This window comes from Dermacentor variabilis, chromosome 9 (assembly GCF_050947875.1).
Source record: "Dermacentor variabilis isolate Ectoservices chromosome 9, ASM5094787v1, whole genome shotgun sequence".
NCBI lineage: Eukaryota > Metazoa > Arthropoda > Arachnida > Ixodida > Ixodidae > Dermacentor > Dermacentor variabilis.
Genome location: NC_134576.1, coordinates 71,212,007 through 71,284,095, shown reverse-complemented (window position 1 = coordinate 71,284,095; position 72,089 = coordinate 71,212,007). Strand labels below are relative to the sequence as shown.

At 44.7% G+C, this 72,089-nt stretch overlaps 2 protein-coding genes across 4 annotated transcripts in view; both read right to left on the bottom strand.

Annotated features, from left to right (window-relative positions):
• LOC142558058 (uncharacterized) overlaps nucleotides 1–25,168 on the bottom strand; it is a 45,428-nt gene extending 20,260 nt beyond the window's left edge. For all 3 annotated transcript variants that reach the window (XM_075670219.1, XM_075670220.1, XM_075670221.1), the window contains exons 1-3: nucleotides 25,018–25,168; nucleotides 11,457–11,560; nucleotides 9,995–10,200 (exon numbers count right to left, since the gene is read on the bottom strand). In XM_075670219.1, the coding sequence (XP_075526334.1) occupies nucleotides 9,995–10,200; nucleotides 11,457–11,496 (246 nt within the window). In that variant the 5' untranslated portion in view covers nucleotides 11,497–11,560; nucleotides 25,018–25,168. The remainder of the gene's footprint in view (nucleotides 1–9,994; nucleotides 10,201–11,456; nucleotides 11,561–25,017) is intronic.
• A 22,825-nt stretch (nucleotides 25,169–47,993) lies between these two features.
• Nucleotides 47,994–59,542, bottom strand: LOC142558057 (uncharacterized). Its single transcript, XM_075670218.1, has 4 exons — nucleotides 59,501–59,542; nucleotides 58,107–58,318; nucleotides 52,890–53,112; nucleotides 47,994–48,271 (listed from the first exon to the last, which is right to left on the bottom strand). The coding sequence occupies exons 1-4, from the start codon at nucleotides 59,538–59,540 to the stop codon at nucleotides 48,027–48,029; spliced, it is 720 nt and encodes a 239-aa protein (XP_075526333.1). The 5' UTR covers nucleotides 59,541–59,542; the 3' UTR covers nucleotides 47,994–48,026.
• Nucleotides 59,543–72,089: the final 12,547 nt, after the last annotated feature.

The following is a 72,089-nucleotide window of genomic DNA, read 5'->3' as shown; positions in this document are numbered from 1 at the left end:
ATATATATATATATATATATAATCATTTCATGAGAAGCCAACAAAGACTGACACCACAGGCAACATACGGAAAATTACTTGTGCTTAATAAATGGAATGAAGCAGCGATAAATTGATGGAAATTAAAGTGGATGAAAAAACAACTTGCCGCCGGTGGGAACCGAAACCACAACCTTCCCATTTCGCATGCCATGCTCTACAAATTGAGCTACCGCGGCGCTGTTTCCCCATCCACTTTCTTGAATATTTATGTGTAATAACGTAGAACCCTGGGAGTGTTAGCCAGCGCCACCACTCACAGACCTTGGCGGCGGACGTGGAACATCCTGTTTGCCGCAGGCGTCACGAGAACGTGATCTTTCTTTTTTTGGGGGGGGGGGGGGGTGAAGGCAACTGGTAAAAAAACTCACTTATGCTACCTGAAGGCATCAATGTTGCCGGATTCGAGACACTCGTTATGTAGTAAACGAGAAGATTGGTAGAGCAATTGGTAGAGCACCGCACGTGAAATGCGAAGGTTGTGGGTTCGGTTCCCACCGGCGGCAAGTTGTTTTTTCATCCACATTAATTTCCATTAATTAATCGTTTCTTCATTCCCTTAATTAAGCACAAGTAATTTTCCCTATGTTGTCCTTGGTGTCAGTGTTTGTTGGCTTCTCATGATATGACTAATAAAAATCGGGCCCCTCGGTTAACCCCCTTTCTTCTCGTTTATATATATATATACATATATATAAGACGGAGAGTTGCGCGTCAGACCCGAATGTATCAACAAAAAAACGAACGTATTTTTACGTACGTTTCGGCCTGTCTGCCGGCCGAAACGTCAATAAGGATATATGCCGCAACGTTCACCTTTTTCATCTTTTTGAAATGTGATATATATATATATATATATATATATATATCCCTATGCATTGGATGACGGTAAAGAACTCCGGAGGATGGAAATCGATCTGGGATCTGCCGCTGCGACATGCACCACTCTCATGTTGTGTCTGTTGCACACAAATCTCAATGTTTTCCTTTTAGTCGGGTGCAATGTCAACTACGCTAAAAGTAGCGAATAAATAATACGTCTTTAGTTATTGCTTGAAACTTTTTAGTTATGAGGTTCATAGACAAGAAACTGATTGCTACTGAAATCTATCGTTATAGTCGGCCTTGATTTCATCCACTTATGTTTCGGTATCCCAGCTTTCGGTTTGTTAATTTCGAGCCCTTGTTTGCAAACACCCCAGGACTCCCGTTGCCGTGGCTGCTCGGCCCTGTGTTCTCTTGTCAAGCTGCTCGTTCGTAACAAACTATATGAACATGAAATATGAACGGTGAGATGGAATTTCGGACTCCCAGCACAATTGCCCGATGCTGTAACAACCATGTCACCTTTCTTACGAACACTTCTACTGTGCCAACACCACCGAGCTCTTTGAGGTGGTTGTTGCGTGTGTGACACTGAGTACTACGAGTGTACGACAGAAGGTGCGTGCATGCCAGTTTCCCCTTCGTCATAAAACACAGCAATTAATTGGGCACATTGATATCATTCGATTAGCCGCTTCAACAAAGCTTCGCCTTAAAGAGTTTATGAGATGTGCGTTGGATGTGCATAATTCGTATCCCAAAATCCGGCGCAATTTTTCCGATTGCTATTTCTACCTAAATATTCTGTGTATTTTTTTCTGCTTGTACGTGTAACAATGTTCGATTAGGTGAACTTGCAAAGACCTTTTTCGGCTGTTATTTTTCCATATCAAGCTTACCGCCTTTTTAGGCAAGTATCTTGGTCAATTATTTTGTGCACGCTTAAACGTTCAGCATGACTGCAGATGCTGCTCTTGAGCACCTAAGTGGCGTACAGTAAAAAATACAAACATTTGAAGCGACGAATTTCACAGTGAGTAACATACATCACCTGTAAACACCTCAGATGTAGTTAGCATATTTTTGACATTGTGTTGTCATTGCCGACTTACGGAGTCCTAATTCTCTCATAATTGTATAATTGAAAAGCATTTTGTCAAATAAATTGGTCGCTGAGCAGACTATAGGTTCATTTTTTTTACAACTTTGGTGCAGTTTTAACGCTTTCCCTTAAATGCAACCGACCTCAATATTATCAGTTTATTTGTGGCCGCGAAATACGATTCCTTGGTTCCCATCGATATTGATATGAGCACCAAAGTTTAAGCCTTCCTTTTGATTGTATGATTCATACAATGCAGGAGCCTTCATTTGAAGATACAGTACACCCTTTACACAATAGTAGAAACCATGAATAAAGGGAAAGTCAGACATCCACCCGTTCGTAGCAACTGCTACAAAGGAAACCCATACGGGTTCCTCGAAAGAAAAGCCCCATGGTTGAAGAAAAATTCGTCCTGGTCCGGGACCAGGAAGAATTTTTCTTCAACCATGGGGCTTTTCTTTCGAGGAACCCGTATGGGTTTCCTTTGTAGCAGTTGCTACGAACGGGTGGATGTCTGACTTTCCCTTTATTCATTACTTCTCTCCACCTTGCGGGTTTCCGCAGAACTACTACGTCAATAGTAGAAACCAGTCACCATAATCGCGACGTACCTACAGCTCCTGTAATCCATCTGTTCGTTAGACCTAGTTGAAACCACGAAGCAGTTATTTTACGGTCCGAGTTAAGGTGCCTTAGTTATAGTGAAGGTTGTAGATTTGAGCTTGTGCTGCCTTAAGGAAGAAAAGAAAAGTATCTTGAGCAGCTCGATGTTTCGAAACACCGTCTTAAGTGCAAGCAGAACTGTTCACTTCATCAGTCCACGAAGCACCTTCGCATAAGGAAAATCCCACATGCTTCCTATGAATGTGCTTCATTTGGAACCCGTCCGTGAAATATTGTGCTTGAAGTGTACCCCGAATAGCTAAGAGGCTTCGACCTTTTCTTGGCTGCGATTGCGCGTTTTTAAACGTATATCTAGCCCAAGAAATTTTGGCGGAGTAGCTGTGTCAGATTTCCGAAAAGAACCTGTGCTAACTGCCCTTGAAGGATCTGTAACTTACTTATCAGAGTGGAACATTTAGCATTAAAGGGAATAAATACTCGTCATGGCCTTTCCGAACGCCAAGGACAATCGAGAGTCTCAACTTGATCCATTTTAGTTACTGCCGCTTATGAGAGCCTTAAAATTCCTACCTTTGATAAGCCCTTCACAGAATAAGGAGCACTGGCAGAATCTTAATTTTTGTCCAACTTCAGTGTTTTTGCTACTACCGGACATTTTATTCGACAGAAGTAAAAATTGGGCGTTTGACCGTGTGTGCTTGCAGCTCAAGAAACGATAACGGGTTAAATTCAAGGTAAACGATGTAGAAGTTATCCTTATAAGGCATTTCTTACGTAGTTATTCCACCGCAGCAAATATTCCCCCGATGGCTTAGTCACGAGTTCAAACCGATTTTGAAAGTTTCTGCTTTGATTTTCCACCAGAACTGCCATTTAGGATTTTAAAACTGTGCATCAGAGATTTGCAACACCTTAGAGATAGCTTGATGCTAACCGCCCATGCATTAAAAGACAGAATAAAAAAATGCTTGCTCTCCTGTAACCGAGCGTACATGTAAGCATATGTACTGATCGTCCGTCACTTCGTTGTCGCCGCTTCTCGAAGATGCAGTCTACCTCACCGTAAGTGTCATACCCGTGCTATGTAAATCCAGTATACTTCGCCATGACTCGCCGTGGAGGTCATTGCCCCCTGCTCCTTCTCGGATGTGAAGCGGCTGCCCGACTGGGGCGCCACAGCAGTCACTCGGCAAGCCTGTTTTTATTTTGTAATAAAGCCAGTCGACTCTCCGTTCTCAAGCTGTCACAACGTGTATTCCTTGCTTACGCTAAACAGAGCTTCCAACAAGTGGTTATCCAGGACATTTACTTTTTTTTTCGTGCACTAGCCATAGACGACGCTGCTCCTACTCCTCCTTTCATCGCCGCACGGCTTCAGGTTTCCAGCTTTTGGCCCAAGAATCCCCGAGTTTGGTTTATGCGAGTAGAGTCCCGTTTCCAGATCCGGCGCACCATTTCACAGACAGCGAAGTACTGGTGCCACAGACGAATGGCTAGCGGGTACGCCGTCGGCCGCCGCATATGACAACCTGAACCACACGGTCCTGCGGTGCCTCGAGCCATTGCAAGAAAGTAGGCTCCCTCAGATCTCAGAGGAACACAGCCAGCAACGACCGTCACAACTGCTGCACCGGTTGCGCCAGTCACTGGACGAGCGCGAGCTGCTCTTGCAACGCCTCCCATAGTCCGGACGCATGGTACTGGCGGGTTCCAGCGTGATGAGCCTCGATCGGTTAGCTTTACTCGCCGACCGCATATGCGACTGCTCGTCTTCAGCGCTACCTATCGCCATTGCGAGACCCTCCGAGCCAGGAGACCGACACTCACGCCTGGAGGAAACAGCTGACCGCCTTACCAGGGCACTTGAGGCGCTGTTGCTGCGGCAACACTGACGACCAACTTCGACGCAATCATTCGGCTTCACCGTCTCGCAGTGCACCTAGAGACTCGTTGCGGCAGTTGTGCTGCTATTACCCTCGCCTTCGCAAACAAGCCAGTCGCTGCACACAGCCCACTTCGTGGACGGGAAGCGCACCGCCCAGTCGTTAACGGTGGCATGCAACATTGGGCCTCGAGCAAGCCGCCTATTCTACGCAGTCGACCGCATTACCGGCACCCGCTTCCTTGTCGACACCGGAGTCGAGCTGTGTATCGTTCCCGCCACGACCGCGTATCGCCAAAGTGACAAGTCCGCACCCATTCTCCGGTCAATAACGCTAGGCATCGGATTTCGGCTCCTGCACAGATGGGTGTTTTTGATCGCCGACGCCGGCTTTGCCATACTCGTAACGGAATTCCTTTTGCCATTTCACTTATAGAGGTGAGCGTTCACGATCGGCGCCTAAAGGATGAGCTCACATCCGTCGATGTATTTGGCCTGTAGTCCAACCTCACCTCGTCTGGTATCGGTACGCTTATCGGTATCGATATCGGTACCGTTATCGTACGTCCGGTACCGCTTATCGGTGCAGGTATCGGTATCGGGTATCGGTACGTACGACAAGATACTTGCTCACTATCCGCAACTTGTGAAGCTCCGAAACGTTGCGCTGCCCGTGAAATAATAGACGAAGCACCATATCACCACCACTGGCGCACCTGTCGCCGCCCGGCAATGGAGGCTCGCTCTACGGAGGTTGGAAGTCGGCCGCCGTGAGTTCGAACACATGCTTCAGCTCGGCTTTATTCGTCCTTCCTCCGGCAATCGGCCTTCATTACGTCATCTGGTTCCAAATCAGGACAGTGGTGATTGGCGGCCTTGTGGTGATTACCGAGCATTGGATGCCGTCATTACTCCGGGTCAACATCCCCTTCCCCACATACATGAATCCAGCACCCGTGCCGCAGGAACAAAAGTATACAGCAAGAGAGATTTGATAAGCGCGTACCTATTGAACCCAACAACGCTCCGAAGACAACAGTCACTGCTTTATTTAGCTTATTTGGGCTTGTGCGTATGCCTTACTATTTCAAGAATGGGGCGCAATCTTTTCAAGGTTTCATGGACGAGGTTACGCGTAGACACCCGTTTATTTTTGTATACCATGATGACATTCTCGTTTGAAGTTACACGGACGAAAAGCCCAAAAAACACCTTCGCCTTCTATTTGAGCAACTGTATGAATACGGCCTGATCCTAAAGCTTCAGAAATACAATTTTGAAACTGAAGCCCTGCATTTCCTCGGCCATCGAATTTCCCCCAAGGCACCAAGCCACAGTAATCAAGGGTGCGGGCAATTGAGGACTTCCCCTCTCCAACCTTCTTCCAAAAGTTGCGCGACTCTCTGATGCTCATAAATTTTCACAGACGCTTCATACTACACTGTGCGCCAGTTCAGCCTTTTACCGACCTGCTGCGTCCCGACTTCAAAAAACCCTCTATCTTCCATTAGTCCTCGGAGCACAATCACTCCTTCCAGGAAGCCAAAACGCGGTTGACGACTGCGGTACTCCCGTTTCACCCGTTGCCCTACGCGCCAGCTCACCTTATGGTAGACGCGTCGACCACGGCAGTGGGTGCAGTAATGCCGCAGCTTGATGGCACAGTCAGGAGATCGCGGGGCTTGTCAAAGCGCGTCGAACCTACAGAAGTTCGCTACAGCACTTTCGGGTGGTTTATGTTGACCACCTTTTGGACTCTCAAGTATTTCCGTTTTTTTTTCTTGAAGGCTGTACCTTTTACATTGTGACCGACCGCAAGCAGTCAACGCCTGTTTCTAACAAAAATAGTTCCTCGTACTCCGAGCGTGAGATTCGGCAACTTTCCTGTATATGCGAATTTTCTACGGACATCCGCCATATATCTATCTGGCCGTGAAAATCAGGCAGCTGATTTACTGCCGTGGATCTGTGCTATAGCTGCTGGCCTTGTGGATTTACAAGCTCTCGCCTCCGCCTAGCAAAACGACCCCTAGCTGCGCCAATCGCGGAAAAAGCGCGCGTCGCTCCACCTTGCAGAGGTGCCGCTTCTTTACAGACCACAGGTCACTTACATCACATCACAGGTAACTCCTCGCATGTTGGGGCCCCACCAATTTTGGCGGACAATATTCTATTCACTGCACGGGCTAACCTATCCCGGCATCAGAGCGACACAGCGGCTTATCACAGACTGCTTCCTATGGCCAGGGATCAACAAAGATCTTCAAAGACACCTGGGAGACAGAGTGCAACACTCGGACAGCGGCCTTAATAAGTACAGCAACGGGAGTCGCGATTCAAGCACGATTAAGTGAGGGCGGGACGAATGCTCCTAAGAACAGCCCAATTTAAAAAGAAAGAAGCAATGCGAGCGCTACTTCATTCCATCAAAATATCAATACGAATTGTTTTAAATAGGTGTGGTTTCTAAAAAAAAGTCGATTCTGTTCTCTTTAGTATTATTAAACTCTCTTTTCGACAGCGCTCCTAGAAGTACAAAAGGGCGCACACGTGGTTGCAGGAAAACGCGTTCTTAAAGGCCATTTGCTGCGATACGCCCCCTCAAATGGTTTAGGGTTATGATGCTCCGTTTGGTTTTCTGGATCCCTGGGGGCTAATTTCAGGCTTAATACGCTCGGTGCTTCCGAAGGGAGTTATGTCGTAGGTCAACGTGTTCAGTGAAGTCTTCGCGTCAGATGAGTTCACGGCATCAGAGATGCCTGCCGCATGCCTACTGCATGAGCAGAAAACCAGCTGCCACACCCTTTCTATTTATTCTGGCTGACTATTAACGATATTGCTTTAGGATCTGGATTCTCTTCCAGTTTCTTTTCAGCATCGCTCACTTGGTTTGTTATTTGCGTCCTCTCCTTCTTTCGCTTCTTCGAAATCACCTCCCTGTTCATCTTAAATAAATAAGGGAACTGCTGGTCGCTTAGATTCTAACGGTGAGACGCCATCCGTGTCTTAGGCACCCTCTGTGTCTGTTGGTGTCGCGTCTCGCTGCCGTCGGTTCGCAGCGGTGCGTTCTCGTCATCCATATCGGATGAAGAGGAAGCCAGTTCATTGTCCTTGCATTCTATGGCCAGTGCGAAGAGGAGTAACCGCTATCCTGGTCATGGCTTTATGTCGCAGAAGCGAGACGAAGCAGGTGCGTTAGATGCGAACCAAACCAAGATCATTTTTTCATCTTTATTTTTTTTTTTACTTTTTACTGCGTCTGCCTTTGCTGCGCGCTAACTTCTTTTTCGTCTTGTCTTCTCCCACGAGCTTCAACAGTTAGTAATTCGTGGAGCACTTCGATATGCGGGCAGAACCTCTTTGTCTTAGAAACCGAGCATTTCACCACTGGCTCGGCTGCTCAATACCCTCTTTATTTGAGCGAACTCCTCGGCGTTTGTCAGCCGGTTAGATAAGGAAAACCTTCCACGGCAGGCAATGTAATCATCTTTATCATGAAATGAAAAATTCACCGATGATTACGATACTCCCTAATGCGAAATGCGAGCGCCACTCTATACGTGTTTTCATTTCGCGATATATTGGTTGGCCCGGAGAATCTGCTTCATGCTGCACATTGTAAACAAAATTAAGTGCGGTTCGACTGCCTCACTAATCGGGAGATCACGAGAGGCAGCGTGTTGGTCACGCGTGGGCGAGACTCACAGCAGCCGCCGCAGACAGACATCCGCTCATGCAGCGATTTGTTTCCATACAGACGACGCGCGCTACACTGGCGCCACCTCATAGCGATCGTCGGCGCAAAGCCCGTCTTGCGTTCTTGCGTGGCACTACGCTTTTCTTCTCACGCTTTTGGCCATACACTCCTCCTCCGTTTTCCTCCTTGCGCTCTCTTCGCTATCGCCATCTTTCATTTCAAGCTGCGCACACCGCGATCGCTTTCAAATTTTGCTGTGCCCGTTCACTCGGGTACGAAGGAAAACGCCGACGCTTGCCGCAGAAACGGGCGCCTAATAGCTGCGCTCTAAAAAGGTACTGCTAAAAAAAATAAAATTTTTTATTGGGGATTTAAAAAAAAAGAACTTGGGAGTCGCCGGGGGCCTTCTCCGTAGGCGTCGCCGCCACTGGGAGGCGGCTATCAAAAGCTCAGAGCTGGCAGACCAACTCTGGGCTGTCCAGGAAGCCGAAGATGCCGCTCGAATCCAAGGAAATCGAGCCGTCACCTGAGGCCACTACAGCAAGAACTGCCGGAGTATCCTTTAATAAAGTTTCTTCTTCTTCTTCTTCTCGGGGATACCTGCCCGTGCTTGAGTCGGCGCTTACGGAAGATTCATGTTAACAGAATGGAAGTTAATCAGAATATCGTAGCTGTACATTATAGCACCCATTAGAACGTAGCGCACAATATTCGCCTTCTTACAGAGGTCACCCTTAAACGAATAGTTGCACATCCATCCCGGCGAGAAAGTTGCACTCACAAAGCGCGCCCGATGAAGACAGAAATGCACCGTGACTGTCATTTAAACTCAAGCTAGCCGGGACAAGCATTGCTTTTATTTTCATCGTTCATCACACTGTCAGCCTTACCCCCGCCATGATGTTTCTCCATTAGTCGAAAAAAAAAAGCCTGCATTGCGTCAAATGTTGCTACCGGTCCCATATCGCATTCACAAGTGGCAGGCGCTTATTCGTGGAACAATTTTTTTTTTTTTGCTTAAAGCGGTACGTCCCTTTTATCGCTCAACGTCCATCGCACTCACTGACCGCCTGTTCATTGAATCTCTGTGCGTGGAGCAGGCTTTGATACTTCCTTCATCTTACATTTGAGGGCACTAAACGCGCGGCGCGTTAGCAGGCCGTCACGTGGTATTTTTGTTTTTAATCTTGCGCACCGTAGAGAAAAGCTCTAGAACATTAAACACGGCAGTTACCTCAGCGTAGATGAAATTTTCCGGTATTCGGAACAGGCGCTACAACTTTTGTATTGAATATTTTTCGCTCGTGTTACTATTTATAATGTTAATTAAGCAATATTTGTTAATTACTCAGCTGAGCCGATTGGAAAAAAAATAATGACTTGCTCCATATGGCTCAAAACAATACTGCGCCAAGTCGACACGCGTAGCGCCTACGTTTTTCTTAGCTGAAATACACTTTTATGGTATAAGTTTGACGAAGCCGCCGGTAAGCGTGAGCCATTTTTACAGCCAATAAGTTTCCTGGTCCATGGGAGTGAACATTATTTAGCTCATGTGCTCAAGGCAGCATTATTTGCCTCCAGTTGGATTAAGTTGACATATTTCATATTCATATTACTGTAATCAGCTTAGTAGTCTCCTTAAGTTATGCAGATTTGTCAAGCAACACTTAGAAACAAAATGAAGTTTGGTTAGCAGTTCTAGCGTCATTGTTAGGATGTGCACAACAAGGCGTAAAATATACAAAGTTCTGCGCTAAAACTGGCATTCACTTCCTTCCAAGTATTCTACAAGATTTAATATAGAGAAAATTTTCAACACCTTGTAGTTTGGCATGAGTAGATCGCCAATGTTGACGATCACGCCGTAGGTCAGGTTGAAGCGGTACAGCGTACTCTCATTTGATGCTCCCTCTGGGCGGAGAGTGAAGTAAGTATCGTTCAGCTGGAACTTATTCTGCATTATATCACCAAAAATTTCTTGCAGGAGATCTGGTTTGTCAGCCACGCTCTTTTCTCTAGCGCTTCCTTCAAAAAACAAAGAAGGAAAACCAGCAAAAAAGAAGGCGCGCATTCAATATGCTGTTAGGACGGAGTCAACGTGTTTGCTAGCACGTGATTTGCATACAATGTTCGAGAAGCAATCAGAGGACAAAAGACGAAGCTAGCTAACATGTACCGTTTCCTTTATCGCGCTTCTTTTTACACTTTGCTATGGGCACCAAGAAGCACATCGCGTCGAGTTCATATTTATGCCAATTACACATGGCTGAAAGTTTACAATTACAGCTGCAAAGCTGCTGAGCTTAAAGCAATTCATTGTGTTAGTGAAGATTGCCCATGACTGTGTTTTACTCAATGTCATTTCTGCTCTCGGGTTGCTAGTGCGCAACAAACAATAAATAACTTATGCGCAGTCTTATCGAAATTGGTTCATCAAACAGTGTTTACATGTGGAGTGACTTCCGAGCCTTGCGTTTCATGGCTCTCTTATGCCACCAAATCACGGCTGACACTTACTCAACATTTTTTCCTGGAAAACCTCTTCCACATCGCTTCAGAGCACGTAAGACGTAATTTGGGTTCCATTCTTGAATTCAAGTCTGAATATTCGAAGATATTACGCAATGATGCTATGTTCTTAAACATTCCTTAGAATTAAAAGAAAATTCTGGTAAATAATAACATTCTCGCGTATTTCTGCTAGACCGTTAGAAAGAGAGCAGCTATGTTTATTCAGCGGCGATTGCAGCCATTTATCCGTTCACGTAACTAATGAAAAGTAATCCCAATGAAAAATTACCGCATTTCTGGTGCAGCAAAAGAAGCGTGCTGAGAGAAACAACAGAGATACGTTCACTGTGGCCTTTATATTCTGCTTCGCCGCAATTCTGGTAATTAATCACGCACCAAATATCCTGGAAAGGCGTTTCATTTAGTCTGAATGAAGCGGTGAAATAGTAGAAAAGAAAGTTGAGAAATTCGCCCCAGTTCCGTTAACGACGCGTACGTGTGATACTGCACAATAATTTGGGAGGAGAAACTACCTTTTCATCAGCTGCATTACAATTTTTAGCGCGGAATATAAATTAGTGCATCATAAAGCGGGCTGTAATAATGTATCAGCAGTGTTTAGCGCCAGTGCAGTAGTGGTAAGTACCTGGAAATATCAGCATAAATAGACATGTGAAGGGGTGCGTGCGATTTGATGTATTACCTCTGGGTATAAAAAAGCCGTCTATGTTCAACGTTTCAAGAAAAGCAAATAACAGAACATAGCTGACCTGTAAGCAGTAGTACGAACACGTAGCGTAACGCCTGCATTCTTGTGAGACAAATGGAAATGCCGTATTCAAACTAAGTACACTGAATTCATAGATGGATGTGGCTGAAACAAAGTGAAGTAGAACATATGAACTCACGCATGCACGTACTGTAATAAGCTATCGAGTCTTGTCAACATTTGAGGGTTCAGCCGGGCCCTATGCCCCTGACTACATTAGCGGAAGTTAGACGAACTGGCAAAATTGTCGCGCGACTGGCCGCTCGAGGCACTCTGCATGTATTCGCAGCGTTCTTTCACGCTCAAAAAAAAGCACTTTTGCGTAGCACGTATTGAACAACAGGAAGCTGTACCTGGAGTCTTTCATGTTACTGTACAATTTTATCATTGACACTTTTCTCTAATTATCATATTTGAGAAGTTGATGACTTATTGAACACTAATTATGTAATTAGGTGGAATGAAACAAAATAAAATCTGTCTCCAAACCACCGCAAACACCATTAGTTGGGTCTGTCCAGATACGTGGCATCTGCATATATTATTGAATCTTGGTTCCTGATAGTTGTGACAGCTTTTATAATACCCTTATGTTAAATCATTACATTTGTGATGGCTGCTTTTGAACATAAACCCGGTGCTAGAACAGTTAGGCGACACACGCCTGCTTAACAATCCTTACAAATCCTTTACAAATTTCCCACGTGCAAGCTCGCGCTTTAACACGTTTGCACGTCAGGGGTGTCGCATAGGAACAAGCACTTGGATCTTCTAGCTGACCATGAAGACAGCACGAAGTATGCGACACCTTCGTCGGGAAAATTTTCCGCTTGCCTCTGATGGTGCTGCGATGCGGTGGCGTAATTCTGCAACCTCAATCGCGGCGTGACGTCTTGTGATTCAGCATGTTTGTTGTTGATTAAAACTTCCGCTTACCCCGGAAAATTCGCTATGGTTACTGAGAGATGCATTTATCACTGAAACCTGCAGCCGCTTGTCATAATGCGCAATTTTGTCTCGCTGACACGTGAAAGCATCACGTGCAGCTATTCCGAGAGAGAGTGGTACCTGCAGAATTTTTTTTCTTACAATTTTGTTTGGTATGCTCCTTGATTCTGGCTTTTAGGTTGCAATACAGCCTATAAGTCTAATTTATTCTATTGAAATATATAGACTCGGTGGCACATCCAGTTCTTACCGGAGGCTACGAAAAAATGGCTACTTGAAGTGCGTGGGCTTCCTTCAGTGTAGTATAGTCAGGAGCACAACGATAGGAACGGTTCCATCTAAATATTTCTGGGAAGCTCACAATTACCCACAAATCCTAAAATATGGCGATGCTCGCAATCCTTATGCCAATAGAAACTCATCAGCTTGTTGAGTTTCAGTTCGAAACAGCCCTTCTACGCTCTCCAATAAGAGCGCCAAATATTCCATTCTGGTATTAAGTAGTTATCTTCGAAAGCCAAAATATAACCTAAAACATTTAAGGATAGCCTGTAGAACATACTCCGCATAAATGTCATTGCCTACAAGTTTAAACTCAGTGCACATTTATTAAGGTGAAAGCCTTAAGTAGCTCACACCTTCGATGGTCTGGAAAATTCGGCATTCATTTAGAAGATCGGAATATTACTATGCGTATTTTGTATTATTCCGCAAATAGGCAGGCAGTGGATTTGTTATAATGTTTCTCGACATGCCTTAATTATCCCTCACATATTTAATTATGCTCCCATGCGAGCAAATATGTTTACTTACGTTCTAGCGAAAGATGATCTACATGGGCTATGTTTTTATGAAAGAGCTCTGGAATAAAATGCATACAGCACATTTAAACTCTTGATCAAACAACAGTACCTTGAAATACGCATAAATATTTATTACCTGCAAGCAATGACAACTGCGGGCAGGGCAATTTCGTGATTGTTTTATCACGTTCTGATGAAGGAGAAAGATAAGGCTACGCCAACGGTGTGAGGTAAGATGATGACTCTCTATTGGGTGAACTTGCACCCAAACAGACAAACAGCACACATTGTAAAACCATAGGGGGAGCAAAATCGTAGGTCGCAACAACAACAACAACAACAACAACAACAATAATAATAATAATAATAATAATAATAATAATAATAATAATAATAATAATAAGCCATTTTATCTCCACTGAAGAACGATTCCAACAATGCTATTGCAACTTGAGCCTTCGAATTTCCTAATTTCATTTACCTAACCTCAACAAGACGGCACACGAGGCCGCACGAGACCTAACTCACCGTGCGCGCCCGGACTCCTCGGCAGGATGGTTGAGCGAGTGCGACCCCCTCGTACCTTACAACGATCTCACCAAGTATTATAAGTTAGTTAAGATAACCATGCCGCTACCACACAAAGCACTCAATAAAGCACAAGAAGTCACGTACAGGTGGCTTCAGACGGGCACCTACCGATGCCCTGCCTTCCTACACACGATCTTTCCGGACACGCACCTTCACAATGCGTGTCGCTACTGTAAGGATACAGCTAGCCTTGCTGACATGCTCGGTGGTTGCCCCTTGTCGCTGGGGGCCAGGACCACCAAGGGAGAGTGGGACCGAGCTTACGCAGCTCGGACCTTGAAGCACAACTCTGGGCTGTCCATCGGGCCCGCCACGCGGCGGAGGGGCATGGCCTCTCTGTCTCGACGTGGGTGCGACCCGCTGCGCACTAATCGCACACACCGAAGGACCTCAAGAAAGTTATTAATCCATCCAACCATCCATTCATCACATCACCTTGTCTGCCATCTTCGACTGCGCTTCCCTCCCCTTGGTACCAATTATGCAAGCCTATAATGGTCCGCCGGTTATCCAACTTACGCATTACGTTGCCAGCACAGTTCAATTTTTTTCTTGATGTCAATACAATATCGGCTATCGCCGTTTGATCTCTGATACAAACCGCTTTCTTCCTTTCTCTTAACGTTACGCCTAACATTATTTGTTCCTTTGCGCGGTCCTTGAATTGTTCTGGAGCTCCTTTGTAGACCTCAAAGTTTCTGCCCATATGTTTGCACTGACAGAACGCATTGATTGTGCACATTTGTTTTCAATGATAGCGCTAAGCTCCCAGTCAGGATCTTAAAATTTCAGCGGTATGCACTCGAACCCATTCTCATTCTTCTGTAAATTACTATCTCACGATCAAGGTTCCGCATGAGTACTTGATCTAAGTAAATGTACTTCTTCACAGATTCTAGAGGCTGCCTGGCGACCATGAACTCTTGTTGCCTTGCCAGGCTTTTGATCATTGTCTTTGTATTCTGCATATGAATCTTAAACACCACTTTCACAATCTCTCTGTTGAGGTGCTCAATCATTTCTTTCAACTCGTCCCCGGTGTTGCTCAACAGGACAATGTCATCTGTTAACCGAAGGTTCCTGAGATATTCGCCGTTGATCCTCGCTCCTAAGCCTTCGAGGTTGAATAGCTTGAATACTTCTTCCAAGCCTACAGTGAATAGCATTGGAGAGATTCTGTCTTCTTACCTGACCCATTATTTAGAGGTATTTTACTTTTCTTGTATGTGGAGAATCAAAGCAGCTGTGGAATGTTTGTAGATATTTTCCAAGATAATTACGCAAGCCACCTGTACTCCTTCATTATGTAATGCCTCTATCACTGCTGGTATCTGCATAGAACCAAATAGATTTGCGTAATTTATAAAAGCCCTATAGAGAGGTTGATTGTTCTCTGCAGATTTCTTGACTACCTGATTGATGCAGTGGAGTGATCCATTGTAGAGTATCAATTCCTGAATCCAACCTGTTTCCTTGGTTTACTAAAGTACAGTGTTGCCCTTATTTTATTGAAAATTATCTTCATGAATATCTTATGCAATACTGGCAGTAAATAAATGGATCTAGAATTTTTCAGTTCTTCCAAGTCTTTCTTTTCGTGGATTAGTATAACGTTGGCATTGTTCCAGTTCTCTGGAAGCATTGAATTCATGAGATATTTCGCATGAGGGCCACAACTTGTTTTCAAGCATGATGTTTCCTGCATTGTTCAATAAACCGACTGCTTTTCCATCTTCTTCTCCCGCTGTTTGCCGTTTCATGTCTTGCAAGGCCCTTCTAAGGAGCCTCTGTAACCTGTTCATTACTACTTCGGATGGAAGTATCGTGTTTGCTCTGGGAAATGTGCAGGTCAGTATAGCAGTCTTCCGCTGCTTTTACTATTACTTCGAAATTGCTCGTCATATTGTGACCTAGTAGTGACATATAAAGAACACAGTAGCAATACTGTGGAATACGAAACAAACTTTTATTGGGTGAACCTGTGCCCACAAAAACAGGCTACGCTTAAAGAACGGCGACAGCAGCGAACACAGTCGGCGATCGTCAAAATCTGATCAGCAGACCAAGCGTGTCAGCTTTTATACATCAGTCGTCGTATGTTCCAAAACAATCACTGGGACCCGCGTGTCTTCCAAAAAGTTCTACACCTTTCGCATCACGCATACATGCAATCAGATCACGCAAGGTTCGGTGACAGACAGCAGAAGCAACCATCGATAACCTTCCAGAAACTTCTGATACATGCAGATGCGTTGTACGACGTGCGATGCCATTTGTTAGATGGTGAAACGTTGTTGCCCCACATAGATTACCGAGTGCACGTGCCAATACCCTCCTCTTAAATAGCATTGACCCGATCCTGCAAACAAATGAATTTAATCAACAAAAACACCCGTCGCAAAGAAAAAACAAGGAATTCGTCAGCGTGCGTAAAAGGGCTTAAGACGCACCACGGGGACCACTTCAGATCGTGCGCGGCACCGCTGTGAAAGCGAAATGCCGTCTGGCACGATCTTATAGTACAGTTCGCCAATAGGTCGGATGATCTTGTAGGGTCCGAAATAGCGTCTCAGTAGTTTCTCACTGAGTCCTCGTTGGCATATTTCGATCCAAACCCAAACACGATCGCCGGGCTGGTACTCGAAATAGCGTCGTCGCAGGTTGTAGTGTTGGCTGTCTGTACGCTGCTGTTTCGTGATCCGTAGGCGGGCGAGCTGTCGCGCTTTTTCGGCGTACTGAAGATAGGTGACGACGTCAAGATTCTCTTCATCGGTAACGTGCGGCAGCATGGCATCCAGAGTCGTCGTCGGGTTCCTGCCGTAAACCAGCTCGAACGTAGTGATCTGTGTTATTTCTTGCACCACCGTGTTTTAAGCGAACGTTACGTACGGCAGGACATCATCCCAGTTGTTGTGTTCGACGTCGACATACATTGCTAGCTTGTAGGCGAAAGTCTTGTTCAAGCGCTCCGTAAGACCATTCATCTGTAGGTTGTAGGCAGTTGTTCTCCTGTGTCTTGTCTGACTGTCTGTCTGAGTGATTGTCCCAACAAATCCATCCCAATCTGCTGAAATGGTCCCAAAGGCCGCTCGATGGGCTGTAATAATCCCGCTGGCCTTGTCAGTGATGTCTTGCGTCGCTGACAGTCTCGGCATGTCTTGACGTAACGGGCAACGTTGGTGATTAGGCGCGGCCAGTAATAGCTTTCCTGTATGCTCGATAGCGTCCGAGAGAATCCGAGGTGTCCAGCGGTCGGATCGTTATGCAGGGCGTGCAGTACTTCTGGATGCAGCGTTGAGGCAACAACACGAAGGTAGATGGCGCGGGCTCGTGAGAAGTTCTTCTTTAGTAGCAGGTTGTTTTGAAGCGAGAGCGCAGGCTATCCTCGTTTAAATGCCCTAGGGGCAATGTCGGTGTGCCCTTCCAGATCTTCAACGAGGCTTTTTAGCTCCGAGTCTGCAAGTTGCTGTTCAGCGAGGTCTTCCGCGCTTATTATTCCCAGGAAAGCGTCGTCATCCTCGTCCCCTTACCGGGGCGGGTCGATGAGGGCGCGTGATAGACAATCGGCATCAGAGTGTTTTCGTCCGGACGTGTAGGTTACAGCGATGTCGTATTCTTGTAGTCTGAGGCTCCAACGCGCCAGCCGTCCTGAAGGATCCTTTAAATTCGCTAGTCAACAGAACGCGTGAAGGTCGCTGACGATTATGAATGGCCTGCTATATAGATAAGGGCCAAAGTTTGCTGTAGCCCAAACGATGGTGAGTCATTCCTTTTCGGTCGTACAATAATTGCCTTGCGCCTTTGACAGCGACGGGCTGGTGTAAGCTATCACCCGTTCATGTCCGTTTTTCCTCTGGACTAGTACGGCACCGAGGTCTAGGCTACTGGCGTCAGTATGGATTTCCGTATCGGCGTACTCGTCGAAGTGCGCAAGTACCGGTGGCGACTGCATGCGTCGTTTGAGTTCTTCAAGTGCGTCGGCCTGCGGCGTTTCCTACTTGAACTGGGCATCACATTTAGTTATGTGTGTAAATGGGTCAGCGATGCGTGAAAAGTCCTTGCCAAAGCAGGTGTAGCAGGCGCATATGCCAAGGAATCTACGCACTGCCTTCTTGTTGATCGGCTGCTGGAACTTTATGATGGCGACTGTCTTCTGTGGGTCGGGGGCGGACTCCAGATTCGCTGATGACGTGGCCCAAGAACAGAAGGTGATCGTAGGCGGAGCGGCACTTTTCTGGCTTCCGAATGAGCCCTAATAACTTGATGGCCTCTAGTACTGTCGCAAGCGGCCTAAGGTTATCGCCAAATTTCCAGCGAAGATGACGACGTCGTCCAAGTAAACAAGCCAGGTCTGCCACTTTAACCCTGCTAACACCGTGTCTATGACGCGCTGGAACGTTGCAGGTGCGGAGCACAGTCCGAATGACATGAGCTTGAACTCGTAGAGGCCGTCTGGCGTGAAAAAGGCGGTGTGTTCGCAATCTCACTCGTGGTCTTCTATTTGCCAATAGCCAGACTTGAGATCCATAGACGAGAAGTATTTAGCGTTGCAAAGCCGATCCAATGCCTCGTCTCTCTGAGGGAGGGGGTATACGTCCTTCTTCGTGATCTTGTTAAGTCGACGGTAATCGACGTAGAAACGTAGGGCTCCGTTCTGTTTTCTTCACAAAGACTACAGGAGATGCCCACGGGCTTTTTGACGGCTGGATGATGTCGTCGTGCAGCATTTAATCGACTTGTTCCCTAAAGCTTCGCGTTCTCGTGTCGAAACTCGGTAAAGGCCCTGGCAGAGTGGTCGCTCGCACTCTTCAGTTATTAGGCAATGCTTTGCGACTGGTGTTTGTCGAATCCTCGATGACGTCGGCAAACACTCTTTGTATCGTCGTAGAAGATTTCTGAGCTGTTGCTGCTTACCCATGGGGAGACTTGGAATTATGTCGAAGTCTGATTCGGGAACTATCGTCGCCAGGGTGAATGAGGCAGAATCCGAGAGGACAAACGCATTGCTGGTTTCCACAATTTCCTTGATGTACGCGATTGTCGTGCCTTTATTTACGTGCTTGAACTCCTGGCTGAAGTTTGTCAGCAACACTTTCGTTTTTCCTCCGTGCAGTCCAGCGGTTCCTCTTGCAGCACAAATTTCACGGTCGAGTAGCAGACGTTGGTCACCCTCGATGACGCCTTCTACATCAGCGGGTGCTTTGGTGCCGACGGAAATAATAATGCTGGAGCGCGGTGGGATGCTCACTTAATCTTCGAGCACACTCAAGGCGTGGTGGCTACGAGAGCTCTCCGGCGGTAACACTTTATCTTCCGACAGCGTTATCGATTTAGACTTCAGGTCGATGACCGCGCCGGGGTGGTTCAGGAAGTCCATGCCGAGGATGATGTCTCGTGAATACTGTTGGAGGGTAAAGAATTTGACAGGATAAGTCCGGTCATTAACGGTAATTCTTGCCGTGCAGATTCCAGTCGGCGTAATGATGTATCCTCCAGTGGTCCGAATTTGAGGGCGTTGCCATGCCGTCGTAACCTTCTTCCACTGGGACGCGATGTGTCCACTCATGACGGAGTTCTAGGCCCCTGTCTCTACTAAGGCGGTAACTGCGTGTCCGTCAATTAGCACGTTCAGGTCGGTGGTTCTTCGTCGTGCGTTACAGTTAGGTCTTGACATCGGATCACGGCTGCGTCGGATTGACCTATGCCTTGTACGTCGCGTCATGAGGTCGTCTTTCTTCGGCGTATTTTTTGCTTCTAGACTACATCGGGACGGCGGCGTGTCGTTATTATGTCGTCGAGATTGCCTCTTCGGCGTCTTCGTCGGCGGCGGAGGATTTTCATCAGTTCGACGAACAGCAACCGCCCCTCCATCGGTTGCTGCATTTAGTTTTCTTGATCTGGGATCGCAGAGCGTCCCTGGGCGGTGCCAATCTATGGACGGCGCTGTGGCGACAGGTAGCAGCCTGGTGATGGCGAACGGGACAGTCCACGAGAGATCCACTGAGTAGCGGAGAGGTAGTCGACGATATCGCGAGGGCGTTGAACTTGCTGCGGGCGCGGATCTTTGACGGCCAACCGTCGTTGTCCCATTTCGCGGTAGAGGCATCGGCGTTAGATATGTCCGGCTTCCCCGCAGTGATAACAGAGCGGGCGGGGGTAGGGGGTGCTCCAAATGCTCGTCCTCCTCGCGTAGCTGCACTGGTCAATTGGTAAGCGTGCTGACGGCGGCGGCAGTGGACGATGGAATTGCGGCGTTACAGGGCCCTGGCGCGGTCGCAAAGGGGGACCTCGACGACGGGCGACGGCGGTGTAGGTCATCGCTTCCGGCACGAGAAGCGACGATTCGGGTTGCACTTCGGTAACGCCGAGTGACCGTCGAAGTTCGTCCTTGACGATGTCAGTGACTGAGGGTACCTGAGGTTGCGACGAAGGAAACATCTTGCGCAGTTCTTCGCGCACAATGACCCTGAGGGTCTTGGCGGTTATATTGAACACTTGGCGGTTATACTGCCCAGTGCGCATTTGTAGAGTTTTCTCAATCAGCATTGCCTCTGTGAAGAACTCAGCTACGGTCTTCGGTGGGTTTTGAACCACTTTGACGAAATGTTCTTCCTTTACGCATCGCATCAAGGTACGCACTTTTTTCTCTTCGGACATTTCCGTGTGGGCGTGCCGGAAAAGTCGGGTCATCATTTCCGTGAAGATGGCGATGGTATAATTGGGTAGTTGGCCTCGAGTTTCAAGCAGAACTTCGGCTCTTTTCAGACAACGCTTGTGAACGTCCTCTGGAAGTTACAGCGGAACAGGTCCCACGTAGTAAGGGTGGACTCCCGGTTCTCGAACCATGTCCTCTCGGCATCTTCCAAGGAGAAGTACATATGTCGTAGCTTATCCTGAGAGGCCCAATTGGTGAAGGTCGAAATCCTTTCGAAGGTTTAGAGCCAGATTTCGGGATGCTCAGAGGTAGCTCCGTGGAAAGTAGGGGGCACTCTGGCTGGTTGAAGCACGATGGGTGACATTGGGGCTGCCATTGTGGTTGTCTTGGGCGCAATCTTCTTGGTCTTCTCAGGTAGAAGTCCATGCTCCGGGGGCAGCTGTTGTAGACGGTGGCTTGCTGGATGGTTCGGGACTATGTTGGTGTTCTCTTTGCGATCCGGGCTGGGATCGCGGCTTGTCGTGGGCGTCGGGTACATGAACGAAAAGCACCTCCACCAGATGTCACCTGATAGTGACGTATAAAGAACACAGCAGCAGTACTGTGGAAGACGAAACTATCTTTTATTGAGAGAACTTGTGCCCACGAAAACAGGCTACACTTAAAGAACGTCGACAGCGGCGAACACAGTCGGCGATCGTCAAAATCTCATCAGCGTTTCTTCTTGACCATTTTTACTCTTTCTCTCGTCTTATTTAGATTAATCCTTGACCTCAGTAGCCTATGATCACGTAACCATACCTAACACGACTTCATCCTCGACTATGCTGGGTTCGGCAGAAAGCACATTGTCTATTTATACGTTAGTCGTCGTGGATTTCAGCGCTCTCGGTGGTGCTCACGGGCCTTCAGAATGTACAATGCTATTGGCGTCGGGTATATAATTTTATTAGACATTGTTCGCTCGCTACAAATTTGTCGACAACATTAAAGAAAGCGTCGATACATGAAGGCGCGTTTATCATTTAGCGATAAGTTTGTACCATTCGTTGGCGAGTGAAGAACGCTCAGTAGGTAAAAATGAAAAAGTACGCTCTTCAATGTACCCTCCTAAAAAGACCACCCTCCATTGTCACGATGCAGCAGAGAGAACAAACACGCAAAAACGAAAGTACACGTAGGAAGAAATTGAAGTAAAAGAAATAAAGCCGTAAAGTTTGTAAGCACGCGTCGAATGCCTTAACGCAGACAGTATCAACGACGTCAGCTGGCTCGAGGCACAACTGCGATTGCGTAATGCCGTCCAGCACACCATCATAGTCCCACATACCAGTACGTTGGAGGATCTTGTGGTGTGAAATCAATTCGCTGAAGACACTGCCGCTGGGCTGATATTCCGCCTAGCGTCGTCGGGGATTGTGCTTTCGGTTCACGGTTATTAAAGTGAAGCTTTCTTTGCCTCGCCTCCCTAATTTTCTGCCGCTGTTGTGATGGTCTCGCCACGGATACAGCTGGGCTACCAGATGACGCTCGCCACCAGATGACGCTCGCCTACGCACATGCATCCCTTCAGCATCCTTGCGAGGGTGACGACGGTGGAACGATGACTGTGGCATGACAAAGGCGGAGAAGATCGCAAAATAATGAAGTAGCTCAAATTACGCTTGAGATAGGCGAAGACGGCGTTTTTGGGTTAAAGCTCACGCATAGACTGATGAGCGTTACCTGTCCCCCCTTAACGAGCCCCATGGGGCCGCCACTGTGCGCACATTGTCTACAACAACTTGATTTGGGCGAGCATAACTTGGAAAAAGCGCGAAGAAGGCGAGTGCTGTGGTAGGAAACAAACACAACAGGACGACCGCTGCATTGGGAAGTGAAAAAAGTACTGTAGGAACAACCCACTTCCTAACATCTGAAAAACACACCAAAAATAACCAAAAGGCTACAAGGCATGTGTTCTCCCTACAAGTAGCGGTGCTTATCTAGAACGAGCTTGTCTAGTGCATATCTACAACGTGAGATAAGTTTTCTAGGTAAGCACCTCTACTTGTAAGCACCTGGAAATTTGAAAGTGAGGTGAAGCCAAGGGAAGACAAAACGGCTGTAAAAGTGAGAGACAAGGAAAAATGTTGGAGAGGGGAACAGAAAAGGTGACTGCCGATTTCTCCCGCGTGGGTCAGTCCAGCGATACTGTCTACATGAAGCGGGGGCCAAAGTGGCATGCTGCCTCCGCCGAGGGGCCACAAAGACGCAAACACCCGACATCGACTCAGCCTCCAATATCTTCTCTACCCCGAACATAGAAAAGCCATGCACGGCTTAGTGTGGGAGAGGCCGAACCCCATCTGGGCGCTTCCGTCACTGCGCAACACACCGAACGCCTGCTGACACAGACGCCCCTGCGAGGGCATGGTGAAGAGCGAATGATAAGAGAGATCTATTCCGGCATGAAATTTTCTGATGATATTGTCTCGAGGTTAACAGCCTGATACTCTCATATGACGAAGGCATTTTGTTATCGGTCTCTTGTCCAACCTCGAAATCACCCTATACGTTTACTGGTTTCTCTGACTTCATTCGTGCGGACGACAATCACATTACTGATCTCTTAGCGGATCATTTTGATAGATTTTGTTCTCTGTCAGACGGAGAAGATATAAATTTTCTTGCTAATTACTTCTAGGATCTTGTCAAGTCATCTATACAACGATTTGTGCGCGTTTAAACTAAGGTAAGTAATGCTAACCTTCCCTGGATCACTCGCCACATATAGAATTTATCTCGTTGTGTCCTTAGGCTTAGGCGTTCTAAATGAACCAAGGAACCCATGACCGTGAACAGGTTTCACAAGGCAAAAATCAACCTAATCTAAAACTAATTTAAAAGGCCAAAGATTTCTTTTTCGCGTTCAACTGCCTCAACTGCTAAGAATTAGGCCTCGTAAATACGGGATTTCGTTTTTACCTTACGATACTTACCCACTTCATTCAAAATTGACAATGACGTCATCAAGGATCCGTCAGTATTATCAAATACTTTCAACAAGTATTTTCGCTCCGTATGTCTACAAGATAACGGCTGCATTCCTTGTCGCACCACTACAGTTTATTCTGAAAGAATCAGTGTCATTGACATAAACAATGAAGGCATTCTTAACTTCGTATTAAACTAGGATACCAAGAAATTCACCGCTTCGGATGGGATACACAATGCGTTCTTGGTGTGCCACTTCTCGAAATCATCTAGATATCTGACGCTCATATTCAACTAATATTCATTATCTGCCACTGTTCCTTGCTTATGGAAGTTAGCTAAAGTGCTTCCTCTTTATAAATCCAGTGATAAGCAGTCTTTGTGGAACTACAAACCGATTTGGATAGCATCACAGTCATGCCATATCTTAGAGCATCTCATTCATTGACACACAGTTCTTTTCCTGGAATCACATAATCTGCTATCTAACATGTAACATGGGTATAGGCGCCGTTTTAGTACCACAACCCAGTTGAGTTTAATAATTACATTTTCCTTAACCTTGGTGGTAGTAACGCCTTGCCGCTCTCTTTATAGAATTCTCTGAAGCATGGGACGCAGAATTACGCTCTTAACTCCTTGATAAACTTCACGCTGTACTAAATATTCCTCAAACAGTTAACTGTATTTCAAGCTTTCTTTCACTTCGCTCCCAGTTTGTCTTTTACAGCTCAACCGACTCTACTGCTATTGCTGTGACATCTGGAGTGCCCCAAGGCTCCGTTCATGCGCCACTGATTTTGTTAATCTACGTAAATTATTTGCGTGTTAATATATATTCAAACATTCGTCTTTATGCCGAGGATTGTGTTTCATATGAAGTGATTAACTTTTCTTATGGTCATTACTGCCTCCAGGAGTCATTTGCTACGTTTTCCACTTAATGCAACAACTGGCAAATGAACATAAACATTGTTAAAGCCTTCCTTATGTGCTTCTGTGAAAAAAAAATCTTCTGCTCTCTTTCATTCTTCCTTCAATAACCACCCTGTGTGGGGGGAATTTGAATACAAATATCACGGTGTTATTCTTGTACATAACATGTCATGGTCTAATTAGGTTGATTGCATTTGTGACAAAGCACTAAAAAATTAGGTTACCTACGTTGCACACTGTCCAACTCTTCAAGTGATACTGAGCTACCATTATATATATCGCTAGCACGCCCTGTGGTTGGCGATGCACCTTTCTTGTGGGACCCTTATGTGCAGGGTAGTATTAACAGGCTATACGAAATTCAGAGTAAAACAGTAAGTTTCACGTGTCACTGTTATGATCGTTATACTTTACCCTGTTCTGCACTTTGTTACTTGAATTTACCTTCGCCCCATTCACGTCGCTGCATAATATAATTAAATATTTTGCACAGCATCGTCAATTCTTCAGTGAGGCTTTCACAAAACAGCTACTGCTCGCGTCAGAGCCAGCGACGACACATCACCACTTGAGCTTGAGGCCCTGCTTTTCGCGCACTAATATGTTTAAATTCAGCTTTTTATATCGCTACATAGAAATCTGGAATTACTTACCTGGGTCTATTCGCTCATGCTCACCCCGAAATTATGTATCTGGTATCAAAGATGAATGGTCCTAGGACATCACCCTCATCGTTGTAGTGTACTTATCTGTGTAAAACTTTCTTCTGTTACTCCACCCCTCATACAGCGCTTATTGCGCTGTAGAATCTACAAATGAATAAATAAATAAATAAATAAATAAACAAATAAATAAATAAATAGGAACATAAATAAATACATAAATATATAAATAAATAAGAAACAGTAGTACAGACATCTTGATTACCAGCAGCGACAGTGCAACGGACACATCTTGAGGCAAATTCCTTTCCACTGTGCAGATACGGTATCGCATCGTTCCAGCTCGATCTGTCGACACGCGGAAAGCAACCCAGGGCCGGAGATAGGTACCTGCGGTCCCGCTATATCGCATCGAATCGCTCCAGCCAATCTCCGACACGTGGAAGGCAACTCGGCGCCACCTGTTTTCCCGCTGTCTGTCGCTCACAATCCGAAGTGCCATATTCTAAAGCTACAGACTTCCACAAGGATCATTAGCAGCAGCGACAGTGCAAAGGACACATCTGGACGCAAATTCCGTTCCTCTGTGCAGGTTAGTGGTACCATCTCCTAAGTTGTCCCTATTGTACAGTTCACTGTCGCTGCTACTACTTCAGTAGAATTTTTTTCACTGTGCTTAAATCGGTGTGTGAGAGTGACCTGCTAAAATATGCAAATAAATGCCGAGCTCGCGAGGAAAATTGAGGAAATGGAAGCAAAATTTAGTAAGGAGACCGATCGCTTGGCTCCGTATGTCTTCGGCAAGGTTTTCCTAAGGATGCAGTCTTCAGGGATTGATGTCAAGGAACTCAAAACAGAGTTTGAGGTTTAAAATAGAGTATGAAAATCTGGAATGATACTGTCGAAACATTACTAATAGCAAAGTACATTACATTAATCAAGTAGAAATCAAGGACATTTCTTGTACGCTGGGGGAAAACTGTGTAGCAATATTGCACAAAGTCGGGGAAGAAATTGGATGCCCTCTTACGCCTGCCCAACTGGAGATTGTGCACCGGGTTTCGACAAAAACAAGGGACAAAAATAACGTCATTGCTCGGTTTTGCTCGCCCTAAAAGCAAAACGAATTGATTGGTAAGGCGCGTAAGGCTAAGCTGTGTCTTGACCATCTTGGCATCACAGCTTCCATCAACACCTGAATGACCCCTTGACGCCGCAAAACAAGTCATTATTCACCTAGGCTCTGGCTCTAAAGAGAGCCAACAATTGGAAGTTCCTGTGGACTGACAATTGTCTGATCAAGGCCCGGAAAACTACCCATAGCCAAGTCTACCGCATTGCCATCAAATCCGACCTCTCTTTTATCATCTAGGCACCTTTTTTTCTTCGTTTATTACTGGTTTTGAGCCAGTACGTAGCCGTACCTTACAACAATTGATTTAGAACGATTTCTTTCTAACATCTTTGGCTCATTTATTCATTTCAACGTGCGTAGTATGCGAAAGCATTATGACGATATTTAGAATCTTCTTTCTAGGTTGACCAAATCATTTTTCGTCATTTGTGTCACAGAAACTTGGCTCTGTGACGATGTCAAACATCCATACTGCTTCCCCGATTACACGTCAGAATACACACATAGACAATCAAGTAGCCATGGCGGAGCAGTCATCTATGCTTCCGCAAATTTAGAGTTCAAACGACGACAAACTACGACACAATCTCACACTAAATTTAACGAACTGTGAAACTATTAGGATTGAATTCGATCAGTCGTTCCTTAAGATTGACAACAAGAATTTTATTTTGGGTAGCATTTATAGTTAACCTACCACTTCCATCAACGATTTCTGTAGTGTCTTAGATAATGTATTAGAATCATTATCATCTGAAAAGAAGAACCTCATAATTATGGGTGACATAAAAATAAATTTGATTGACAAAACTTCCGTTAACTACAGGACATATTCTAGTTGCTATCACAGTTTCGGGATTGAATGCCCAATTACTGAACCAACACGTTGCTCTCACGATGGCGGAAGCTCATTGATTGATCAAGCATTATCTAACCTTTTAGTCCCAACTGAATTAGGCATTCTTATTAGTGACATCACAAGCCATTATCGCATATTTCTCAAGATCAATTCTATTGCTTCTTCCCGTAGCGTATTCTACAACAAACTTGTTCTTGATAAAGAAAAATTTTTCTAAGCCGTAACAAAGGTAGACTGGTTCACATTAAAAGAAACTAACGACCCTGAGGAAGCTTTGTCGCGCTTTTTGTCTATAGTTTTGCACAAATTGCAATTCCATTCCCACAAGGAGAAATGCAAGAAGGTACTAGCGTCGCCGCAATACCCGCGGCTTACTGAAAGGTTAGTGAATGCAATGCGAAGATGAGGGAATCTTTATAAAAAGACAAAAAAGAGCTCTTTAATGTTAGACTCTTAGCCAGGTACCAAAGATTTTGCAACCATATCTGCGCGCCGCGAAAAAAAGGAAAAAGATGCTACTTTGAACAGAAAATATTGAAGTATGGGAACAACTCTGAGGAAAAATGGAAAATAGTAAGTTCCTTCCTAAATAGAAACAGCCACCAGGAAACCGTAACCAGAATAGACCACTGTTGCAAAGAATATTCAAACCCTCGTGACATAGCAAATGTCTTCAGTATCTTCTTTTTCTCGAACAACTTGGCTTCGGACAAGCTTTTCGATTTTCAACTGACACGCCTCCCACAATCTTTTTACATGTTTCGTACTACTCCTGATGAAGTCATCTCTGTAACCAATCATCTAAAATTCACAAGTGCTGGTCTTGACGATATTGTGCCATATCATATAAAATAAATTGCTTGTCCAATATCTCATATTGTTCAGGATGTTATTAATTTAATATTTAAAGCAAGAACGTTTCCTCGTGAACTAATGCGTGCCAAAGTTACCCCAGTATTTAAAAAAGGAGATCGTTCATCATTAACGAACTACCGACGCATCTGTGTGCTGCTATTTTTTAGTAAAACAATCGAGAAGCTGAGAAACGCCTAACAAATTATCTGAATAAATTTAATATTCTTACGCGTTGTCAGTTACGTTTTCGGCCAGGATACTCTAGAGATCTCGCTTTAATATTTCACACAGATTATCCAAAGAAAGCTATTGATGATGGTAGCTATGCCGGCTCTATTTTTTTTTTACCTAACTAAAGCCTTTGACACTGTAAATCACCAGATACTCTTTCTGAAATTGGAAGCAATGGGAATATCTGGTCCGGCCTTGCTTCTAATTCGTAGTTATCTCCATAATAGAAGCCAGGTGGTCAGTGTTTCAGGGACTTACTCAAAGCAAATAATGACTAATATAGGGGTACCAAAAGGGTCCATTATGGCCCCACATTTGTTCTTAATTTATACTAGCGATTTACCTAATTTCATCACGTACTGTCATTGTTTGCTGCATGCTGATGATACTGCAATATTTAACTTGGATAAAAGCCTGAATCGGCTAGTAGATGAACTTAATGCGGGCGTTCTCAAAATATCACACTGGTGTACAGTAAACAGATTACAGTTTAATCCAGCCAAAACTAAGTGCGTTTTCTTTGCCTCACGTCAACGGTAATTAGTTCCTGTTCCTTCCGTTTGCCTGCCAAAGTACTCAATCGACGCTAGTGATGCCTGCATGTATTTGAGCGTTAGGCTAGATAGAAAATAAAATTTTACCACCACATTTCAAATGTATAAAATGTTCTATGGTATACGCATCCTCATTCGATCTTGTCCCTTTCTTTCGCAGTCTATTCTGTTATCATGGTAATATGCATTCATTTATTCACATAATAACTACTTTATAATTACATGGGGTAATACATACAATACTCATCTTGCGCCACTACAAATCGTCCAGTATAGAGCAATCAAAATCATAACTTTTAGCTCATCCTACACCAATGCCAAACAATTATTACAAGCCAATAATATCCTTACCGTACCCGACATAAATATAATCTAGGTATCTGGTTTTATAAATATATCAATAATCAATTCCTCTTTTCTTTCATTCCGTCTTCTTTCCTAGACTACACGAACAGCACTAGATTTGCTCTTAAGAAATATCTCATCTTACCTAAAGTTCGAACCAACTACGGCAAGCAATCTGTTCATTTCAGTGCTTTTTTATTATGGAACTCGCTATCATTTGTTTTAAAATTAATGATACTACATTCATTTATTACAGAATTCAAAAAGTTCCTTTTGAACCAACCGAGCCTTACTTAACATTTTTGTAAATGTCGCATCATGCATGCGTTTGCATACTCATTGGTTAATAGTCAAGTTTATATCATGCTTATTAATCACATATGAAACTGTTTAAGAAGCCCATATTCTGTTCGATTTGTTCATGTTTCCATAAGTTGCTTAATTGATTTAATTCGTGTTCTACTGTTGTTATAATTGCTGCCTTCGTATTTATTACTGTTGCTCCGTTAACTAAGTTTACTTTTACTTTCGTTTATATCATGTACAGGAGGCCCCAATTCAGTATCCGACTCCGTGACCTCCTCCTGTATATTACATGTAATAACTTCGTATGCAGTAATAAAATTTGATTCTGAATTTGATTCTGTATTTAGGCATGAAATATTTAAAGAGTTCGTCTCGAGAATAGCAGCTTGACCCAGGAGCAATGCTGTACTTTTCTACTGAGATAGACCGCCGCCTTTCATGGAAAGCACGTTAAGTACAGGAAAAGACATCCGTATAAAGAATGCCTTCATGGAACCAATTTAGTTTATTACGAAAAAATGCGGGTTAAAACCAAGACTAATCGCCTCAACCGACCACTTTCGTTATGGAAAATGCGTGCGTTGGTATTTAGTATTCGTAATTCTTCTGTGTTATGGGGCGGAACGTCCGGCACCAACCAACCGTCAAGACCACAGTAGCAGGAAAGACGAAGAAAAATAGTGTTTGCTTTAATAAGAAAGGACAGCTAATAACAGTAAAAGAAGCTGGGCCAGCAACTCTAATAGGGAAAGAAGTTGCACTTGGCAATTTTCTCGACACAGCGTTTCGAACTTTCACGTTGGCCTCCGATTTCTACTGCAGGGGGTGAAGGCGCGCACTATCTTAGCTTTTTGCGACCATTGTGGTAGGTTGCCATGGGCATGCGATTGAAGATGTGTATATAGTCCCGTGTAATGGTGGAAGACCTGAAATTCAAGAGCATCCAAAAGCTTCAGAGCACCCGATGGGCAACACTGGTGGAGCAATTAATCGAACAAGTTGAAACCTTGTTCGCCCCTAAGTAGGAATAGCGCTGAGAGCTGGTAGACCCATCCTGGTTAGCATTGCATCGTTGTTAACCACATCTAAATGGTATCAATGTTTAGTGAGGTGACAATATTTTCTATTATAGATTTTTTATTGTTAAATGATGGCGCCGGACCTCGAAAGTCTTCAAGCTAACCCTCAGAAGCTTCAGTGACCATTTATACTTGTTATAATAACTTTTCTACAACTAGTTAAGTTTTCGCTTCCCATAAGTGGTTTTGTCGTACAGACATGATACAGACATTAGACAAATGGGAGCATGGCGTCACCACGTTTTGACGCTGTCCTTGGCTCCATCAATCGCATCCTATACTGCTACTTGCTATGGGGGCCGAATCAGCAGCAGAGAACACGATCATGTACGCTGCCGAAAACTTGATGCTGTCCTGCTCCCAGTTGACCACCTCTACCGTCATGACCCTTGCTTCCCTGGCGGAAGCGAAGGTGGCAGCAATTTCGTAGTCGAAAATATCTCAGTAACTGTGCAGATGACCATAACGTAACGTAAATCTTGAAGCGTGAAGATTAATTACGGCATTATATGCCCGTTATTAATTCAAGCATTTCAAATCACTAAAGATAAGTTTTACGAACTATGCCGGTAGCTTCTCGAATATTCTGAGAGAACTCAATGCATTACACGCTAACATTTTGGGGAATAGGAGAAATCCCATGAGAAATGAGCGGACAGTGCTTCAGGAGCCAGTGAAATATGGGTTGCGCAAGAAATTTCCAAAGCAGGCACTCGAAGACGTTATACAGCCGTTATTTGAAAGTCTTCCAAGAGTCCTACAAAACTTGTACGGAACATCAAGTTCAAGTTTCGCAAAAATGGGATCCACGTTAGGAATAATGTGTTAAGAATGTTCAACGTTTATGGCAGAATTATATTTGTTACAGATGCATATTACTCGTTTTTTTCCGGTTTTATGCATTGTACAATGTTTCGGTCAGCTAAAGTATGCACCCTGCTTATATACCGTAAAAAAGGTACAGGTATGGGTACGTGTAGAAGAGGATCAAAGTGCGATGCTTAGCTAGGCCCTTTGCATTGAATCGCGCATTCAAGTGCTGCAAGCGTAGTTCGTATTCTGAATGGCAGGATGCTTGAATCACTCAATGTTCAACTGTAGTTCAACAAATACTTTAACTACCACTGAGAGAGACTAAAGTTTGTTAAATAGGGTAACATTAGGGACAACGTGCATGCCGTGTTAATTGTGGGTGAAGAAAACACAGCATTTGTATGAAATTACCAATTCATACGTTCCGCACTGTCATACTAAAGTTATCGGTAATGTTTCCTGAAGTCCCGCAAGAACTCTAGGACGTACAATGCTCGATTGGTAAAGACGCGGCGCCTTGAGTGTTGTGTGCGGCGATACTAAGCAAATTTTGGCCCAAATATGCGTTTTTCAAGTAAATAAATAACTACCATCTTCCGCCCACTGTATACGCCTGCCTTTATGTTAAATCTGTGCTCGCTCCGCTGTATATTGCGAAAATTTTTCGCCCACAATCACGCGCAAGCATACATGCTGGGTAATTTCCGCAACCCGTTACTCGATTTTCTCAGTTGTTCTGCCCAGGATCGCATTATCAAATCAAATCAATTACATTTCGGCACTAAAATATCGTGGAAACACACCCAATAAGCAGTAAATTGGTTTTAAAAAGAACTGTGTCCTGGAGTACAACTTAGATGGCAAAAGAAAAGAGTAGTCCTATATGTGACGATCATTTCAATGCTTTACGGAATTGTCGAATTACGCCTGTGGCAGATTACATAATTGTTCTTCTTGAGCTGCATTATTCGTAGAGGCGGACATTAGTAGCCTGAAAAATTGAAACACATATAAAACGCATTAACAGGAATCATCTAATTAAGCTCATAATGACTTAGTTTACGCACCGTAAATAAATGATTAGGAACGCAATTGGCGAACTGCAATTGCACTTTCAAATTTACGAATTGCAGCAGGTAAATTTGCATGATTTCTTTCTTCGAAATTAATTTTGAGGATTACACCAGTTTGTATGTGTAATACGGGATGTGGGACGAGAAAGATGGGTGTTCCAGTTGCTTTTGTGCTTCAATGCAAGAAAGAGTGTTTTGCTAAAAAGTAAGTGTGACAACTGAGTATTCTTCAGGTGAATTTATTGTAGCATATCTCAAAGCTGATTTCATATTCGAAAATATTTCGAAGTGAATACGCGCTGCAAGCTCACGAGCTACAATTCGTAAATTGCCGTATGTTCCGTAGTGTAATTAAATTGAAAGGCAATTTGTGCTTCTTTATTAGTTGAATATGTGCTTCGATTTCTTGTGCAAGTAATGCCAACTTCTGCGAATAATTCACCGCAATGACAAGAAATACGTTATCTGCGCAAAGCAGTTTATTCAACATTCCGTCAGGCATAAAAATGATCAGCTGGTACAGCTGCAGGCATGTTCACCTTTGCAAGTGAACAGAAATATACAGATTAAACTACAAGGTAACAGCAAACACGAGAGAATCATAATATGCACCAGCGTCCGCGTTAGGCATAAAATGCACACAACATATAAGATGTAATGCACCATCCTCGACAAAAAATTACCGACGATTACGTTACTTCCTAATGCGAAATTTGAGCGCAGAATAATAAGCTGTTTCACCTTTTCGATAGATTGAGGCAAAGAAATCGAGCAACACATGTATGCGCTATCACAGAATTTTTTTTTTATTTTTCACACGTATTCCTTTAACAAAGACTCCACTAGGTAAGCTTCTGCTTCGGCGGCACGCACCTCTGGATTCTGACGGCGACGGCGCTAGGCCTCTGCTCTGGCAGCTCGTTTAGCAGCAGCAGCAGCAGCAGCAGCAGACGGAGGACTTCCATCGGTCGTCTCGCTCATGGCTCTGAAAGAACTGGCAGATAATTTCGCAGTGGCGAACGGCAGCGGCAATTTCGGCTCGGGCGGTGCACATATACAGATCCGCCGCCACCGATCTGGCTCTCTGATTGCCACCGCACAGGGCGAACGGCAGCGGCAATTTCGGCTCGGGCGGTGCACATATACAGATCCGCCGCCACCGATCTGGCTCTCTGATTGCCACCGCACAGGGGTTGCATTGGAGGAGGAGCGAAGAAAGGAATTAAGTTCGAGCCGGCGCTTTGACAACCGGAGACTCGCAGGAAGAGGGGGGAGGGGGGCGGCGTGTACACCCAGCGGCAAACGATGGGGGCAGAAGCGCGCGCAGCAAGCGGACAACACGATAAAGGGAGGAGGGAAGAGATAGCAGCGACTGACTGATGCCGCTGACGCCGATAGTGAGTCAACCCCAGCTGCGGAGTTGGTTTCAGGGACAACGCCGCCGATGCCGACACAAACAATATGATACCCTCGCTTCCGCAGCGCTAAGAACCAGGTCTAGCAGTGGGAAGGTGGTCACGTATTCGTCGACGTGCCGGGGCCTACGTGAAATAACCGGCGCGTCGGCAACTGAAGAGCACCCTATCCGCCACACAAGAACAGGGGGGGGGGACCCTTTCCTCCTCTTTCTGCATGGCGGCGACGGTGTTCTATGCAGTCACGTTATCTTGACTCTCTAGCGGCGTCAGCGGCATCCAGCGATATCAGTCGGTCGCTGCTAGCGCTGGGGGGATGAAAGGGGGGCGGAGCTGGTTACGAGGCCGACGACAACGCCGACGACGACGCGAAACCCAGGAACGGACGCCAAAGAGCTGCGCTCTAAAATACGAAGGAAATTCAGATCAAAATTCAAACGACTAGCAACGTGCAGTGTACCAAACAAGAAACAATTATTAAGACTACACAAAACCCACCGCGGCGTGTTGCTCCTTCGTTCCACGTAGATTACTGGGGTTGGCCCAGTGTCTGATTCGACGTTGCTGAACGTCCTTCGAGCTACGAACACCTCGGTGGTAAGCGAGCGCGTCCACACGCTTGAGACGCTCAGCGCGTGCGCAAAGGAGGGCCTGCGTGGACAAGGAGCGCGCACGAAACAAAGACTTGCGAGAGCGACAGCGAAGGTGACATGGGATCGCGGCGGTGCACTGTCTCCCCGCCCCCCCCCCCGTCCCCGCGCAACGCTTCACGCACTACTGCGGCAGCTGGTGTTGCCTTTCGACCGCTCTGCTCCGTCGAGGCGTGCCCGTGCCCGACGTTCCTGCTCAACTGGCGCGGTTACATTGGAAGAGCCGGTGTGGACAAGAAAATCTGACAATTGTCTTCTAAAGCGCAAGCATTTTTTTCCACCGGAAAGGCCATGGCTAGACGCACATGGACTAGGAAAAGCAAGCAGGAAAACTAAGCCAAAATGAAGTCACAGCCGATCAAAGCAATGCTTACGCATTAGTGGAAAAATTAATTAAATTGTGGGGCTTTACATGCCAAAGCCACGATGTGATTACGATGCACGCCGTAGGGGGGGGACCTCAGAAATTTGTGCCACCCTGGTTTTTTTAACGTGCACGCTAAATCTAAGTACACGGGGGTATTTGCATGTGGGCCTCATCAAAGTGCGGCTGACATTCGATCCCGCTACCTCGCGCTTAGCAGCCCAACACCATAGCGACTAAGCAACCGCGGCGGATCCGCATTAGTAGACTATTCTCAGGATTTCTGTAGCTTTTTCGTCTTCGTCATTCTACCATTATCACGCTGCCGTCACTCAACAGTGACCACGAATCTGTTCTCGTGTCATCTCCATCGTGGCGCTTTAATCCAGTTATCGTCATGCATTCGTTGTTGTACCATCGTCGTGATTGCGTCGCCGACGTTCCCTAATCTTTCCAGGGTCGTCTTCTGAACCTCATCATGCTGACGGAGTCGCACCATAACCGTCGCTACAGCATCGTCACGCAGTCGTCTTCATAGAATCGTCATCACGCTCTCATCAACATACGCTCGACGCCATCCTGTTGTGCTTACCTTACTCTCATTCTACACACTTTGTTGCACGGTCTTCGTCCTGAGAATCTTCATTCCATAGACCTCATGCCGTCTTCGTTGTTCAATCAACCTCAGTCTATATATTCCTCATTGCATCGTCGTCTTTGACTCGTCGTCGTGCTGTCATCCTCATGCCGCCGCAGTCATTGTTGACCCTGGCGAGCGAGTGCCACAGCAAGCGGGCGTACCCCGGAGACCGTGTGTGCCGCATATATCCGAAGCAATAAAAATCTCAGAACGACCACTTCAGATTCTAAATCAGGTGTATTCCCCCATATAGATTGTGATGCAGCATTGCTTGAATGCTAAGTGCATAAACCTTCACACTCATCGTGGTATGGGTCATGCCGAAATTTCTTGCTGAACTCATTACGCAGCTCCCGTAGCGTCCTCGGTGAACAAACCAAGCGCGTTTATATTTTAGGCATATAGGGAACCGATTTCGGGCTATATGTATGTAGAGAAAAATGAAAGTGTGGGATTTTATTAACGTCCTGCTTTTCTTAGATAATTCTAACACCCACATAGAGGTAGTTTAGTTAGGATTGACAGAGACCCATAGCCGATGAGCGTACCGAGTTTTGTGCGCTTAGAACGTGTACAGACCTCGGGAAAAATTTCTTCAAGAAGTATTCGGAAGCACCATGCCTATTTCTACTATTTTTTTGTGTATTATGCAAGAACTGTACGTTACAACCAGTTTCACTTTTGTAAAAATGGGTGGCGTCCGAAATATATACGACACCCTCGGTTCTCCCCCTGTTTTCATGCATTATACGATGCACCCGTGGTGGTCTTGGCAAACTAAGCAAGTGATTTTACCTCTATTTTGCCGAACTAGCGGGAAGATAACGGAGGATATTTACGCAAAGCTGAAGGTGCGTTGGTTACTTAAGGCCTTTCTGTGACTTAGATATGCAAGCAGGGAAGAGCTTTATCATTTGTTTTAAGAAGGGCACGGAAGTTAGCTAACTGATCTCGAAGAAATATAATAACCAGCTAGATCAAATGTGGTAAAATTAGGGTAATGTCATGGCTTATGTGCATGGAAAGTAAATAGGAAGTATATGGCTGAAATAGGAATTTTGCAGAGAATTTCCTAATCCACGTGTATACGCATTTGAAAGAATCGCGGAAAAAGATTTCCAAATTAGTCATCTGCTTTTATCAGAAGTAGCGACAGCTGAACGTCTTGGTACTCATTCATTACAACTGCACAACAACACGGGGACTAAGAATTAACATACGGAACAAGTGCAGACTTGTTTTCATTCACTGAATTTCTAAGAAAAGATCTCCACCATGGCCATTTATTTATATCCAAGGCTTTCATGTCACTGTCATTCAACTTGACAGACAAATAAACAACTTAATGCTACGTAGGGGCATTAAGTAGGGGCAGAAGAAAAATGTTATTGTGTTTTTTTTTAAGAACACTTACGAATAAACTGCTTCGTTTGTGAAGCACTTAGCATATAAAAAATGGCTACTTTTCTTGGCAGGAACGTTGCCGGCCCACCTAAAAAAATTATGCCGATTGCAACGCATGAGGAACGAACTTTTGGTGAGTCTAGATATCTCTACAATATTTACGTTTCAATTCGAGAGCCTCATCCTAAGCGCTGCGTGCCCAGACCGACTATTGTAGGAAGCGAACGTCCACTGTAAAAAATTTAATGTTCACGCTCATTATTCATCATCATGAGCGTGTTTTATGTTCACTACAGGACGAAGGCCTCTCCTTGCTATCTCCAATTACCCTTGTCCTGTGCCAAGTGATTCCAATTTGCGCCTGCGAATTCTCTAACTTCATCACCCCACCTAGCTTTCTGCCGTCTTCCATTGCGCTTTGCTTCGCTTAGCACCCATTCTACAGCTATAATAGTCCACCGGTTATCTAGCCTACGCATTACACGACCTGCTAAGCTCCATCTTTTCCTCCTAATGCCAATTAGAATATCGGTATTTCCATTTGCTCTCCGATCCACATCGCTCTCTTCCTGTCTCTTAACGTTACACCAAACATTCTTCGTTCCACCGCTCTTTACGCGGTCTTTAACTTCTTATCGAGCGTCATTGTCAGCCTCCAAGTTTCGCCCCGTATGTTAGCACCGGTAGAATGCATTGATTGTACACCTTTGTTTGCACATTTTTAGCCAATCACAATGGTACGCTGCCAGTCATGATCTGTAAATCTCTGCCATATGCGTTCTAAACCATTTTTATTGCTCTGCAAGTTTCTTTCTCATGATCTTAACAATTTCATTCAAATAAAATCTGTGCTGAACTTTTGTACGGTAGTAAACAGAAGACTTTGTTATTCTTCAGTTACATGCCAAACTTATGTAGGGAGTAGTGGGTACTTAGCGTTCACGAGTGTCTCGACGAAAATTTCCCGCGATGTTAACGCGTTCCTAGCGTTTAACAATGCACAGAACAAGCAGGCCGAAGCTTCAGAACTTTAGTACTTTCATATAAAACGAGGAGTAACCTCTGTCTCGATAACGATGTTTTTGTTTTCTTCTACCTGTGTTCGGCCATTTCGCACTAATTTATTGCCGAATATTTCAAATAACCTATTTTAGTGTACGTCACTTCAGCTTCAAGCGGTCCCGTAATTTGTTCAACTTTAACAAGTCACTTTCCCGCTAGAAGTCAGACATTACGCTAAAGAAAATTTCAAGACTACGCACTGTTATTTTGCACATCAATCTGACAGCGTGTCGGAGTGTTCCTCTACAGGATTTTTAGGAGGCTTTCACTTTATTTAGTGTTATAACGACGACTGTCGCCTACTTTAGAGCTGTGTAATTAGCTCACACTACATAATGATATTGGTGTGTTCGAAAGGTATTCAGCCCCTTCTCTAGGTAAAATAAGCAACTAAGGCAGGGTGCAAGCTCGGAAGCTTGGCCGAGTTGGCAACGGTTCACTTTGATGGGGTTCACAGCATTGAATTCTGCGTGCAGAAGCTCTCTCAATCAATCACAGGTGCGATGTCGACATAAAAATTGCGTAGCGGGCGAGTGAGCTTATGTTATTTATATGTAGCGGTGCCATTCTGCCTCGCACCATTTGTCACTGAGTGTCTGGGTTTGCCACCACTGTCATAAATGTTGCTGGTGCTCGAAGGCTTGGCGGACTTTGAAATAACCTATGTGATATCGATGCCTCGCGAAATGTTCCCCGACAAACTGGTTATGCCTTTTAGAACAAACGAGGGAACATAGATTAAAAACATGATTATAGATATTCGCACTGTTTTAAGATATGCTATCGGTTGAGTATGTGCGGCCTTTACAACTTGCCTGCCTTCCCTGTGTACTATCCTAAGAAATATTATTTGACCATATCAGTAATGAAACGATTTAGTATTTAAATCGCGCTTACCTGCAGAGTGCTCCTGTACATGGAAATTATACCAGCATAATACAAGCGAAATACAAGCATCTGGAATCTTGCAACAATAAGGGTCAAAATATTTAATTTTTTTGCGCTATCGTCTGAGTTGCAGTTTTCTGTAAGAATTGATAGCGTTATTAAAATATGTTTTGCCTTGACTGAAGTACCGTTACATGGAACATTTTGCATTGATTTATTTAAGAAAAGCACCTACCGAAGACGAATGACACATCCAGCGGGAACGAACAAGACGTCAGTTTTTACTGCATCCTTCATCACATTGGCTCGCTGAAGTTGAGGATTGAATGAATACTAACTCCACAAGCTTTAAGTCCTATTGCCTGTTTGTTAGTTCGTAATGCATCTTCAGGCAGAGATTCTAAACAGGTACCCATCATCTTTTTTTCAATATGATTTTGGACGTGTTGCTCCGTCCAAAAAATTACACGTTTCGCGTGCTGTGCATGTAGGTTAACAAATATTTATTGTTACATTGATATTGCAGTGAGACGTTTGAACAAATCCAAAACGCATGCATTTTAAGGTGTGACAATGTTGAAAATAGGTGCCACCGTAGGGCAGGATAATAGGCAGTAGTACAAAACATGGGCGAAGTTTGCTCCAATAAGTGAAAATAGTTTGCACTCTGTCACCCTGTTTACCCTAAACATGTATACGTAAATAGGCAATTCATTTCCTTTTTACATTTGTCAATCTTAATAATACAACAGCAATTTCGTGACTGCGTGTATCAGGAATGCCACCGTATTTAAAGAACCGATTTTTCATTTCGCTAGCTTTGGGGAAATCTCTATCAAAAACAACATGGAAGGTTACTAACAATGTTTCCATGTCTCGCGCACTTCCAAGCAGAGAACGCAGTTAAGTTTTTGCGCTCTGACAAGTATATCCTGGGACATTTGCTTCAAGGTTGCGTTCTAGCGATATCACAGATAAGCAGCCGCGATTTTTTAACGTCACTTCTAATTGATATAATACGATTTACACATGTAGCAAGGAAAAGATTTTTCACGTTGGGTCCTGAATAAGCTAAGTGCAATTGATTTCTTTCGATCTTTACGCACAAATTTCCCATCCCATTGTAAAAGCTTAACTATTTCTGGCACCAGTTTCGCCACCAACCACAGCACTCTTACGTTTAAGATATAACTGTTTCTAAACTGATTTTGCAAGAAATCTAGTTTGTTTTCTTTAAGCAATTTGTGCGTTCCCTAGACTGAGAAATACAAAACGGCTTCAGTGTTCAGATATTCATTCTGAAAATTCTGCACACAGACGCCGCTCAACTACCCTTTCAAACTGGAGAATCGTGTTACCACTAGGCTGGCATTTACCCCTGAGCATATGGTTGAATTGTACAATGGCGTCTATTCTCGGCCAAGACTGACGTCTCATACGAAAGGTCTGTTGACGTCTATGCCAATGACGCCTTTCCTATGCCAAGATTGATGCCTCATACGAAAGGTCTGTTAGCGAAAACGTTTCAAAACGCACAGTCTGGCGTGGAGTGAAGTTACACTGCTCGGTCTTATAAACAGTTCTGTAGTACGGTGCTATTGTTCGCTTGCAGTCTTTTCAGTGCAGTTTGCTGACGCAGATTGCCTACGCACAACTGCTGCCTTTTCTTTGTTATTAGCGAGAGTCTACACGTATACTCGGGAAAAAAGTAGTACGCGAGCAGCTATCAAACATAGCAGAATAATGCACTAGCTGCCACTGAGCATGCTTCACTTCGTTTCGCTTTCATTTCATTATCTTCACTTCACCTTCACTAATTTGTTGTCCTACGCTATGAGCACTAACGCAAAAAAACTAGTGCATTGTATTTTAAGACTTGCTCCTCGAACGAAAGCTATAGTGCCCGAAGCGCACTCTAGCTAGGAAATTGCAAAATGAGTTGCGTAATCCTCTTCTCGTCTTCCCAAATATCGCATGTAGGGCTATTGGTCATTCCGATGCGACATAGGTAGGCGCTGGGGAATGCTAAGCCAAATCATAGGCGGGAAATAGGTGTTTGTTTCAGCTTGTGATATCCGACGAGAAAGCCAAAGTTATAGATATCGTTCCATACTATGGAGAAGAGGGTTTGTAAATTCCGTCGAGTCCCATTGTACCAGTGTGAGCTCCTATGTTAGCGAGAACAGCGCTGTGCCTGCATCGGTTTACGCAAGTAACAGAGCTATTACCTAATAGCATCTGAGGCAGAATAGGCACTCTAATACGCAAGGTTGTTAGTCTTGTTGTGTACAAGTGACGCGTCATCGCTCTTCCTCTGGACAAAGCCCCAGCTCGCAGAAACAGGACGTGACCCCATCCCACCCCACGCCGAGTCGAGTACCGAGAATTCTCCTCCGCTACCAGAATCTTGGACACCGCACAGAGAACGACAGCGTGCACCCCCCCCCCCCCTCCGACACATGTGGCTTCCGACGGCATGTATTGTAGAAATAAACTTAGTTCGTCTTCTGCTAACCAAACGATGCGTATTTTTTCTCAGGCGGGGCCATACCCCGTATGTAACAATCCAAGATGTCATTATCACTGGATATTATCAGATACTGTATAGCGTTCTTTCTTGATGGCATGGTAATTGAACAGTTAATGACTGACTACTCCAATATGTACTCGTTGAAATGGCCTCATAAGAGAATGGAGAGCTATTTAGAGCGGGGAAATAATGAGTCATGCCTGTGGCGCCTCTTGAATTACAAATTCTAGAGAAATGTGGTGGCCGGCAACTTCTGCAAAGGTTGATGACGTTAAATAACATGTCTTCAATGGTATGGTCATTTCTCTCACGTCATTTTCCATGGCACATGCTGATCTTGCGCAAGAAACTGAACTATCACTTTAAATGATAAGGCGTCACATGTGATTCTCGTGCAAGTATATGACTAGGCCTTGTCACTAGGGATCCGAGGTGACCCGTGGTAGGAACACCGCGAGGACGGTTTGACGCATGTGTATGGGGATAACCAAGAGCAGTTCAGGACCATCAGGGTGTATGTTGCAGCGGTACAAGACGCCATCCTGCAGCACAAACATCAGCAGAGAAGGGGTCTCAGAAGTCAGCAGGAGAATGAAGTCCCTCCAGTAGGGATAATTGCGTTGCTCCTCTCCGATGTACCAAAACGCAGAAAACGACAACACGCAGGTAGACTCTAAGCTGTCGGGAAGGTCTGCGGGGGGATGGCACGACAATCAATCAGCGTCTTCATTCAATCGGCCGCTCTTGTGCACAACTTTGTTTGAATACTCCTGGAGTCGTAGTACCCACCAACCGAGACGTCCAGCAGGATACTTTGAGATGAAAGGCAGCATAAGACATGATGGTCGGTGATTACTGCGAATTGCAGGCCGTACAAATTGGGGCGAAATGTACCCAGCGCCCAAACTAGGGCAACGTACTCGTGTTTAGTAAGGGAGTAATTGCGCTCCACTTGGGATAGAAGATGGCTAGCGTACAAAATAACACGTCCGCAACCTAGCTGGCCCTGAGCCACAGCAGCGCCAATTCCATGGCCGCTGGCATCGGCTCGAACTTCTAATGGAGGGGTCACGTCAAAATGGGCGAGAACTCGTGGTTAAGTGAGCCGCATGGTAAGCTCGGCGAACGCAGTAGCTTGTTCCAGACCCCAGACAAAAAGAATGAATTGATGCGGCAGCCCAAAAGTTCGAGTTTGCGCAGGCTGTTTGTCAAGCACTACGACAAAATGGAAGAGCTAGATACTACGTAAGCGATGGTGCAAACGATAGCGGCTGCATATCTATACACCGGAGTATACACTCGCAAACTTGTAATTGACGCTTTTGGACTTGAAATAAAGAAGCGAAAATCAGGAGCCGTTTCTCTCTGTGAAGCTGGTTGACAAGCAAAGCTGTTTAGCACTCGACATGGAAGTGACGGATAATTTTGAACAAAAGTACCATCTCATTTGATGTCTTGATGGGTGGTCATTGTGACGAAAGGAACACACTAATTTATTGTCTATATTCTTAATCGGTGGTCATTATTTCACTCGCAACTCGAGCCATATTCTGTGATGATTTCAAATCGATGCACCTACGACGCCGGATAGTCGCCGCGGCCGGATCCGTGCGCCATTATTACAGACATGTCTGCAACACGCAACGCGTAAGCAGCTTCATTTTTGGTACCGACACATCCACATTGAAGTCATCGAAAACGACAGCAGGGGCAGCTTCATTGCAGCAAATTCTTGCAAAATGAGCAGCCATGATGTACCTGACGGGACTTTAATCATCGTATTTTTATTGCTTACGGAGGTCATCATCATCATCATCAGCCTGGCTACGCCCAACGCAGGGCAAAGGCCTTTCCCATACTTTTTCAACTACCCCGGTCATGTGCTAATTGTGGCCATGTTGTCCCTGCAAATTTCTTAATCTCATACACCCACTGAACTTTCTACCGCCCCCTGCTGCGCTTCCCTTGCCTTGGAATCGAGTCCGTAACCCTTAATGACCACCGGTTACCTTCCATATTCATGACATGCCTTGCCCATGCCCATTTCTTTTTCTTGATTTCCACTAAGATGTCGTCAATCGCGTTTGTTCCCTGACCCAATCTGCTCTCTTCTTATCCCTTAACCTTACACCCATCATTCTTCTTTCTATAGCTCGCTGCGTCGTCCTCAATTTAAGTAGAACCCAATTCGTAAGCCTCCAGGTTTCTGCCCCGTAGGTGAATGCTTCTAAGTGAGCCTAGTGGTAAGTAAGTAAGTAGGTGAGACTCTTGAGGGATGATGACTACCTACCTGTTCATGGTCTGAGAATGCCTGCCAAACGCACCACAGCCCATTCTTATTCTTCTGATTATTTCAGTCTCATGAGCCGGATCCGCGGTGACCACCGGCTCTAAGTAGATGTATTCTCTTAGCGCTTCCAGTGGCTCGCTGCCTATTGTAAACTGCTGTTCTAGTAAAATGCTTAAGGGGTATGAGCCATTGAAAATGACAGTTTTCGAACTGCTGTTCTGTATTTTGTATGCGTAATCAGAAATAATTTAAATTCTTTTCACTTCACTTTGTTCAGTGCTTGTAGCCTCTGCTTTACGGGGCTATGAGCCATTGCATTTTTTGCTTGCTTACGGAAGCATGAATGCTTACGAGAGTATGTTCCATTGATGATGATAGTTTTTAGTTCATGGAGAACAAAAATGTACGGAACCCTAGCCATATACAGCTTAGCGGTAAAACCACGTCTTTCTAGCGGAGTTCTGTTAGAGGGCGTGCAATGTTAGTGAAATTGCCCACGAACCGGTAGAAGTGTGACCAGATGCTTAGAAAACTTCGAAAGTTGTAGGCACAGGTACGGCGTAATACTTGATGGCGCTAACTTTTTCGTAATCTGGATGGACGCGTAAACATCGACAAGGTGTCCGACCATAGTAAATCGCCAGAGGCCTAAGGGACATTTGGCGAATTGAGCTGAAGCCAAGCCTTGCGGAAAAGAGAAAGAATTGTCGAAAGCCGATCGAGGTGCATGGACAAAGTAGGTGAAAATATGATAACGTCATCAAGGTAGCACAGGCCAATTGACCCCTTACAAACGTGGAGAAAATCCATCACACGTTCAAATGTAGCCGGGGCATTACGTTACCAGAACAGCATCACTTTAAACTGACAAAGGCCAACTCCTATGATAAGAGCGGTCTTTTCACGGTCAATTTCGTCAAGTTCAGTCTCCAGCACAGCGAGCGAAGGTGTATCGAAGAAAAATATTTTGCACAATAGAAACAAACGAAGTTGCTCTCTATCAGTGGTAGCAGATGGAAGTGTTTTTTGTTATTTTGTGCAGGTGGCGATAGTCGACACAGAAGTACTAGCTGTCATTATTGCTTCTGACGAGCTCGACCAGAGAAGCCCCAGGGCTACAAGAAGTCTGCGTGATATCACGGGCAGGCATTTTATCGACTTCTTTCTGCATGACTTGGCGCTCAGTATGATGCAAGTGATGTAACCGCACAGTAGGGCCATCGGTGAATCGGCCTGGCGTAGCCCCTGTGCATCCGATGTTTCACAACCGACGTTTCACCCAGTGGCCGTATTGGAGATGGAAACTATCCTTGTACAAAGCGTGAAGGCAACGATGTGCATCCCGGCCGGAAGTTCAGGAGCGATCATTGTCGTGAAAAGTACTATTACTTGGCTTGTAAGGCCCGAACCAACAGAGGTAGGCTGCGCAATATTACCACTTAAGGCAAAAATATTGTAGTCGCAAGCAGATGTCAAGGTTGCAAGCGATGTTCTCTGAGTAGCACTTGAGGGCAGATGCCGAAATTCGACAGGTGACATTGTCTTTTATACGGACGACCGCTTGTAGGAATGCTACGTTATGAGACCGGAGGACGGTGACGTTGGGCAACATGATGTAATCTTCATCGGCAACAGGTGCATCGGGTGAAACTATAATATAGGCCATGGCTCGGTGAAGTAGGCGGACATAATCAGTGGAACAAAGTCGACTCGGTATAGGATCAGGAGGGTCAACGGCATGCGGTAGGGCGAGATGTACAATACCCGCTGAGCAATGAATAACGGCCGAATGTACCAATGGAAAATCAAAGGCTATACCGGCACTGTTTCAAGACGTAAAGCAGAAGTACGGCGTCCGGCTACAGTGACTTGGGCAGCAAGTATCCCAGTGACAGCTGGATTTCTGTCGTTCGCTACACTGTCGACGGCGAGCGGGGCAGCAGTGAGGACTTTTTAGGCGCGTACAGAGCTTCGAGTACATATGGCAATATTTGTGCTCCTCTGTCAATCATCGCTATTACAGGTATACCGTCCACGTACATGTCGATCAGGTTGCGATGAAGAGGAATTGTAAGCAGAGGAATTTCGGCTAACGCGGACAAGCGTTAGAACTTTATGGTAGATTGGGTACGCCGGGTGTGCGGTAGTCGGGTCTGTTGACCGTGCAAATTGACTGGAGTCCCACGTTGGTCAATTCTTGCCATACGATGATCTGGATGAGGGACATGGTTATATAGGAATCATCTGGTGCGTGAACCTGTGGAACAACTGGAAATGCAACGTGAATCCACAGGCGGGCGACGCGCTGAATACTGTCGGTTGTAGTGGGCTCCGATGGAATACGGAGGCCCTTGCAGGTAGATGTGGCAGCAGTATTAGGAAAGCAGAAAAAATGGTGGGCAATGCGACGGCTTTTGGCTTCTTGGAAGCGGCGTTATTCAGCAATCACGCCCTGCACTGTCGAAGGGTTCTTGGTGATAAAGAGATTAAACGCGTGGTCCGCAACTTCTTTGAGGATATGCGCGACCTTTTCGCTTCCTGCCTCTTCTCGTCAACCTTGCGACAGGGAAAGCGCGTCCAGGGTATATTTCACAGCAGACTATGTGCAAGTCTGAACTTAGTACGCAAAGACTTCTTGCGCGGCGATCCGGTGGCCAACAGGCTTTACAAACATATCGGTGAACTTTTGTTCGAACGAGTCCCGGGTGGTGAGTTTCACTTTGTTGGTTTCAACTAGACGCGTGCCATTCCTATGATGTAAAATATGTTATCGAGCAAGTCGGTCTAGTGCCAGTGATTGCACCCACTCACCCGTTGCTATAGTTGAAGCCAACCTTCAACGTCGGTATTCTGCACGCCAGAAAAGGTTCATGGGTCGCGGGGTTCTTTCACGATGACGGCGGGTGCGTATGACGAAGTGCCCGAAGCAGTCTCGCCTTGAGCTTTCATTGCCGGTGCAGCCAAGGAGCGCCCGCTGCGTAAGTTCGTCGCGCCTGTTGGAAAGCCAGGAACCTCCACCAAAGCGTTAACAGGAGATGAGAGTATTAAATGTTGTCACGTGGTGGTGACGTAGAAAAACACAGTAGCAATATTGGGAACGACAAAACTAACTTTTATTGGGCGAACCTGTGTCAGCCATACAGGCTACACTTATAGCACAACGATAGCGGCGAACATGGTCGGCGATCATCGAAAATCTGATCAGCGGGTAAAGCGCGTCGGCTTTTATAGATCGGTCGTCGAATGTACCAGATTAACCGCTGGGACCGGCGTGTCTTCCACAAAGTTTTACATTATTCGCGTCGCGCACCCATGCGATAAGATTACACAAGGCTCGGCGACAACAGACCGCCGGGTAGAAGCATCGATAACTTTCCAGAAACTTCGGATACATGCAGGCGCGTCCCGCGTTGTACGATAACATTTGTTAGGCGGCGAAAAGTGGTCGCCCGATAAGTACACGTGTCAATATGTTTATAGGAATTTATAGCGCATTCACAGGTATACAAGATGGAAGACAGTCCGCGCGACATCAGCGAGCGTCGTCGTCTTCTGTGCTGCCTTCAGCTTCGTCACTGGCGGGACTTGATAACAATATGTTGTGCGAAAAATCAAATAGCACGTAATACGCCTTCTAGACGTTAATACATGCAACATTGTGCTTATTTATAGTATTTATTTACTTATTTGTACTAAACACCTGAAAAGCCAAGAGGTAGGTCATTGCGTATAGGAGGCGTCACAACATTTTTTTCAATATATAAAAATTACACCATAATACAGTAGGCACAACTCATAGTAGAGCATTCCTCTGTGCAGTTTTTATTGAATGCGCCATCCATATGAGCAGCGAAAAGATATCCGAGTGAACACACATAGATGGATGCGAGAAGCGAAAAATAAGTGCCAATCATTATAAAAAGCCAAAAATTCAATAAAAATTTTTTATGTATGTAATGGAGTAGTAAGTAGTATATGCAGCTTTGCGAGATAAATCTAGCGGCTCTATATTGAACTGATTTTAACATATCCTTTATATGTAAGTGATCAGGAGACCATATCGAAGAAGCAAATTCAACTTGAGTGCAAACTGAAATTTTGTAAGCTTAATCGCGTAGTTTAGTCGATGTGTTACTTAAGCTACGACGTAGACAACTCGAAAACCGGGAAGCATTGCTGGTTATAGTCCTGAAGCAAATATTCCCAGAAAGATTTGATGCCAAAGCATGTGTGTTTTTTGAAGGTATACGAACAACGTAGTACCAAGTCGTTGCTGCTGAAAAAAAAACGGTAAATCCATTGAGCGTAGGTGCAGGTGGATGGTGATGAATAATCTTTATTGGTAAAAAAGTGTTCTAGATAAAATTTCCGTCAGAATCCCTTCAGGTCACATGGCTCTTGAAATTCATACATTATGGACAGTTTTTGGCGAGACGGGTTTTGTCAAGCATCTGGCCCTTTGTACATCGTACACTTGGGATATTCTTGGCATCATATATTCTTCACATCAAGAATTATTTGAAAGCATACTATTAGTAATCTTTCTTTCTGACAGTTTTTGACGACATGTATAGTTGATGGTTCGCATCACTTTAAGCCTAACATGAGTGAACATTTTCACTTGAAAATCTTCCCAAACTATACCAGCTAGAGTCGCATTGTTTCGAAATGGTGTGAAGTTAAAACTCGTGAACATGGGAAACGTCGTTGCACTCAACATGAAGTCCGTAATTTGGCACTGCCGTATATCACCTGAAACATAAGGAACACTGCTGTATTTACAGACATAGTGGCAGCCAAAGGATAGGGATTTACAACATTGTCAGAAACACTGCTCGTATAAAATGAAACATATACCACTATATAACACGTTTTACTTAATTTAACAGAGGATCATGCCACCTAATTATTGACTTTTTGTGTACACTCAACACTTTTCGTATTGTCACGATTCTGTTTAAAAATATGTTGACTATTACATAAGCTATATTTGTGAATGTAGTTATGCAGTCTATAATAATGAAATCTATGGCAATGTTTTATTAATGCATTTGCTGAATGTATACGTGCATTCCTGATGTTCATTCGGATGGCGACACTTTTTTAGAAACAAGACTCTTATTTAGGCTTCGGAGTAGTTTTTCTACTCTTATTTGTTTGGGAAGCTACTTACTTTTTGCAGTTGCCTTAAGACTGAATTAATGACTGCCTTTAGCTGGCATAAGTCCCGTTTTTTTTCATCTATTTTGTCTAAACGAAATAAGTCCATTTTTTTCATCCATTTTGTGTAAACGCTATAGTTCTGGCACACCCAAATATGTGCAGGCTATACTCAGTGGCAGCCATCATCCTGAATGTGTTAACGCGGCAACTTTCGTATGGCAGTCGTAACAGTCATTTAAGGCCAAAGCGGTGAAGTATTCAAATATAATGTGTACCCTATAGCGTTTATCGGAGTATATTGTTAAGCTCTTCGGTTAAGTTCGGTTAAGCTCTTCGGTTAAGCTTGAGGTGGATATGTGCCGCTAGGAAAAACAAAAGCAAGATATGAGAGGAGACAGAAATAGCTACAAATTTGGCCCTGCCTTTGACGCCTTCATATTTTCGCTTGCATTTACCCTGCGCCACAGATCCTTCTTAACCTATGATTCTAATCGTTGTAGACATGTTCTTTCTATGAGCGTCAAAGTTCAGTTCGTTTGCCTGCTACTGTAGACATTGTGCCTTGTGAGAGCACTTAGCGAATATGCTACTTGGGGAATCATTATGACGAGTGCTCGAGATTCCTGCTGCCGGTGTGCTCACCACTTACTGTAATAATCATCACTGGGAACAACTATGTGTTCCAAGAGAACGTATGTGCCATCCCGCTTAACATAGATTTACAACATTCATTCAAAACTGTAAAAGCGAAAGCTCGCTGTTTCAGTGAGAGAGCCTTGAAGAGGCACTGTAGAACCACGTGATGCAATTTGTGTAGAATATTCGCTTACGCCCCTTCTGTGTCACCACTGATCACCCCGCGCTCTGCTGGCTATCCTCACTCAAGGACCCCACGGGACGACTCGCTCGCTAGGCATTACGCCTGCAAGAATATACCTTATTCATGGTATATAAGACGGGATGCTTGCACCAGGATGCCGATTGTTTGTCCCGCTACCCCGTCGACGAACCGGCTGATGCGGACGCCATCGCTTGCGTTTTGTTTGTCTCCCAGTTGCTTGAAATCGGCAACGAGCAACACCGCGATCCTTCATTACGAGCCCTCATCGACCATCTGGATTCAACGCCTGGCGACGCCTCTCCCCGGATGTTTCTCCTTAAGGAGGGGGCATTGTACCGCCGCAATCTCGATCCACATGGCCTTGACCTTCTGCTCGTAATTCCATCACACCTGCGTTCTACTGTCCTCCAACAACTTCACGACGCTCCCTTGGCTGGACACTTGGGCGTCTCGCGCACATACGACCGTGTACGCCGTCGATTCTTTTGGCTCTCCGTGCGGCGCTACGTTGCCGCTTGTGAGCCCTGTCAGCGCCGGAAGAAGCCCTCCACACCTCCAGCTGGATGTCTCCAGCCGATCGACATCCCACCCGAACACTTTTTGCGTGTTGGTGTAGACCTTCTTGGACCATTTCCTCTCTCGGGCTCCGGAAATAAATGGGTCGCCGTCACTACTGATGATGCGACGCGGTACGCAATCACCAGAGCCCTTCAGACAAGTTGTGCTACCGACTTTGATGACTTTCTGCTCTATGACATCATTTTAGTGCATTGTGCTCCGCGCCAATTACTCACTGACCGTGGCCGCAGCTTTCTGTCGGCAGTCGTCGAGGACATCCCACGCTACTACTCGACAAAGCACAAGTTCAGCACGTCCTACCACCCACAGACCAACGGCCTCACGGAGCGCCTCAACCTGACCATCACCGACATGCTTTCAAAATACGTTGCGACCGACCACCACGACTGGGATCTTCACTTAGCATATGTGACGTTCGCGTATAATTCATCGCGTCACGACACCGCCGGCTATTCACCGTTCTATCTCCTATATGGCCGAGAACACGCGTTGCCTTTGGACACTTTGTTGCCCTCGGCCATACGTTCAACCACTGAATACGCCCGCGACGCGATCGCATACGCCGACCACGCGCGCCAGCTCGCCCGCGCCCGTCTCGAGGCCTCACAGGAGGATCAGAGACGCCTCTATGATTGCCACCATCGCAAAGTGCACTTTACTCCGGGTTCTCTGGTGCTTCTCTGGTCGCCCATTCGACGTGTGGGCCTTTCAGAAAAGCTGCTGTCGCGGTTCACGGGCCCATACCGTGCGGTGCGACAAGTGACCGATGTCACGTATGAAGTCATCCCCGCCGACCTGTCAGCGTCATCGTCGGCTGCAAGTGACTTAGTTCACGTGGCGAGACTAAAGCGATACCAGACACCTTTCACTACGGATGTGTAGATTAAGCACCGGCACGGCGCTTCTACCGCCGGGGGTGATGCTACGGAACAGCCACCAGAGTGAGGCTGCACTGAGGAGCAAGAAGACGACGTGGGCCCCGCATGATATAGCGTCGCCATTTTGGCCTTCCGTTAGCTTCCCCGTAAATAAATTGTATATACTATTGGGCTCCAGCTACACGTAACATTATTCTTAAGGTGCGCTGGCATGATGTGACTTCCGGCGTGATGTTTCGCTGTGGGGCGGCCATTCAGATCTACAATATTAAACCATCGCCTTCGTCATCCAGCGATGGATAAACAAAGAACAGACCTGTGCTACCACAAATATAATGAAGCCAAGCCAACAAGTTTCGAAGTGAAACGTCTCGGTAACGAGTCAGTGGGGGTCGCTTGCTGTATTGGCACCTAACGAAAACATCTTACGACATTAATGGTTATATTTTTGAAACCGTACAATCCACTGATCTTACGTTGGTATTGTTGCGTGGAGGAAAAAGGTGCTTACTGGATTATGTACGTGTCGTGCGCTTAGATGGCGTTGTTTTCGCGCCATCCATGACGCATTTGGAATTAAATTCAGCCTTACAACCGGCGTTCAGAGAGGCGTACCTCGGCAATAGGTTGGTGGATCCGAGTGGGAGCATTCGCGTATTAGAGAGCTCGCTCTAGTCATATATCTATATTCCATCAAACTCAAATCGCTGCTCATCGGGAGCAGGGCGTCTAAAGCTTAAAAGTGCCCGACATTTAGCACACGTTTCACGCTTGCTCAGCTACAGCGCCCTTGCCTCGACACGTAGGAATTCGAAATGGCGCGACGAGACTTTGGGAGCAAGAGCGGAGGGCACCCAACCCCTCTGACTACGGCGGAACATGTTCGTCTCTATAAGAATCGTAAGTGCAGGGTATTCGGGCAAGTGCTGCACCCCTCTAAGTATGTGGTTGCAGCGGTATCGAGCTTCGCAGGGCAGCCTCAGGCGCCCGCAGAACTACAGGGCGGGGGCGACGGCTATTCCTGTACCCGAGCAACCCTCTCTAACATAAACGCACCCATTGCGAACCGGTAATAAGTATGATTTCAACGCCAAAACATCCCCTTGCTCTAGCACAAGTTTAACATTATGTTTGTGTATAGCATAAGCAAATAAAACGTAGCTTGTATAACTTGACATGATTTTTGTACCGTAGGGCTCACACGCCCTCTTCATTTCTTGCGCTCCGAGCTTCGCGCGGTAAAATAATTACGGAAGACACGCGCTCTGCAGAAGTCTCCGTGAAGTGTCTTTCAACGCAGTAACGGCTCTTGCATTAAAAACCATGCAATTTAACAAAAAAGAATTAAAATGCATTTAAATATTAGTCTCTAATGTGTCTGCTGTAATTATCTGGCGAAATAGAGAGCGTCCGGCGTCGCCGGCCTGAAGTCGCTGAAGTCGCTGGTCTGAAGTACAACTTTCTTCTTAACTGTTTCAACAACGTCGCCTATAACGCCATCTTTAAGAGTACCCTTCTTGCTTTATTCGTTAACGTCATTCTTTCGGACGTGATTCTGGGCTTTTTTATTGTACTCTCAGAGCCTTTAGCAGTCTAGTGTTGCTTTATTCTTACTTTATTTTCTGCTACACGTCACACAAATCGCCATAGCAGCGTCAAACCTTACGTTCACACCATCTTCTATCAAATACTCAAATCAAACCACACTGCCATTTCTCGCGCATTCTTAGCTCTAGGATATTGGCCACTACCAAAAAAAAAAGCAATTCTCTGCGCTCCTACACAGTAGAAGAATGGCAGAGTCTCTGAAAGCAAGCTCTGAGTGCACTTTGCCACAGCTTAGAATTCTAAAAATGCCAGAAATCTTGTTCAGCTGGACTAAAAAGTACCGTGACGACAGCTATCATACCCATTCCGCCGTTGCATCCCAGCTGGTGGTAGATGAACATGAACAGTAATGCAGGGTTGCGATGTCTACCCCATATGAACTCGGTGATCAATGCGTAAAGCATAAACTCTTGCACTACAGGCCTTCCGTAGAGCATCTGGCCTTCGTAGGAAATCGCGGCATCCTTGAGGTTAAACCGGCACCTCGCAGTGAAATCACTTTGTGTCAATTCTGCATTACATGTCTGTAGAAAAAAAGAAGAGGGTGGGGTTATACACTACGTTATTGCTTGCTTATAGCGAATCCTCCTAGTATCAATATGCAGAGCGAAGTCTTCCCTAAACCTGTGAAACGAACAACACAAATTGACGCACCATGTAGACGCCTGAGTCAAAATTTTTATACAAATATGGAAACCTGCAGCAACATTTGCGGTTCAAGCCAGTCCACTTATTAAAAGCATCGAGAACCAATAGTTATTATATAAATTTTATCGAAAGAGTTACCGTCTGGGGAGACCTTATTCCTAGAGTGTTAACGCGCAAAATGTCGCGGAACAATTTGTATAAACAATTTTTTTCATCTGCAGTTATCCTCTCTTCTACGCGTATGCTGAATAATGTGAAATATGCAAGCTAGAGCTACCGCGCGTCGGCGTGAGAGATAAGCCTACAGCAAGTGCTGCCCTCACTGTGAGAAATATTTTTATTTTTCTAAAGGATACCGTTTCTTGGCTCAGACTTCCTTAACTGTTGGTGTGCTCTTACGATTGTATGCGCCGTCCACAATGAGTTTAGGACGTCTTTTCGGCTCTCCAATTGCTTCCGGCGAATGCAAGTGGAAAAGAGCATGGCCTTAGAGACATGTCTCTATCACTGAGAGGAAGCCGTTGCTGGAACGTGGATTTGGACACTTCCTGTATAAGTTTTTTTTAGGTTCAGAAATTTTTTCTAATGTTGTTTCTAGCAGATGGCACACTTCCAACCTTGGCACTAAATAAGTCAATGAGGTTGTGATAACTTCTACAAGAAGTAAAATTACTCCTTAAATATTTAGCATCATTCATCCAATTACCTCTTTGTTTAATTAGCTGGTGAAAAGCATCATAATCTGCTATTGTAGCCACTGAATATACAAGGCGCACTGAAGACGAATTCTGTCGGTGGCAGTAATTTTAAGATACACGCCGTACTATTACTCGACTTACCTTATGAAAAAATCCCTGTTTTATGCATTAAAACACTAAAATAATTGAACGGCCAAAGCGTTTTGTCAGACCCTTTATAGATTAGTATCTCGTATCTGGTGTTGTTCTAACAATTCGTGCAAGTGATATCGCCTTGCGAACTCACTAGCCACAATTAATAAATTTCGGTATATGACATGATGTAAATTAAGGCTTATTGTTGTTATTACCTTAATTATTTGATTACCCATATTGATTTCTCCAACAATTAAAGGCTTCATCGTCGAGTAAGTTAGTACAATGGTTAGAATTGGGTTATCTGCCATAGGCAATTTTTGAAAACTTGGTGCAGCTGAAAAACACGCCTAGTATACGCGCTCTTGCGATTGGTGTGAAGTTCCATTGAAAATACGACTATCGAAAAACCATGCCTAATCTGAAAGCCCAGGGTAGATTCCAAATTCCATATAGGTGTCTCAGGTAGTTCCTCGTGTGGCTTGCTCCCTGCAGTGATTCCGGGCCAATGTGTGTGTGGGGGGAGGGGGGGCGAACTGTGTGAGTCAAAGGGAGGCCCTCCTTCCTCGTATCAAAGGTGACCCACGGGTTCTGCCAGCGGATGAACGCACGTGCAACTTCGCCTAGGAGACAGCGAGTAGCCGCCAATCACCGACCGGACTCATTACATACAGTGTGACGTTGGTGCGAGAAAAATGCCGCGTACAATTTTAACAGGTCTATATAAGTGGTCACGCAATGTATCTTTTTGTATTCTCTTCTTTCTTTCCCACTTCATTATCACGGAATAAACAGTGCAAGTTTGGCACTAGCTATCGCCTCGCGCCTGCTTGGTGGTGATGGCCTCCCGGACGCCTGCGGCCTGCCGACAAGGCCAGGCTACCCAGTAGTAACGCCGGTCGAGGTTCAAGTAGCCGTTGTCAGAACAATTGGTTTACAGTGGTGGGATAGGCCACCGTCAGTCGCAACAACAGGCTTTCGTCATATTGTGTCGTACTGCTCTGGCGATACCTAACTCAAGGAAGAAGGTGAGAAATCATGGACTAACGGTGGGAAATATATTGAACTGGTTCCTTTTTAAGTGACTCAAATTAGTCGATGTCGCACACATTACAGGCCAGCAAATAGCAGCTACCAATAAGAATGGAGGTGAAACAAAGTACTCATAGAGCAGAAACGCGCACATCACTGAGGATAACACAAAGGATATATCATGTTTAACAACCTCTAGTATAATTTGCCACTATTGGTTGCCAGTTATATTCTGTAGAAAGCTATGTGTAGACAGTCAGTGGCACTAGGCTCAACCGGCAAGAGCGTAGTGTTGAGAAAAATACGCGTTCGCTGATTGTGTTTCACGTGAGTTAACAATCGCCATGTTAGGGCTGCACCTAAATGTTACGAGGATTAGAATACGACACACATACAGTACACACGCATACCTGTTGACAGGTGGTGATCCACCCACGTGTGATAAATGTGGTGAGCCACTTACCGTGCTTCACATCCTGATGCAATGCAGGGAATTAGACGCAAATAGGAAAAAGCATTTTCCATTACCTCACCGGCAACAAATTCCACTTCATCCTCAAATGATTATAGGTATGGAACCTCTCTTTAAACACCAATCACTGTTTCAATTTTTCAAAGCTTTACATAGTTTTCATATTATAGCACCAGGAAATCCGTAGCACAGCCTCTTAACAGAGGTTTCTGCTGCGGTAGCTGCATTAAAAGAAAGCACCTGCCTCCCAGCCTTTATGCTCAAAGGCTTTGAGGAGACATGTGCTATTTCCATATTTATGCATTTTAGCCCCATGATCAATTGTCACTCGTGCTATACCCAGAGACCACTCCACGTATCACTGTCATAATTTTATACCTATATATCGTTTTATGCTTCTACGATAGCGATTAATTTTAGGCCACTTTACAGCCATGTTACACCCCATCATCGTAACTCACCAATCAGCGCTTAACACAGCATCATCAGTCATGGCGCTCTTTGGCCACACCTGGCCCTTGCGCCACTAAACAACACACATCCATCCATCCATCCAAATGTTATGAGGACTCCACGATACTCACCTTCGCGTGCAAGTTGCAATTTGGCAACCAACTGCAGTTCCTGTTGTATTGAAGTGGCTAATAATTATGCACATTTGCAGTGCTGTTCTCAGTAGATGCTTTGGCTGCTAGCTCTGCCTCCACTTTAATAATAAACAACATTCCTTTTCGGAATGCAAATCATTTAAGGACACACCTCTTCGTTTCACATCAGTTTCAATTTCTAGCATTTTAGCATTGAATGGAATGTGAATGTCGTGCAGTGACAAATTTTAGCCGCACAATTTAGGCACTGCATTTCTTCTTACTACGGAATTGCTTAACTTACCTTTGCTTGCATTTGAAAACAGCAAAGTCGTGAAGCTTTTTAAGAAGGCACATTTGATTAGTTGTTTTATTATTACTTTTCTAAAGAGAAAGTGCTTATTCAATTGAGACGGCTTGTAGGCTTTTGTAGACCGCCGAAAGGTAACAACGTTTCTTAACAATGGGAACACGCAATTGTGTCCGCAGTACAAGAAGAAATGTTGTAGTCCAAAGCAAGTGCTCAGGTTTAGCAAAGCCGACAACATGAACATTCTCACATGAATATGCAGAATATAGCGCCACTGCTTAACTGACAAGAATTTTGCATATTAGTATTTAGAAATTATCGCAAGTTTACAAGAATGACAAGTCACAATGTCTACAAGACAATATGTCCAGTTCGAGCCCTGCTCATGTTTACTATAGGAAAATAGCTTTGTTTTCGCCACCCAGCCACAAAGACCAATTCATGACGCTTCAAATTTCTATTTTATTCAAATTCTTCAATATAACGATAACCTAAATATAATGCGCTTCCTTCTATAATTATTCAGCTGGTTCAGCTGTCAAGGAAGAAGTGCTTTGTTACACATGTATCTAGAGAGTGAGAGAAATCTCCACTCTAATTTTGTGGGGGATAAACAGGTGAAACTTTTTAGGAGTCTGTATAGAAACCACTCATAGAATATGAGAACGTTAATTGTTTTTTGAAAGAAAAAAATGTCCATTACTCAATGGCTGAACGAGCAGAATTTTTGTTTACAGTACAAGTAGATTTGTGAAAAAAAAAGTACGAAAGTATGAACAAACAAAAGAGCTTATCTGGAAACATTGCAAGAAATGCACCTAAATGCCGTAATACTTGCACGCAGAAGGAAGTCATGGAGCCCGAGCATTAGTTGTACATAGACTAATCTAGAGTGAGGCTAACTTCAATTGCTTTATCGTAAAAAAACAAGAAGTAAGATCGGGAAGCTCATCAACAGCACGGGCCAATAATAATTGAGAATGATAGTTAAGAAACAAAAAATTCGCACGGCCTAGTATCACACTTTCTTAAGGTTTTGAATAAAAAAAAACCTATATTGAACATCACAGCCAATTTAGGCATTTTACGTGTATGATTAGAAAATGAAGCTAAAGATGTGTTCTTTTTCGCATAATAAGATTAACTTCCTTCGCAAGCACAGCATTGCGTATTTCCACCAAAACAAAACAAAAGGATAAATTTAGGCACTCTCCGTCCCCTCGTAACCTACTCCTATTATTCACACCCAGGTGCAGCCAACTGTTTCGTGACCGCGTTACATCAGGCCTAGTACACGTAGTTATTTTATTCAAACTTCAGTTTTACGACATTTGTATATATCAAATGACCTCGACACAGTAAATGTTTATCCTGGTAGGATCACTATTAAGCGTGTATTTCCTTTACAACTAATGGATTTCAGTGTTATCAGTTTACCAGTTTTCATTTGTCAAAACCTACAAATATTCCGCGTTAACTTCACACGCAAGCAAAGATCTTATTTACGAAAAGGAATGAAAGCATGCATGTTTTCATGCGAGACGTAGCCTATGTGCCCACAGAACTCCTGTTAAAGCATGCAGGTGTTTTTGCTCTAAACATTCACACAGAAGTTAATCCGGTAAAAATATCAAACCTCATTGTTGTATTTCGGTTCGAGTAGGTGGCCTATATTGTGTATCTTTCCATTCGTCAAGTTGAAGCGGTACAGCGTGCTGGTGTTCGGTTCTCCATCTGGGCGTATTGTGAAATACATGTCACTCAGCGGGAATCTATTTTTCATTATGTTACCAAAGAGGTCATTGAGATGTTTTTGTTGGTCGTTCACGTTGTTAGCCCACAGACATCCTGTAACATAGGACAAGACAACAGGAAATGGCAACATAAATATTGTGGTATTGTTCACACGAAATAACTGTTACTATTTTTGTTATTCCAATGGTAACTTTGTCGCAATTTTAGCAATATCATTTATAGCTATTCGTAAAAAAACGTGCGATTTACATCTGCACTTTATCAAAGCACCGATGTGCACTTGTGTGATGTCAGGGGCAGTGCCCAAAGAATATAAAGATTGGAAAGTTTGCACATTTGCCTAATGTATTGTATTGCTATGGTTTCAATAAGTGGATCATATGCTCTAGAGGGATTTGCCGCTTAGGAGGTAAATACTGCACCGTTCAAAACTGAATGAGAGAAAGTAACAAATAATACAGTGAAAATTATAGTTCACACCACGACCTAATAGTTATTGTTAGTTTCTTTAGTTACGAATTATGATACACCATCGATAAATGTGTGAAATTAATATTTTTTTATTCCAAGGTGCTGGAGAAACAATTGAAAACCAGTTAAAGCGGTAGAATGACTCTTTGTGCATACTGTAGTGAGTAGCCACAATTACGGCGCTGTTAAATATATTTGAACTGTAGAGTCACTCATGCTGCATTTCTTCATAGAAGGAATTCAATTGAATCCCCAGCTCAACGTGCAGACACCACTTATTTATTGGCCTTCAGCGTTGCCTAGAGAGGAAAATTATTCTTTCGGCGATGCTTACGGCACCTCGCCTGTTGGCCATCCCGTCGGACATACCGTGAAGCACGGTCGCGCTTTAAGCAAAGTTGCCGTGTGTGGCGAATGGTTTCACTCAGGAATGATTGGGGGATACTTCGGTACGCAGAGTCTTCAATATATGCAAAAATAATTGTTCATGGTATTTTTCGTGCAACCACTGAATCGCAAGAGTAAGTCGCATGAATAAATGGGTACACTGGTAGAAGAAGCTAAGTGGACTAAAAAAAAACCGGAAAATTGCACCACCATAATCACTCCTCTCATAACAACCTTTCTATTATAGCGATACAGCTTAAGTAATTGACCTGCTCAGAAAAACGTAGTTTGAAAAACGAAGCTGAAAAATGAATGCGCATGTTTTCACGGCCTTCATTTTTCGGCCGGGCTTTTCTGCGCCAAATAGCATGATGACGTTAGAACTTACCGCCAAGAAAGTATAAAAAAATTTCTTACCTCCAAGCAAGACGACCGTGAGGGCGCATGATGCCTTCATGGTTCCTGGTTAGGTCAGAATGCTGGGTTCAAAGAAACAGTGCACGCAGAAACGTTGGTTGCTGAAACATGGCATCCGTGATACGGGTAGGTACCCGTGAACCGACCTAAAGCTTCTGCTAAACACTTCTACTTTATTGGCCACTTGCTTCGCATATAAGCTCAGTACATATCAGTGCATATATAAGATAAATTACTCTAAAAAGGAGTAAAGTATAGTTTTCTCTTGAAGATAAAAAAATTGTGTGCTAGCACCTCCAATTCGTCATCGTGGTTGATTTATGTACCTTATGATTGCGCAAGCAGAACTACACCATATATGGAAAGTTTTCAAATGCCCAGTACAATGATATGAAGCGGGAAATTATTCGAATAAAAATTGCAGTGGAAAAAAGTTGCTGTTCCACTCACAAGCCATTATTGATGCTGGGAACGAAAATCTGTGATAATTGCATAATAACAATTCACATAATAACTATTCAAAAGATAAATTATTACTATAGGGCGGAAATTATTATTTTGGAAATAAAATCAGTCTCGCGCTAGAATCGCTACCAACTTTAATTTAAGACACTAGCGTCTAACTATTTTTTTGCTAGCAAACTTGCAGCAATATTTTTTGGGCTTCCAGTTACGTTCAGTAAGAAAAGAGGTGAAAGAATGCATTCTTTAGTGTAAATTTTTCATACTTTCCATAGCTAACGACGTGTCCTTGCGGAAGATAATAAACAAAATGGGTTAGGTAGTAGGATATTCTACACTATATTTACCTAGACTTGCCGGCGTTCAAGCAACATGTTGCTGAGCTCAGCTTACAAGTGTTGTCTTAGCTGGAGTAGCACCTCAGGAAGAACATGATGGTTTAGTGCAAGTCGTGATTCGCGTGATACACGGCATGTCGAAAAATTCATTAAATGGATGGCAAGCAGTCGTAGTGGGCAAACCGACTAGCTTCTATTCCATCTCTCATCTCTGCGCCTCTTCAATTTGTTCAATATAAATATCCATATAAATGGACCATAGTTATTCTAAAAGCGAAAGTGAAGATATCGTTCGTTGCCTTACCTTATTAATGTGCGATATGTACTGTCAGACACGTTCTCTAAAAGTGAACAATTGCAAATGAAATGACTGTGCCTAAACTGCTCTTCCTCTCGGACAGAATCACTTTTCTGTACATACACGAGTCGTTTATATACTAGTCTATTTTGATGCACATTCGATCGACCGAGCGTGTTGCGATGTCTACACAACCTTTCTTCACTATAATGTCGTCTGCTGATCTTTCCAACCAACGTGAAATGTTCCCCACTTTTCCCCAGCTGTTTTACTATTTATGAGTATATAAGCCATTGAAGAAATTTATATGCCGGTCTTTCAAATGTCTTGAGAAAAGTAATTCAGACACAGAGCATAAAGTTGAACAGAATAGGGGATACATTGCGTAAGATCTAACTTGTGCCTATAAAATTTAGGTGTGTGGGTAGAGATTGAACCTAGATGTGAGCGACTTGGAATCTAACTATCGTTAGGCACCGCAGGTAAAAACGAAACCCGAGAAATAAAACCGGACATAGCGCTTTTTGAAGAGGTGCGCTGCAAAGAGTTCCGGACATGCTTTCCGGACAAAGAATTAAAATGGTTTGCACGTTGTCACGCTCATATTCAATAGAGATGTATGTAGGACTAAATAGATCACTCGTTCAAATAGATCACCCTTTTTAGTAACACAATATCAATTTCGTAACTTTGTGTATAGCGAATGCCACTATGCTTAAGGCACCGATTTTTAATTTCTCTCGTATCGATGAAAATTGACACTCGAAAAAGAACACGGCTGACTATTTGCTGATCGCAAAATCCGTATCGAGAATTATGCCGCAAAGTCTCACCATGTTTTCTTCATTTGAATAAGGAAGCATTTACATTATCCATGTTAGGTAGGCGTCGGAAGTATGATAGGTGATTTTTTGCTCATAAAATGAAGTGTTTCTCTCCAGGATAATACTGTTTGCTGGTAATTGCCATGTTATCTTTCAGTTGAATAAATTGAAATCAAACCGTTCAAGATGTTTCGCCGCCTGGGGTATCTCCAGGTTCCGTAGGCCGCTCAGCTTTTACGTTCTCATTGTAATCTCATGGAACGCTTGTTTCAAGCTTTCGTTCTAGCAATATCGCAGGTAAGCAGCTGTTCATTATTTAACGCCATCTATTATTGATATATTTCGTAGTATACTTACAGCCACGTTAAGCCTTTTGCTTCATTATTTCATTCGAGTGACGGCTCGCCGCGACGCTGGCAGATCGTAAGAACCGTATATTCGCGATGTGATATAGATAAGGTGGAAAGTAACATATTGTGAAACAGCGTGCGTCATCAGGCCCTGCAATAACTGCTCAACCCATAAAAAATATGACTGTCACTTCTTACCTCGTCTGGTTCTTCCTATAATTGTACAGCTCTTTTCGTGCGAAATCGGACACTGAAAACAACAGTCGCAAGGAGACGAGAAATCAAGCGATCTACTAAGGCAACAGCCAAGGCAACAGCCAAACAGGGAGGAAAAGCGAAAATTGTTTGTGAAAATATTTATGTATCAAGATCTTTGTACTTAAAAAGAAAATAGAGAAACCGCCGCCAGAAGTGGAGAATAATTCCGTGTGTTTTGAAAGACTCTTCTACAGTTATCAATCGAGCCGCCTGACATAGCTACTTCTTGGCTGTGCTAATGGGGATACTTGACTAACCTTCCGCGGTGGGTGCAGCACGTATGGGACTGGTGACCACGCATCGTTAGGCATCTTCCCAAATAAGAACACGAGTCGATTTTGGCACTTGGTGGAGCAGTAAAGGAGGGATCCAAAAGAACTGTGATTGTTGCTCAAATATAAATTTCTCTCTAATTCTTCCAGAGCTAATTCAAAAAAACTCGACTAGAAATCTTTATTTTGCAAGTTCACTGGCTAACTTGTTCTTGGCAAGGTTCTTCCTGCGCATCTTTCATGCGCGAGTGCGTTTGATGTGGTTCTTTGTTTGCCAAGTAAAGAAGAGGTGTATCTCACAGGCGTACCTGTGAGATACAGGTTATTTTAATTCTCTTTTGCCGGTTTACGCGCCTTTATGCGAATGGTGGGCATTATTCATAATTTTACTAGTAGAAGTACCCTCCCCCTCATTTACATAGATAGGTTACATTGGAATGCCCCCCCCCCCCCCCCGCCCCCCGAAAAAAGTATCCTGCGTACGTGCCTGCGGTGGATCGTAGGTTTATCGGGCCTTAAGGCGCCGTAGCTTGTAAATAAAATCACAGATGTTTTTGTGGGAGCAGTAGCGACCGTAGTAGAGCCCGGGCCACATATATTGAAAATATATAAGGCAGAGCGCCATAACCACCACATTTCAACACAAGTGACTGAAAGGCCGCCGGTGACGATGATTGACAGCACCAGCGCCGCAGGCGCGAGAAAGTCTTTCCAACGTACATTCAGAGGCAAAGTCCTTACTGGTGTGGCGCAAATCGCGGTAGTGCTGGACTTACAGTCAGAAGTTGGTGGCTGGACGTAAATGTATTTATTCCATCGTGCTATTTATTAAGCGTAACACCGTGTCATTTTTTCCCATCATTGGCGGCGCCTCCAAGACACCAAACCGGCAAAGGGGACACCAAAGCTAGAACCCGGACTGGTACGTGGGTTGGGGCTCGCCGAGGCCTACGCGTGCCAGGGATGTATAAGATTGGCTGTCCGCTATCGCTGACATCCAATGTGTTATGCGAACACCCCCCGGCATCCCTGGGCCACCCTGCTTCCAGCCTTGGTCCTCCCGCTACCCCTTGGGTGCCCTGGATATCCTGCGTCGCCTGCTTTATTATAACCTCAGATGCTCTCCTGAGGTCTCCGTTTGCCGGTTACATGTGTCCTCCCTGAACAGCGCTTGTAAAAAATCCAATCTATCGTCCCGACGAAAAAGCGACCCACGACTTATACAACATCAGTGAGAACCTTGCGCCTTCAAACGTAGCGATCACCAAATAGGACGTCCGTGCCCAGTGCTTCACTGTGCTGACAGCCAGCAGCGGAGCTTAAAGAAACTTGACTGCACTCTGCAATGCAGGCACGTCTAAGGGACAAACGCATACAATACGCGCTAAGAAGCCTCCTCCGTAGTGTCTAGGCAGAGTCATCATATATTCAAGGAGCAGAAGCCCCCAGATTTTCTCTGTAACGCTTGCTCTTACTCGCGCCTCCGCATAAACAGCTGCCAATCCCCCAAATTAACGTCTCGTGCGAAAGGACCAGTTTCTGCCGGAACACAACGCAATCACCCCTCTCTCTCTCTCTCTCCCTTCCCCCGACGACCTTTTCCGCCACGGAAGACCTTCCTTTGTGCGCGCCAAAAGGAGCTGCTCTCGTAGTCTTTCCTCGCGCTCTTTTGGTTGCATATACAGGATACGACGCACGGCGACGATGATATCGCTCTTGGACTTTATACAGAATATCACGGTGACGTCGACGGCGACCGCAAAAATGCACCTTATTGTCCATTTAATTGCTATCTCAATGAAAACACTCTTTAATGCAGCAAGAGTGTAAACCCACCGAGAGCACATACTGTCAATTTACATCCCGTGGTGTTATCTACAAATAATAAAGGAACACTTCGCGACATGGTATACATAGTTCATAAGAATATATTATAAGAAATTTTTGGAGGGGTTATCGAGTAATATGAGGATACGTATAGTCGGAAGCGATTGCATTGTTACAGAGAGTTATTGACAACTAACCGTTTGACTTTCATATTTATTCCTTCTAAGAGGTAGTATTCAGTATGCTTTATAATCACGAGGAAAGGTTGATTCATTCATACTGATAGAGTATAACGTGGTTTTATAACTGATATATAACGTGGTATTTAGTCACACATCAGTAACCACGAAATATATAAGTTAAAAATATTCCCGATTTCAATGTTCTTGTACCGGTCGAAAGTTTCATGTCTGTACGGCAGTTTTTAGACTATCCGAATGACTTAGTTCTGGAAAACTGCTATTTTCTCTACATTGGACTCTGTCGCAAGCCATAGTAAATTAGAGTAATTGAAATAAGACTAAGGAAAACGTGATATAAGATAAGTTTACATTTTTTGTGGAAGAATATGTGTATTATGGAACATGAATCTTACGGCGCTACATGGTTGATATAATCATCGCACTGCATGCTTCTCAAGAAATTCACATCTAGAGTTTCTACCGACCTAACAATTTGATTTCTTTCATGTTTATAGTTAAGATGAATTGACTTGCCGTCTCCCTTATTTATGGGTCGGAATTCAACTACCGTATACTTTGATGCACGAACTGACAATGAATTTGCATCTCACAAAACTTTCGTATTTCTTCATGCATTGTTGACCGCGAGGAATCAGATCATTTTATTTTTCTCCCTGAAGAAGTACAGTAATATCATTAGCCTAAATTATTAACCAGGAGATGATATATATAACTGTAACATTATTAATACGATTGAAAAGGCGGCGGTCAGGGTACGTTCTTTCAGAGATATTATAGTTTAAAGGGCGTAGTGTATACTTAACTATTTTAATTTTCACATACTATTTTGGCATTGACAAGTCTACTTGAATCAACCTTAGAAAGTGTCTTTTCATACCATGCAACTCAAGCTTACTCAAAACGATGTAATCTTCTATTCTCTCGAATGCATTCTTATGGTCTCTAAAAATTCCTAACCCTAGTTTTTCTCAATGCTTTCTATGTTATTGTTACGGCACAACGAAGAATGGCGCCAATCAGAAGACGACCATTTGACGTGAAGAGGTGGAATTGGTCTCGATAGCCATCTTGTTCATGCATCGTTGTGTTTCTTGTAAATGTTGTGAATACATTTTTATGCACGACTTCTGCAACGTAAAAAAATTGGTGGAGGTGCGGGATACCCACGCGAAATAATGGAGCTCTGCAGTGGTCATCACCTCGCACTGGACAACATGACGGACGAAACAGGAGCCGACATTTCCCGGCCTACATCAACGCCTACAACCCCTACGGTTGTAAAGGCTCAGCCGCGGTATCCAGGAATGTTCTGCGGAACAGCCCACGCTGACAAGGAAGACTGGATCGCCACGTATGAGCGTGTAAGTACCCACAACAAATGGGATCCGATGATTATGTCAACTAACTTGGTCTTCTACCTACAAGGCTCGGCGAAGCTGTGGTATGACAAGAACGAGGAAGAGCTTAACTACTGAGACATGTGCAACCAAAGCCGAGGCACTTGTTCGGGCATCCCGCGGGGCGGAAAAACACCGCTAACAAAGAACTACCGATCCGCGCCAAGACGTCCACATAATCGTACGTCTTTTACATGCAGGGCGTGCCGGCTCTGTGCCGTAAGGCGGACAGTAATATGGCGGAGTCACACATGGTTGGGCATGTACTGAAGCGTATCACTGACGGGGCTGTCAACCTGCTCTTATGCAAAAATTGTGAAACAGCACAGGACATCCTAAAAAGTGGCAATGCCTTGGGCAGGCCAAGAGATGCCACATTGCAACGCCGTTCACACGTCTGCCGAACACAGCTGCGACATCTTCTTGTGTCAACAGCCTAGGAATGCAGCGACCATCAATATCAGGTGACCTGACGCGGATAGTTGGGCGAGAAGTTGAAGCCATGGCTACTGCAGTCTTCTTTTCCCGTCCGAGTGAGCCGAACAACTTGCTTACAGAACCATTCGTGTAGGCAATAATCGGCGAAGGACTCACTACTTTTGGAGTTCAGTCTGTATGTGGCATTGCCGTTTCAAAGCTGTCTCATGCTCCAGCTCCATCCTGCGCTCCGCGCTATCCTGCACGCTATCGAAATCCAGCCGAGTAGCGAACCCCAGACAATCGGCCAATCTGTATTGCCTTCCAGCATATTGGTCACATTGCTCGCCATTGTACCAACTTTACTGTCTTCTCCCTTCTGCGACCACCATTCACCAGTTATTATAGCCCCGAACAGAGGGAGCGTCGTTACAGGCCTCCATTGTAACCTCAAGAGCCAAACAATGACGCTCGTGCTACTTAGAACAGTTCCTCGTCGTCATTCCGTCTTCTCGAGTCCCGTTCGCCACCAGTTCGTCAACCGTCGTCCCCAGCGCCGCAGGCTCGTCTCCCACCGCTCTAGAAGCAGCGCCGACGCACGTCTCCTGAAAACTAAGCGATGCAGCTCCCGTATGTGACGCTGCATTGACGACTCGACCGCAAGACTCTGATCACTTTGCTGACCAAACAGAACTTTATGAACGTTTTAGTCGATGGCGTCCGTGTCCCAGCACTTATTGACAATGGTACGCATGTATCCGTGATGAGTGGCCACTTGCGCGGACTCCTGAACGAAGTTTTCACACCCGCTGCATCACGCACCCATCGCCGACGGAGGAACACCTACCGTGCTTGTTGTGTACACAGCTCGTGTTGGCATCGCGGAGCGCCTCACGACTTTGTTTACCGCTTTGGAACAATACTTTTTGGATGTTATAGTCCGCTTAGCTATTTTATTGTCCCATTCAGCCCTCTTTGATTGCACGTCTAGTGCCATTCAACTTAAAGTGCTCCACAGCTGCTTTACTCCACCAAGTCACACAACCATAGCTATGCTCTCCCGAAGACAATCGCTTTTCGCCTGGAGCCGCTAGGTACGTTACTGTACAGTCGTTGCCATCTGTTCCTCAAGGCGCCTATGTACTATGCCCCACCACTGACTTATTCCTTGAAATAAATTTGGCCGTCCCCCATACCGTGCTCACTGTTAGAAGCAATCAGCCTTCGCTCCCTCTCCATTTTAATAAATGAAGTAGTTACTAAATATTAATAGTTGGCAGCACAGTGAAGTGACACAGGGCAATCTGGTAACACTCGATCTGTCAGTTCAACGCGCGCTAACAAACAGGTATTAATCGTGCTCGACATTTCCGCTAGGCATACTGTTGCTACTTTGCCCATATGAACGAAACAATTACCAAATCCTCTTTGCGCTCCATAACGCTCAGTACATTTACGCTCACCTTTATTAGAAGATCGTTGCCTGTGATCAGGTACTCGAACCCTCCCGCCCGCAGGCTTTCATGGAGGTCGGCAAGTTTCCGGGCGCCTTTGAGCTTCACGATTTTCTTTCATGGCCCGTGCGAAACGAGTCAAGCTGCTTCTTCCGCATCAGTGGGCGAGCGTTCAGTTCAAGCCGGATTCGACTACATGCTGCCACCGCTGTCAGGTTTCACAGGTGCTACGCAAGCAATTGAAGACTGCCACTAGCATTTAGATATTCGTTTACCGCCATAGTTTCAGATTCCAAGGTGCCGTCAGTGCCGTTGACGCGCTTCTCGCTTTTGCGAATCCAAATTCGAAGTAAATACGAAAGCCATAAGTCATGTGCAGGGTCCTGAATATTTCGCTGCGCGCGTTCGTAAAAGAATTTTCGCTCACCGCTGCACTGGCTGCACTATGCTTGCTCAAATTTGGCAGAACGATCACATTTTGCGTCTACTTCGTTTAGTATAACACTCTCCACAATTAATTGCCTGAGTTTTTTAAGTGCAAATTTGCCGCGGCTTATGAGAATGCGAGCTGCTGCCGCGACGGCGCAAGCATAAACTTGTATCGCTGCCTGTCATCAGCTGCAGAAAGCAGCATTTCAGGGCGCGCAGCCGCGTATTGCCTGCTCTTGGAACAGGCGACTGTCCTCCGTAAGACGCTGCTTCTTAAAGCTGAGGGCTGGCGACGAAACAAGTGTATGCTTGCGCCATCGCGGCAGCTGTTTGCATCCTCATGGGCGCAGGCAAACTTACGTTTTCTTCTTACAAACAAGACACTTAACTGTGCCAAGTGTGAAGTCTACGCCAAAATGCGATTGCTCTACAAAACTTGAGCCAGAACAGAGGAGCGGTTTGCACATTTCTTGCACAGCGGTTTGCAGAACAGTGCACGAACCTTGCACATTCCCTTATGGCCGCAATGATTGTACAAACGGACCACAACGTTTTTAGATTCAAAATCTGAAACGTTGACACACCGCCACAACCCACAGAAGCCTTCGTACGAGGCAATACCCCTCTAAAGGGCACTGCTTTCACTGAAGTGGTGCCTATGGTATCAGTTATCAGTTCAGCACATGCCTATGACGTAGAAACGTCAATGCTATAAAAGCAGAGGCGCTCTCCAATAAAAGACATTCGTTCCTGCCCGGGTTTCCTACGTCGTCGTCTTTCCTTGGCCTCACGTTTGCCTCAGATTTTCGCTTCTAAATTTCCAGAGGGAAACGAAGACTGGAAGGTTCTCCTCCTATTCAGAGAAGTTGTAAGATTTCTTTTGTCTGATGAGCTTCCCTCAGAGGCTCTTTTTATATGGAGGCGAAAATTCAAGAATTTCTCCGTTCGTTGGTTACCCGCTGCCCAGAAGCCCGTATAATACCTAAATTACATTACCTTGTGCACTACCCACGCATGATCTCTCTTTTCGGACCACTGAAGCAAACCTGACGTATGAGTTTCGAGGCTAATCACCAGTACATTAAGAATGAGGCATCAAAGATGATAAACTTCAAAAACAAATGTAAAACACTTGCAGAGCTTCACTAATTTTCGCAAACCTGTGAATTTCATGAGATTATCTTCAACCAACGCCACACCATGTCAGGACTGAAACCTGTGCAAAGATTTGTTTTACATACGTGCATTGGAGGAGCATCTGCCTGCAGGTAACGTATGGCAGGCAAAGTCGGTCACAATGCCGCGAATGACATACCATATGAGAGATGTGCTTTTAATGGCCAAGGGAGACGAAATTGACTTATGGGGTTTCACGTGCCAAAAACACTTTCCGATTATGAGGCACGTTGTAGTGGAGGACTCTGGAAATTTCGACCACCTAAGGTTCTTTAATGTGCACCTAAATCTAAGTACACGGGTGTTTTCGCATTTCGCCGCCATCGAAATGCGGCCGCCGTGGCCGGGATTCGATGCCGCGACCTCCTGCTCAGCAGCCCAACACCATAGCCACTGAACACCCACGGCGGGTAAGGGAGACGACCCACAATTTGCACAGATTGCAGGTATTTTTGCGGCTCAGGATGAGGCTCTGTTTTGTTAGACAAGATGGGACTTGTTGAATTCAGGAGACATCGATCAGCATTTAGTGTACCTAAACGCAATTTAGACTGTGCGGCGCGGCCAGGATATGAGGTATTACCAGAGTTCCTAGATCTTTATCTGGCAGGGGAGGTGGAACTCAGATGTGAATTAGTGTTGTTTCATTAAAAATGGTAATATTTGCTTAGCTTATGTCATGGTGTCACGTGATGTACTTCACAGTTTGCATTCTGTTGACATTGTGTGTATATTCTTGTTGTATTTTTTCCTTGTTTTTTCCATTCTGTGCATGGTCATTCAATATTCAATTCATTCAATACATTCTATATTTATTAAATATTCATCCAATACAAAATATATATTAATGTACAGTGCCTTGCATATATATACCAACCAGTGTTATCACTTTTGGAGTTTGGCGTTGTACCATCCTACTTCTATTATTTCTTACTAAATAATTAAAAAACTATTTGTATTAGTCGCTATACTGATTATGCAGTAATCCAGCACAGCATTAAACGCATTATACTTTTTGCGGCTATAGAGTTGAACTCGCGTAGTTATATATTATGCTGTTTCCTTTGGTATAATCAATCAGTTATTTCATTGAGTCAACCAACGAATTCATATTCGTTGCAACCTATAACATCATATATGCACAATGCGTTGGCGGGCTAGTTGGTGCGAATCCATGAATACTTTGTTAAGCGCAAAAAGACAGACACAAGAAAGACGACAGGACAAGGCGCCTTGTCCTGTCTCAAGCGCCTTGTCCTGTCGTCTTTCTTGTGTCTGTCTTTTTGCGCTTAACAAAGTATTCATGGAATCATATATGCCTTTCACTGACTCCCGTCAAGCAGCATGGGAGTCCTCCATTTCATGCATAATTCCTCACTTCATTTTGTGACTGCCGCTGGAAAAAAAGGAAGTCAGCGACTGAAAAAAGTGAGGCGAGGTAGTCATGACCTTCTTTTGACTCTCTTTTTTTTAAGAGTACTATTTTTCTGCAGTCGTTTAAAATGCGAGCAGCGCAACTAGTTGACTTCTTGCTCTATAGATCTAGAGTGCATTGCTGACGCACATCTCTATAAAATAAATGAAAAACAGCTACTATTTCATTCTAATGACAGCATGGCATTTCGAAGCGTCTTATTGAACTCTGTCGACTCTGTACAACTGCTGAGTATTGTCACGTAGTAGTGACGGTGAATCATACAGCGGCAGAGCTGCGAATGACGAAACTAACTGTTTGTTCGGTGAACTTGTGCCCACAAAAGCACGTTACACTTAAAGCACAGCGATAGCGGCGAACGCGGTTGGCGAACGTCGAAATATCATCTGCCGGTCAAGCGCGTCCACTTCCACACATTGGTCATCGAAGGTTGCAGAGTAGTGGCTAGTGCCTGTGTGTCTTCCAGAAACTTCTACATAATTGGCGTCGCACGTGCGGTCAGATTACGCAAGCGTCGGTCCCAGCATACGGCAGGAAGAACAATTGATAACATTAGAGAAACTTCCCATACATGTAGGCGCGTCCTGCGCCGAGCGATAACATTTGTTAAACGGTGAAAAGCGCTCACCCGAAAAAGATAAACGAGTACACGTGTCCATATATCGCGATCGTACACACCGCACTGCCACACGTTCTGGAACAAACTGCAGAAGTATTGGACACAACAGCATCAGTTACGCTGCCTTTTCATCGACAAAGTAATACCTCCGACTACATATGAACTGAACTATCAAAAATAGCACCCGCCCTTCACTTTATGAATTATAGCCAAAGGTATTCGGCTTTCCGTTCATATATTGCTTTGCACCAAAGCTTGAACCATTTTTGCGCATTGAAGCCCTTTTGGAAACGTATCCCAATGTCTGTATCAACAAGAATAATTAAATACGTTGGTTGGCCACACAGGGTGAAGTTGAAGTGGAGTCCCTGCGAGTGTTATCCTGCAGGTGGCATGACCTTCACTCTTGCGCGCTGCTGACAGGTAAAAGTCGGGTTCATTACTGTCGTATAATGTCTGCATGAATCTAAGTAGGGCAAAAATGGCTCAGCAAAACAGGCGCAGGTACTGCGTAATGTTATTTGGAAGGCTACCTCATCACCCAGCCGAAATGATTTGGAATTTTCGAGCAGAGATCAAGATAAAAATATGGTCTCCTAATACTTTCGCAAACGCAGTAACAGTCTAGGCGGTGCTTTCAGAAAGGGTGCGTCCAGAAGAAAGACTTCACTAAAAACTGCAGGAATGGTGGTGTATTTCCTAACGTACTAAGCCAGTGACGTTAAGCTTCGAAAAGGTATCGTGAATCAATCACTGCTCCATGAGTCTGCTAGAAGCTTGTTCCAGACATTGAAAAGTGTTTTTGACCGAGTGCCACACGTTCTTCTCCA

Coding starts and splice junctions, on each gene's coding strand:
- LOC142558057 (XM_075670218.1), bottom strand. CDS start 59,540: ATGAAGGCATCATGCGCCCTCACGGTCGTCTTGCTTGGAG. Junction 58,319..59,500: donor CACGGTCGTCTTGCTTGGAG/GTAAGAAATTTT, acceptor CCTATGTTACAG/GATGTCTGTGGGCTAACAAC. Junction 53,113..58,106: donor AACCGAAATACAACAATGAG/GTTTGATATTTT, acceptor TTTTTTCTACAG/ACATGTAATGCAGAATTGAC.